Source organism: Callospermophilus lateralis, chromosome 3, assembly GCF_048772815.1.
Source record: "Callospermophilus lateralis isolate mCalLat2 chromosome 3, mCalLat2.hap1, whole genome shotgun sequence".
In the NCBI taxonomy this organism is placed as follows: domain Eukaryota; kingdom Metazoa; phylum Chordata; class Mammalia; order Rodentia; family Sciuridae; genus Callospermophilus; species Callospermophilus lateralis.
Genome location: NC_135307.1, coordinates 171,724,567 through 171,785,514, shown reverse-complemented (window position 1 = coordinate 171,785,514; position 60,948 = coordinate 171,724,567). Strand labels below are relative to the sequence as shown.

Here is a 60,948-nt window from a genome sequence, read left to right as displayed (position 1 = left end):
AGAGGCCTCTCAAGGTCTCGGCTTGGTCAGCTGTAAAACCGGGGAGTTACTGGCAAGCCCCTCGGGTGTGGCGCGAGTGTGTTCCAGAACATGATTCTAAAGTTCAGCAAACGGGAAATGCTGTCATGTTTTTGGAGAACCGAGTTCCAATCCTGACTGGCTTGACCGCCATTAGCTGTGCATCTTAGGCAAGCCACTCCCACCCCGGGGAGCCTCCGTTTTCACAGCTACAAAATGGGTGAGGGTGGGAGAACATTTACTTTGAAGGCAAAAAGCCAAGAGGGTTGGCTGACAGGACAGTGAGTGGGGAGGAGGGGAAAGAGATGGCCGGGGGACACCAAGGGCTCCAGCCCCCCAGCCCTGCTTTCTCTAGAGCCTGGTCAGCAGCTTTGCTCCCGGGCAGCTGGTTCCCCGGTGCAGGCTGCCCAGGAGTCTGTGCTGTTTGTATTTTGATGGTTCTGGCTCCACAGCTGAGGCCTCTACTCCAAATGCCTCCTCTTTGCCCAGAAAAATAGGTCATTGGCAGCCCCAGCCTCTTGACAGGCCCCGCACAATAGCAGCCTGGCGGGCTCGCCTGCTGACGCTGGCCCAGGGTGACGGGAAGTGAAGAGCCGGGCGTGGGCAGAGCTGGTGCCAGGGAGCGCTGGGTCCCTGCAGGGTCCCGCGTGCCCTGCGAAGTCGCCCTGGTCCACTCACCCTGTCCCTGGCTTTGCTCCTCACCTCGGGGGACCCAGCAAGGTTGTTCCATGAGCGTGGAAGAGTCTGGTACCTGGCCCCTTCTGCGGAGGCCCACCCCGGATCCTCCCTACTAGGGCTGCTTTCACACCCAGGCCACCAGTGATTGTCCTTGTCATTCTTATTTCATAGACAGAGCCTCAAAATATTTTTTTTTTCCTCCAAGTTACATAAGTCAACTTGCCGGAGTCCTAGCTTCGAAGCCCCGATGGTCCCCTCCTGTCAGATCTCTCCAGCAGACCCCTGACAACAGGGAAAGGAGCTGATGGGACACATATCAAAGGATCCCTGGGGCTGCTGAGTGACAGAAAGGACAGGTAGAAATGGGACACCCGGGGGCGGGGGGGGGGGGGAGGGAGACAGGAGGCTCAGACCAGGGTGCTAACGGGGGAGGGGCTAAGAGGCTCTATTCTGGATGTGATGGGAAAGCCCAGCCTGTGCCACCCAGTGACAGACTGTCACCAGGGGTAGCAGAGAAGAGTCGGAGCCGGTGCAGGGACAGAGCCCTCTCTGGCTTCCCATCCCACCTCCCCGGAGAGGTGAGATCGTCCCTGACCCCTTCCCAAAACTGGCACAGGAAGGGGGCTCTTCCCCATTGTATCCATTTCCACTTGAAAAGCTAAATAGTTTACTTATCAATTTGTTTATTTTCCCCACTAGATTGTCCGCTCCTTGAGAGCAGGAGGGTTTTTTTTCGGTTTTATCTTTTTTTTCCAACCGCTGCATCCCCGTCGCCTAGCTCAGTCCCTGGCACATAGTAGATGCTTAGTAAATATCGGCGTGCACAGGAGCAAATGCTCCTGACCCAGGGCAGCCCAGACTGTCTGCTATGGGAGTGCCTGATTGGAACCAATTATCTGCCAAAATCTCTAGGTAACCACAGGCAAGTGGTACACACCCGCTCTGTTTGCCCCTGTGCCATTGATCTCCACGGCCTCTCTGCCCTGATGTTTGGTTTACAGGTGATTTTTATGTGGATACAGAACCAGACCCAGTGGGCCCCTTCTCCACCCCACCCTTGGGGCAGAGGTGGGGATAAAAGGGACTGTGTTGGGAAGCCCTGCTGAGCGTCTTTGCCAAAGGTGCTATATATAAATAGCAGGTGGTTCAATTATTATCCTTCCTAATCCCCAGTTTCCTAATCCCAGGCAGGTTTGTGTGTGTGTGCGCGCGCCCTGGGGAACTGCAAACAGCAGAGCCTTCTGGAAGCCCAGAGCAGGAGGCTGCCTCCCTCTGACCTCATCAGAGGCTCCTGTCCCCCTCCCCTTCCAGAGGGAGTCTGGTGATGGGTATTTCCCCAGGAGGCTCCTCTGGCCACCTTCATGGTCCTGCCAGATGTGACCTGAAGAGTTGTAGACTCATCGCTGCTGCCCGTTACAGAAGCTAGGACGACCCCACAATAATCTTCCCACCTGATACCCCAGTTCCATGCTCCCCTCCCTGCAGCCCCCTCGGGCAGGCAGAGTGGCCTTTTGAACACAACAAAGACCATGGCACTGGGCTCTCTCCCTGAGCCTCCAAGGCCACCCAGCTGGATCACCCACCAGCCAAGCTGACGTTGGGTCTTTTTTCTGAGGTCGACCCCTCTTCCTGGAACATCTTTCTTCCCAACCTCTGCTTTCCCTTCCTGTCACCCGGCCCCCACCTCCCAGGGAGTTAACTTACCTGCCACCTCTCTAAAGGAGCTCACCCACCCCCTCTCCTAAGCTTCTCTCTAATGCTGTCCATTAATTCCTTCCACTCGCCTTCTTATCTGTCTCCTCTACTAGAATGTGACTTCCTCCGGGGACAGGTACCTGTTGTAATCTCCCACGCCCAAAGAAATGAAAATTCCCTTGAACTTCAAAGCTCCCCGGAACCCTGTAGGTTCCCCGGGACTGGCGTCTCATTTACTTATCAAACATTTTCCTTGCACTTGGTACATGGGAGGCGCCTTTCAAAATGTTATGCAAATATTAATTTGTCTAATCCCCACAACAGCCTTTTTTTTTTTTTTTAGGTTGGTTCTCACCCTGGCTTCATTTCAGATGAGGAAACTGAGGCACCGAAAGAGAAGGCATTTGTTCAAGTCCCCAAGGTTCATAAGAAGTAGTAAAAGAATATGGACCCAGAAAGTCTGGTCTTATGTTCTTAGCAGCTGCACCCTGAATGCCTGTCTGTCTTGGCAGAAAAGGAGAACCAGGCATTTGATCAAAAAGCCCGAGGGGGCCAGGGTGTCACTGTGCAAAGGTTATTAGCTTGTGAATAATAATAATAATAAATCATATCTCCTTTCTACCTTAGGCCTTGCTGTGTGGCCTTTAGGAAAAATCTCCCTCTGGGGTCCTCAACTCCCTCTCTCTTTACAGGCAGGGACTTCTCCCACTTTGCTTCCTTCTGTCCCCTAGCCACTCCAGTGTGAAGCAAAATTGGCCATCTTGAAGCTTATTTTCAACTCAGAAACTCTCCAATTAGTAGAGGGTCTTGAACTCCTTTCCCTCCCTCCCAGTGGAGCCGCCTTCTGCCAGAGGACTCCAACACTCCAGCTCCCCACAGCTGACCTGGCTGATGCTAGGGACATAAGGAAGAAGGACAGGGACAGCTCGGTGGGTTTTCCACGGGGGGACTCCGTCCTCTCACCCCAGGTCTCCTCCTTTCCTCTAGCCTTTCCCCATCTCCTGGCGCCCAGGCCTTCCAGGGGCCCCCTCTCCCCACGCCCCGGCCGGGGTCTTCCGCGCCCCTCAGGCTGCGCTCCACGGTGGAGAGGCCCCGGGCCCGGGAGAAACCGCCGCCCCAGGAGGAGGCCGGGACCCTCGCCCCGCGTCGCCCGCCGCAGCCCCTTCCCGCTCCCCGCTCCCCGCGCCTCTCCCAGGCGGCTCCGAAGTCCTTCCTACACACTCGCTATTTTTGTACCTCACTCTCTCCTTCCTCTCCCCTTCCCCTGCCTCCACTTCCTGCTGGCTCCACCTCGGCCCAGCTCGGGAAGATCTGGGCCCTCCGGCCCGCGCCCGTGCCCTAGGCAGCTCCAGAGCTCGGGGGCCGGGGGCAGGGCCACTCGGGGAGGGGCCAACGGCGGCGCTCCCGCCCCCTCCACTCCCCTCTCCCGCGCCGCCCGCAGCCTCTCGCCCGCGGCGGGAAGCGGGCACCAGTCCGGCGGAGTCTGGAGGCCGGGGGAGGCCGGCCGCAACTTCCCCAGTCCACCTTAAGAGGACGATGTAGCCCGCCCGCGGCGCCGGCCTCGGAAAAACAAGTTTGCGCAAAGTGGAGCGGGGAGCCGGGCCTCTGGGCAGCCGGGCGGCGCGTCCACCGCCTTCCAGCCTCCCGGGCGCGCAGGTCCGGCCGGCGGGCGCGAGGGCGGAGGGAAGGGCCGCGCGGGCGGGGGCTGCGCGCAGTCGGAGCCCGGGCTCTCGGCGTCCGGGTCCCGAGCCCGAGCGGGCGGCGGAGGCTGCGCGGCCGGGGACCCGCGCGGGGTGCTGGGCGCCGGGTGCTGGGCCCGGCGCTGCCCTCGCTGCCTCCGCGGGGCGCGCTGCGGGCGGGCGCCGGGCGAGGAGGTGCCGCGGGGCCGGAGCCCGCAGCCTCCCGGCGGGCGGAGGGCGGCGGAGGGGGCCGGGCTCGGCGGCGGGCGCAGCGCGGGGACCGCGGCCGGGCGCGCGGCGGGCAGCCCGGGCGGGGCAGGTGGGCCGCGGCGGGGGCGGCTCTGCGCTCGGGCCCCGCGGCCCCGGCCCTGCGCTCGGCGCCGCTCTCCCGCGCGGTCGGCCCCGGTCCGCGCGCCGCCTCGCTCTCTCCTCGCTCTCCCCGCTCTGCTCGCTCTCCCCCTCTCTCTCTCCCTCTCTCTCCCTCGCTCTCCTCGCTCCCTCGCTCCCCCCGCTCGCCTCCCGGGTCTCGGCTCCCCGCCTGGCTCCCCGGGGTCTGTCCTCTCTCCCGTCGCCTGTCCCCGGCCGTCCCCGGCTCCCTTCCCCGCGCTCTCGGGCTCGTCCCCTTCCCCGTCTCTCCATCTCCCCCGGGGGGCGGGGGGAGTCCCCGACCGTCGCGGCGGCGGCTCCGAGCGGCTCCGGGCGCCCGATCCGGGGCGGGGGGCGGGGGAGGGGGAGCCTTAGTCATTTCCCCGCTCCAGCCCGCGCCGCCCGAGCGCGCACTCACGGCCGCTCTCCCTCCTCGCTCCGCAGCCGCGGCCCATGGAGCCCGCCGGCCCGGCCCCCGGCCGCCTCGGGCCGCTGCTCTGCCTGCTGCTCGCCGCGTCCTGCGCCTGGTCAGGTAAGCACCCCTACTCCCCACCGATGCCCGCCCGGAACCGCGGGCTCGGGCCTCGCAGACTGCCGCTGGGAGCCGCTCGGCTAACGTGCAGCAGTCCTAGGGGGAGAGACGCCTGTCACCAGGGTTACAGATGCAGAAACTGAGGCCCAGAGAGGGCCAGCGACTTGCCCAAGGTCACACAGCCAAGGCTAGCACCCAGGATAGAACTCTTCCTATAAAGGTCTGTTTCTGTAGACTGTGACAGTGTGACGCTGTGCCGGGCACTGGGACTTAGTGAAGAGTCGGTTTACCCAGCCCCTGCCCAGTGCAAGGACGACGGCAGGCTGTCAGTGGCTCTTAAGCAGGGTGGCTTTGCTCAGAGCTGTCTTTCTAGACTTAGGGCTTTCCACAGGTTTGACTTCAGAGTCCAGAGAGCGGGTGGGGGCAGAGAGGCTGCCTGGAATGAAACAGGCTGTTGCAAATAGGAAAGAGTGAGTCCCCCCTTGGGGACGAAGAGTCCAACAGTGTCAGTGTGTATGCGGGAGTGGGGGTTGGCAGGAGCCAGGGAGGCCCTGGGGAGACTGCCTGCGATCTACTGATCTCTCCTGAAAATGCTGTGGATTGTCCCCGTGGTGGCAAAGCCTCGGGCTGGATACTCTCTCCTGGCTGCTCTCCGGCTCCCCCTCGCTCTGCCTTCCCCAGGCTTCCAGGCAGCTCCCGCAGTTCAGGTGTTCCGCGGGGCTGTTACCTGTGGCTCTGAGCATGTCTTTTTGTTGGCCTACATCAAACACCTGGCAGGCAGGCAGCAGGCAGCGGGCTGTGAGGGCTACTGTGTGTATTCGCCAAGGGGTGAGGTCACCGTTCAGGAGTCCTGCTTCTTAAAGGGGTTTTGCAAAGACAGGAGTCTCCTGGGAGGAGGTGAAGCTCCCAGCAATGGCGTTGGAGGAGTTGCGGAGGGAGGGGATGGGGGGGGGTCTCGTCTTGCGGCCTCTGGAAGCTGTAGTGGACAGGGGTCTCTGCATCTGCCACCGTGAGCAGGGAGGTAAGGATGAGCTCAGTGTGCACCCCCCCCAACACACCCCACCCCTTTGCATTTGCCTGGAAACTGGTTACCATCTGATAGCACTGAGAAAAAGAGAACTAGCAGAGAGGGGGTGGAAGAGGGTGGGGGATGGACAGCAGCTTCTCTCTGCCCTGCATTTAGTTCCCCCTGAGCCCCAGCAGCCCACAAGGTGTCCCCCCACCCCCAGTTCTTCTCGGTCGCAGTGGGCTCCTTGCTGGGTGGACACGGAAGCTCTGATACATTTCCTATCTTTCCTGTGAGTGGATCTCAGATCTTCTTCCTGCCCCAGCCAGCCATTTCTACCCAGCAAAAAAAAAGGTCCTAGCCCTGCCCTGCGGTCCTCCTGGGCTGGGAAATGCACAAGTGCCTCTCGCAAGTGCCTCATTTTCCTGAAGCCGGGAACTGGGTCCAAGTTAATTTCTAAATGTCTGTTCCAGGCCCTCTCAGACCAGGACCCTGTGGTTCATTCCCTGGCAAATGAGCAGTAACGCTGATTAACAAGTGTTCAGGGGGACACCTGCCTCCTGCCCGGAGTGCCAGCACCCCTCTTGTGATCACGTCTCCCCCCCACCCTTTGCCTATAAAAACAATCTATAAAATGGTAAAGATTGGGCCATAAAACTTCCGTTCCAATCCATTCAGCATCAATAGCCTGAAAAAGTGGAAGCAGCAGAGGGACCCGGATTAACTTTGAAATAAATAAATCTTAGGAGGTAAGAATGCATGTCTCGGTTGAGGGTGGCAGCAAGGGACGGGGCAGGGCCACCGAGCTCGGGCCTCCCAGAATCCTTCACTCGGTTTTCTGGGGTTCTGGTGGCACCCTGGGCCCTGCTTTGAGGCTGGAGAGTGGGGCCTCAGGCCCTGCCACCCTTGTTTGGGGCAAGGGATTCGTGACAAAGCAGAAGAGGGACAGGGTAGAAGGGCAGGAAGGTAGGAGCAGGCAGTTGTCCAATTTTCTAAGAAAATGGATTTGTTCGGGTGAGAAACCCAAATGTCAGGCCTAGGAAGGCAGCTGGAGATGGCAGGGTTGTCACTCTGGGAGGTGTCACATGATGGCCGTGGCTTCACATGATCCCTGTGCGGGGGGGGGGGGGGGGGTCTGGTCATGTGGATCATCTTGGTTGGGGGGAGGCAGGGGAAGAAGTTTCTACAGATCGCATTTGGCACAAATGCCGCCAAAGGGCAATTGTAAAAAGGTGCCAGTGAAGCCCCCACCCTGGGTTCTCCCAGCCACCGGAGGGCCACTTGCTGAGGACTGCGCTGAGGGAGGTTGGGGACACCTGGGCAGGCTCCTTCTGGGGCCCCACGGCCCCACACTAGGCCCGTGGGTACTTGCTGGACCTCATCTGGGCCTCGGGACCTCTGGGTCCCTCTCAGGCAGACCTCCCAGGAGCTCCCTCACCTGAGCCTGGAGCAGGCCAAGCTGAGTTGGGATTCAGGCTTTGGGGACGGCTGGACCCCCCACGGAGCCTCTGACCCTGGGGTGGAAGGTGGCCTGTTGGTGGCTCCAGTGTACTTTCCTGAGTGATGAACTCAATCTCACTTCCTCTTTCACAGAAAAATAAGGGGGTGGGAGCCTGACTCCAACGCGCCCAGGCTGTCAGAGGTCCTTTAAAGCCGTGGTGTTCTCTGGGTACTTTGGAGCCATTAATTATTTCTCTGCTAGCCCCACGGAGACTCGTGGTGTGATTCATCAGTCAGCACCGATGAGTCCTGATGTGAACCAGGGGTTGGGAGGGGGAGGAGGCACCATGTTTATTAAGTACTCAGTAGTGTTCCCCGCTGAGTGTTTTATCTGCACGATCTCGTTCATCAGGGGTGCCCGGGGTTGGCGTTTATCCCCATTGTACAGATGAGGAAAATCAAGTCCCAGACTGGGGGAATAAGTGGTCCCAGGAGTAAGAGGGGAGGGAGCCAGGAGTCTGAGCACGTGGAAGAGATTAAATGCCTTACTCAGGATTCCTTGGTCCAAGACGGAAAGGGAGAGACTCATCCCCTCCTGACTTAGGGGGAGAGTCACAGAAAGGTGACTCCACTGAGTCACACACGTGTGCTTCCCGAGAGCCCGCTGTCAGCCCCTTGGCCCCACAGATGACAGCACCCCGAGAGTGATGTGGCCCCCCAGGAGCCCCCCATCTGGGCTGCCGAGCTCTGGAGCCCCCAGGGCTGGATGTTCCTCCCTGCATCTTCCTGGTGCCCTTTGTGACAGATGGCGAGGGGGTGTGCGAGAGGAAGGGAGTCTAAAAGTGTTGTGCGGATCCCACACGCTCGCGCGCCGCTCCCAATGGCTCCGTGCGACAGGTTACTTTCTAATTTGTAGTCTTGGACTCACGGAAGGTCCCTGCCCCCTCCCTGTTGAAATGTGCTCAGATTTCTGGCCTGTCAACACGGCGCCCATCATGTCACTCCCAGCCCAGAACCTCCAGCTGCTGGTCCAAGTTTTCTCAGAAAAAAAACAAAACAGAAAGCAGCAGCAGGGCCCAGAGTCCTCCCTGACACATGTTTCCAACAGCCTGACCCTTGAGCTGTTGCAAAATAACAGGCTGACTCCCTGCCCAGAGCCCCGCTGGCTCCTGAGGCCCGGAACACCAGCAGCACCTGAAAGAGCTCGCCCTGGGGAATCCCAAGTGGGACCACTTCTGCCCCTGTGCTGGCCACGGTGTGGGCGGGGTGATTGGATTTGCACCCTGTGGTCTAGCCCAGAGGAAAGCCGAGCCCCCGCCCGACCCTCACCTCTACTCTGCTCATGCTGTTCCTGCCATCAGAACTGCCCATGAGAGCCAGCGTGGTGCCACACATCTGTAATCCCAGTGGCTCAGGAGGCTGAGGCAGGAGGATCTCAAGTTCAAAGCCAGTCTCAGCACAAGCAAGGCACTAAGCAACTCAGCGAGACCCTGTCTCTAAATAAAATACAAAATAGGGCTGGGGATGGGGCTCAGTGGTCGGGTGCCCCTAAGTTCAATCCCTGGCACCCTCCTGCAAAAGAAGCCCCTTCCCAAACCAGGCTCAGTGGCGCTCCCCTGTCATCCAAGCAACTCAGGAGGCTGAGGCAAGAGGATCATAAGTTCAAAGCCAGCTTCAGCAACCTAGCAAGGCCCTGTCTCTACTGAGACCCTGTCTCTGCATAAAATATAAAGAGGGCTGGGGATGCGGCTTTGTTAATGGCACCTGGGGTCCATCCCTGGTACCAAATAAAAAGCCCCTATTTAGACTTCTTCCTCCCCTGAACCTCCCCTCACCAACCCCCTGGATTTGCATCTGAGGCTCCTCACTATTTCCTCCTTGATCTGGGACCCCTGCCTGCACCTAAACCTCAGGCCTGCTTCTCCAACCTTGGCCGCTAGGAAGCCTCTGCCTGTCTCCCTGGTCTGGCACTCAGACCCCCGCTTCAATCCCAGCCCTGCTATGGACTTGGGCCTCAGTTTTCTCACCTGTAAAACAAGGATGGGTTAACAGCTACAGTTCAGGAACCAAGTCGGTTGCCCCTCACTCATGGGCTGCTTCAAGGTGCCTGGGAGGGCAGTGCTCTGCGTTTCCCTCGTGGTTCTTTCTGTTTGGATCTCGTCTGTAAAACTGGAGCTGCTCTCTGAAGCATGCAGCAGGCCTGTGGCCCATGGCAGGGACTCAGACAACAACAGGAGTAGGACTGAGAGAGTGAACCTCAGTGTGGGTCGCCAGGCTGAGGGGGCACAGACAGGTTGAGCCAAACCTACCTGCGTGTTCCCTAGACCGGGCGCAGTGGCACGGACCAGCCTCTAGGTGTCTCTGGCAGGACACGCAGGGCTGCAGCAGCCAATTCCCAGGCCTGGAAAGCAGGAGGGGCCAGGAGGGGCCAGGAGGGGCCGGCACCAGCCTCGCCCCGCACCCCATTGTGCCCAGAGCAGCCGGCAGAGAAAAAGGGACTGGCCCAGCTCACAGGGCAGCTCTGTGGCCAGCCCCGGGTGGGATGCCAGGCCTCCTGTGGCCTAGGCCAAGACTTTTGAAAACTGGGCTGTGCTGGAAGTTTCCACTGTGAAAGCCAGAAACCCAACAGGATCCTGAATTCTGTGAGAAAATTCTAAAGTCATCATAATAGGAAACATCATTTCCAGACTGACACTGGGCTCAGCACTGGCAGTGTGTGGTCCCAGTTGTCCCTGCAGCTCCCCTGGGTGGTGTGCATCATTATCATCTGACCCATTTGACTGGTGAGGGAATGGAGGCTCAGAGAGGTGGAGCACCTTGCCCAAGGCCACACAGCGTCAGAATCAGGTGGCCACCCGGGGCAGCCTAACCACAGGACCTGTGCTGTGAGCCGTCCTGCTGTTCTTTAGACACTGTTTAGCCTTACTTTGCCGATGGCAAAACTGAGGCCCGGGAGCTGGCGTCCTGCTCTCTCAGGGCTACACTTGATGTCCCTCCATCAGCGCATCATCTGGGAGGTGGGGGCAGCAGGTGTTTCCGTCCCCGTGCTGGAGGGGGAAGCAGCTATTTTGACAGCTGAGGCTGCTTTCCTGTTCCCTTCGGGTGTTCCTGGGTAGGTCTTCTGTGCAGGGCGGACGGTCCTGCCAGGTGTCTTGCCGGTCCCCGGGTCCAGGGAGATGATGGAAACAGCTGAGCTGGGAGTGGGGCGGCTGTGGAGCTGGTTCTTTGTGTCTCTGTGGTTTCCTGAGCCCATCCGTCTGGGGGCGCAGGGTGTTAGCTGCCGCTGGTGGGCGCTGCAGGCCGAGGGCAGGTGCTGGGACCCAGAGGGACATGGGACCATAGGGGGGTCACAGGCCCCCGGCCACAGAGACTGCTGGGGCCGGTGGGCAGTGAGGCCTGGGCACTCCCGGCTCCCCATCTTCAGTGTCCTCCAGAAATGGGAGCCTGTGGGGGAGGAAGGACTCGGAGCATGGGTGACCGGCACACGCTGACCCCTGGGCCCGCTATCTTTTATTTTGGAAAATTCCAAACCTATGAAAATGAGAAGGAAGGAGCCCCGAGTCGGCACCGCCCCCTCTCCCAGGCCTGGGCACCTGCCCCTTCCTATTTTGGGGAATGTTGTAAAGAGATGCCTCACGTCAGCATCACGCATCCCCCCCCACCACCCTGCTGGGCGTCTCCACGGGGGCACGTGGTCTCGTCCTCACAGTGAGCCAAAAAGCATGGGGCTCTCCTACCCCATGTGCAGATAAGGAAACTGAGGCTCCCCAGGGCCAAGCTGAGCCCTCCCGAGACCACACAGATCAGAGCCACGTCCACCCCGCTTCACTCCTAACCACGTCGCTCTGCTTACTGGGGCCATTTCAATTATAAATATTCATCCAACACGTTCCCGAGCATACGCTTCGTGCAGGATGCTGCGCATCTACTGTGTGCTCCAGGTGCCCAGGGACACAGCTGTGGGCAAGGCAGAAATGCCTGCTCTCAGTCAGCCACGGTGGCCCTCGCCTGTCATCCCAGAGGCTCAGGAGGCTGAGGCAGGAGGATGGCAAGTTCAAGGCCAGCTTCAGCAACTTAGCAGGGCAGGCCCTAAGCAATTCAGCAAGACCCTGTCTCTAGATAAATTATTTTTAAAAAGGGCTGGGGATGTTTCTCAGTGGTTAAGCACCCTCTGGGTCAATCTCTAGTACCAGGGAGCTGACGTCCCAGCAAGGATGAAAACATAAACCCAAGTAAACATTGATGTCGGGCAGAGAGACGAGGTGAGGAGGAAAGTAAATCAGGAAAGGAACTAGGGAGGGTTGGGTGGAGATGAAGGAAGGCCTCTCTGAGGAGCACAGACCTGGTGAACTGAGGGAGGGGCCATGGGACTACCAGGGAGGACCCTTCTATGCAGAGGAACAGCAGGTCCAAAGGCCCTGGGGTCAGAATGAGCCTGCTCTGGTCCAAGAATGGCCAGAAGACCAGTGTACACAGAGTGGGAGGGGGCAGGGAAGGGGAGGTAGCAGAGGTCAGGGCTGGACCTGGCCTTTACGTCCTTCAGTTTTCTGCTGCCATCTAACCTCCTCAGATGCCTTTCCCAGCGACCCCGTTCTCTAAGGGTTCCCGTGTGCTTCTCTATCACCGTGCCAGCCTTACTGGTGACCCAGTGCTCCCAGCCATTCCTGTATTTGTTCGTGTCACTATTTCAGCGCCGTCTCCCTCACCAGGATCTGAGCTGCCTGAGAGTAGGAACCAGGGCTGCTTCATTCCCTGCGGGGCCTTAGCACGGGCCTGGCCACCGGGTGGATCCATGGTGGTTACATGGAGGACAAGGAGGGACAGAGAGAGAGGGCTGAGGTGCAGGAGGCTGAGCAGGCAGAGCCGGGCCTCACCGCCACACGGCACCTCTGGGCCAGGGCTGGGACCTGCCCACTGTCGTTCCGAAAGTACCTCGGTGCCGGGTGGGAGAGGGGCCCGCGGTCAGGCAGTCTCGGGAGCACAGCGAAGTCCCAGCAGCGGAGCCACTGCCCACCTCAGACCGCAGGAGGAGCAGTGGGCGCCCAGGGCCATGGCGCTGGCGCAGGGAGGGCTGTGCTCTCAACTGGGCTTTGGCTAGGGTCCCCCATGAGAGTCAGCGTCCCGTGAGAGTCACCATCCACGAGACGGTCAGGGGGAGGAAGTGGTTTAGCCGGACAGAGGTGAAGTCAGTCGCCTTGGTGGCCCGTGACCTTGACCGAGGGTTGTGGCGCCCCAAGCCGCAGTGGGTGCTCTGTGGAGTGGGCTGGGGAGCTCTGAGGCATTCCTACTACCTGGTCGTGGTATCATCATTTATAGTCTGGGGTCAAGAGCAGATGGAGTCCTACTCCGTCATTCACCCCCAGAGCCTGAAACCCACGACCCTGCCCTCGACCCTGCCCTCCCGGCCTCCGTTTCCCTTGTGTGAAGCGGGCCTGGCTGGTTGCTCCCCCACAGGTCTCCCCCAGCTGCTCTGTGCTGGTTTTTGCTGGTTTTCATCCACACCACTTCTTTCCCACCTCAGGGCCTTTGCACTTGCCGTCTGGGCCAGGGAAACCTTCCCGGGGCCTTTACTTCCTTCAGGTTTCTGCTCCCATCTAGCCTCCTCTCTAAGCTCCTTCTCAGGAGGAGAGGCTGTGCAGGGGGCACCCACGTTGGGGCCCATTCCTGAGCCTGTGCCTCTTCCTGGCTGTGTGCTCTGGAGCAAGCACCTTCCCCACTCTGAGCCCCAGTATCCCCATCTGCAAAACGGAAAGGCTGCCACTGCGTCCTCCTGCGCAGGGACTGGGGGGGTTAAGGGAACTAAGAGCCACGGAGAGTGCTCTTGCGAGCTGCAGAGAGCTCTATAAAAGGAATCAGTGCACAGTGTCAGCTTGGGGGGAAATCCCGTCCAGAGCGTCTGCCTCGGCAGCAGAGTGCAGAACCTTGGCAAATGCCGTTTCATAAATGTGTGTGGCTTTCAAGGGGCCCTTTGCCTCAGCTGGGAAACGTGTGGCAGCCTGTGTGGGCAGAGGCCTCAGCTGCGGGGACCCGTCCTCCCAGGGAGAAGCCAGGCCCGTGGGCTCCCAGGTTTCAACCTGCCTCTGCCACTTCTGGGCCTCAGCTTCCTCATCTGGAGGAAGGGGATGGTGATAGAGTACCCTTGGGACAGTGAGAGCTGTCTCGAGGGCTTCTGGTCACCTGGCCTGATTCCACCATTGCCCTGAGAGCCTGCACGGGCCCCAAGGCCTGTCTCAGAGCCAGGGTGCGGCCTGGAACGGGAAGATATGCCGGGTCCTCGGCCTCCCCAGGCCTCCCTGAGCCTCCCCAGGCCTCTCTGCCTCCGCAGAGCAGGGAGGTAGGAACAAGTTTCAGGTTGCCAAGGCGCCAGGCCCAGCGCATGGTGACCTCCGTGCACTCCCCCAGCCTCTCCTGGTCCTCCAAGGCCTGCCAGAGTTCAAAGGGCGTTTACAGCTGTGCCAGTCACAGCTCCTTCCCTGCCGCTGTGCAAACAGGGTCCCAGTGCAACCTGCTCAGGGCCAGGTAGAGCCGGCTGAAGCTCCTCAGGGCCTCGGACCCTCCTTGCTGACCCTGTCCCAGCCCGCCCCACCCAGGCAGAGGGGCCTCGCACATGACGGTAAGGCAGAGCTGGTTCTGCTCGGGGAGGATCCCAGCCCCTGGGGCCTCTGGATGAGGTCATCCGTCATGCCTTCCTCTCCAAATGCCCCGCTGCAGGGCAGCCGCCAGCCCTGAGTGCTCACCTGTGCCAGGTCTGGTGCTGGGCTCCTTACACAGGCCGGCCCGGTTCACTCTGAGCACAGTCCTAGTGTTTACCATCGTCACCATTGTCATCGTCACCGTTGTCACCATCACCGTCACCATCACTGTCATCGTCCCCTTTCTACAGATGAGGAGGAACCAGAGGTCCAGATGGGTTAGGATATTTCCTGGGGTCACGTAGGTAGGAGGGTGAGAATCCAGACCAAAACCTTCCTTCAAACAAATGCCAGGCCCTGGGCTAAGTCTGTGGGACAAAACTAAGTCCCTGCTCCCAAAGGACTTAGAGGTCAAGGGTAGGGAGACGGAGACTTAGAAAATTAGATGACTGTGCAATATGTTGGGCAGAGAAATAAAGCGAATCAAGAGGCATGGAGGGCATTAGTGGGTCATATCATGTGACCAGGAAAGGCCTCTTAGATCAGAGGCAAGGGGACCAGCCATGTAGATACCTAGGGGAGGAAAGTACCAGGCAGAGGTAATGGCAGGTGCAAAGGCCCTGTGGTGGGCATAATTGAGTGGCATGATTGAGAAAGAGTAAGGCTTTCCTATGAGGATTCTGGGTCTCACTCTGAGTGCAGCAGAGGCCTTAAGAGGAAAAAGGAGGGATGTCACCTGACTCAGGCTTCAGAGCTCCCCTGGCAGCAGAGGGAATGTGGGTTATAGAGAGGGGAGTGGAGGCAGGGAGGCCACTGCCACAAGGATCCAAGTGAGCAATGACTGGGCAGTGAGGTGGTGGGATGAGGCCAGAGTCTGGGCTTGTAGTGTCAGAAGCTGAGCCAGGCAGAGTCTACTGTTAGGCTGGAGGGAGGAGCCAGGGCTTGAGGAAATTCCCGCCCAGCCTCCTCTAACCACTGAGCATGTCTCCTGGGAGGGCGAGGGCAACCCTGTCCACAGGTGAGGAAGTGGCAGCTTAGACAAGAGCCACTTGGCCAAGTGCCCCAGGAGGGATGACGCACCCGGGCCTTCTGGCCCCAGAGCCCACGCTCGGTACCACGTGTCTCAGCACCTTGGCATTGGCTGCCTCCTGGAGAGCCGCCAGGACGCATCAGGGGCCAGTCCTCAGAGCTGCCCGCAGTGCAGGTGAGGAGGGAGCCCACCCTGCCACCAGGCCACACGTCCCGGTGAGAGCTGCCTTGGTGCAGCTGTGGGGTCCACCACAGTGCATGGGGCATCTCCACCCAGGGTGCCAGCAGAGTGCTCCCTGTGCCAGCCTGCTCTTCGGATGGGAAACCAGAGCCACCTTCAGGGTGCCAGGCTAGCCCAGCCCCAGGCTAGCCCAGCCCCAGGCTACTCACATCTCCGCTTGCCGGGTGGCACATCCCACAGACTCTTCCCTGACCCCCAGGCTGTGCAGGGCCCTTGTCTCACCTCTGCCTCTGCTCACCCCAGCCCCACCCCCTGGAGTCCGTCCCCCACCCCGCCTCTGTCATCCTCCAAGACCTGGCTCAGGGGCCTGGCCTCCAGGAAGTCCCAGATCCTGCCCCACCCCCGGGGCCCTCCGCAGGCCTCCTCTGGACACTGATTGCGGGTGCGTGGTCATTCCCGTGTCCAGGACTACCCACCCACAGACTTGGCTGCCCTCAGGAGCAGGGCCTGGCCTACTGCTCTACCCCGGGGCATGGAGGACGCGGCCTGGCTGCAGACTGGGGCTGGAGGGTGTGAAGGGATGGTCCCACCTCCAGAGGCCAGGCAGCGGGGAGCCTGACTGACCGCCTAGCTACGGGTCCTGGCTGCCACGCGCGGGCAGCCCCTCTGAGCCCGGGCCCCTTTTGCCTCCATGCCCCGCCCTGCTCTCCAGCGGGGACCCACACGCACCGGGAGGCGCAGCACCTCTTCAGGGCGGGGCCTGGGCCGCGCCCCGCAAGCCCCGCCCCCGGGAGCTGTGACGGACAGGGAGGGCCCTGGCGCCCCTCCTCCCCCACAGCCTGGGAAGAAACTCACCTGTGCCAGGTGCGGTCCCAGCTGGCCACACTCACCAACGCGCGTCACAGATACACAGGGCGCACACCTGCCACACTCACCCCGCCCACGCCATGCCCACACGCGTGCCTCCGCGGTGGCCCCTTCTCCACGCACGTGCGGACACGTGCCCAGAGGCTATCACGTCCACAGCCTCCACCCTCCCCTGCACCAGGCCGTCACCATGTCCCGCCAGCCCCTGGACACACAGCCCTGCTGCCCTCGCCACGGCCCTGCGCACGCAGGTCTTCCACACTCACGCGCTCACCACTCCCTTGGCCCACCCTTGAGTGTGTGTGAGGGGGTGCCGGTGCTCTGCACACTCACGCATACGTACTCACACACCTGCCCGGTCGTGTGGGCCCTCTCATGCACACTCATTTCCACCCGTCCTTTTGCACGCTCCTGCACCTCACACTCTCACAACCATTAAATCGCAACCCAAGAGAGCAGAGGTGACATCGGGCGAGGTCCCAGTGCGTGGGTGATAACCGCAGCCCTGAGAGAGCGATGGTGGTCGGGGAAGGGGAGGCCAGGCTGCCCCTGCTGTGGGGACCATGGTGTCATTCAAGGCCTCCTGGACGCTGAGCCCCGGCACTGCCAGGGCTCCAGCCAGAGCCTCCTGGGCCTTGGGGTTCCTTGAGTTGGTGGAGGGTTTGTCACTAGCTCATCCTGCGGTGGCCCAGTGCTTGTGGGGGACAGGCCAGCCTCCCTGCAGGTGCCCACCTGAGCAAGCAGTGAGCAGGTCAGCTGTGGTCCCTTGGCCAACGGGGCAGACCTCTGGGGAATCCCCTGCCTCCCTCCTCCCCGGGGTCGGCTCCAGGTTAATTTCTCATCCATGTCCCCCCCCCCCCCCACTTCTAAAAATTGTTTTTATCCTTTCTCAACCTCAAACACCACCATGAGCACTGTTTTAAGAAGAAAAGTCACCTGTGTGTCTCCAAGCCCTGTGGTCAACGCTCAGCCCACCCCCGCGCACCTCTAGGTGGCATTGGCCACAGTGGTCCAGCCCTTTGTGGCCAACTGAGGAGGAGAAAGGAGGCAGGGTGGTGGGGCGTGGTCACAGGGGGCAGTGGCCAGCAGAGCCACCTGTCTAAGGGCATTGAGGTCTATTTCCAAAGTTGTCACCTGTCCTTACACAAGTGTCAAGCTCTGGGTGGCCAGGGGCCCAGGGTCTGGGAAAAGGGTCCTATCACCAGGCCACTCCTCTTACAGCCACGTGCCCCACCCTGGGGAAGTTACTTCTCCCCTTAGAAAACTTACTCACAGCCTCTGCATCGACACTTGAATTTTTTCCAAAAAGCATTCAGTGATCACTGCAAACTAAACAAAGACCCAAAGCTTTAAGATATTCAATATATTATTTACTATAAAGTAACAGTAAAATGTTCCCACTTCATCCCACACCTGGCCTCTTTTCCCAGGTGTACCACACCCCAACATGGGGTGTTTACCTAGTATTCAAGACCTCTCTCTCTCTAGACATGCAATTGATCATCTGCAAATATTTATTGAGCACATACTCAGGCACAGTCATCAGGAACCAGGGCCATAGCGGTGAGCAAAAGGACAAAATCCCCTGAGGGCAGATTCATTTGGACAACAAACACACAATGTAACAAGCAAATTACATGCATGGATTTCTTTAAACAAATGAGATACTATGTATATATATTGTGTGTTATGTTTGTTTTGAGGTACTGCAGATGGAATCTAGGGCCTCCTGCAGGAAAGGCAAGAGCTTTACTACTGACCTATACCCCCAAGATTTTATTATATTTAATAAAATATAACATTAATATAAAATATTTAATAAAATTAGACCTAAAAATATAAATATAATTTTATTACACTTAATAAGATTATATATTATATAATTTATATATAGTTTATATTACATATAAATTGAAGATTTAACCTAGAAATTCTACCCCCGAGCTACATTCTCAGTTCCCCCCCACACTTTTTTTTGTTTTTGTTTTTTTTAATTTGAGACATGGTCTTGCTAAGTTGCCCAGGCTTCCCTGAAACTTGGGATCCTCCTGCCTCAGCCTCCTGAGTAGCTGGGATTACAGGTGTGCACGGAGCACCCAGCAAATTATGTATTCTTTAATGTTCATTCGATTTAGAAAAATCTGAAAAATATCCAAAGTAGAAGTCGGGGGGAGAGAGAGAGCGAAAACCCCCATCAGTTTTAGAGTCACGATCCAGAGAGAGTAGCCTTTTATAGCTTTGGATAGTAACTTGGAGTTGTTCATAAATAGTTTCATTTTATTTTACAAATTTGCAATCATACTGAGAGCACAGGTTTCCTTCATCTCTTGCACAAGTAATGCAAACAAAAAAACAGACACAAACCAACTCCTGTGTAAATTACTCCAATTACTCAAATTAATAACCCGTTAGTTAATCCTCAATGTCCCCACCCCTCCCCACCCACCCAAAAAAACTTATAGTGTGGGACCACTCTGACCTGTGGCACATTTTCATGGCATTTCTACACTGTTTTCATGGCTGTGCACTTGGCCGTCACATGGATTGACTGCAGTGGGGTCAACCAGCCTCTTTCCCTTGGATATTAGGATAGTCCCAATTTTTCATTTTTATAAGGACACTTAAATGAACAAACCAAAACGTCTGCACATACCCTGAGCTCTCTGAAGGTATGATTTCCATTCACTACTACTTTAACTACTCTACATCAAAATGTTGATTGCAGTTCTTTGATGGCATTATATGAGATTATTTTGTTTTTATACTTTTTTGTTTTCTCTAAATGCTTTGCAATGAACAGGTTTTATTTGCATAACCGCAGTGTTATTTAAAATTAGGCCATGAAAACTGCCCGTGTGACTACAGTTTTCATGGTAACTTTACTGCTGCCTGGATTTCCACGAAGGGGTAGGCCCTCATGCACTTGGCCATCCCTATCATTGGTTGGTTTTCTAACTTCTTCTAGATCTTTCTAGAGGCGGCCCTCTCCATATCTGAGGTGATGTCCCTGGAGGACAGTTCCCACAGTTCTGGTCCATCCTGCCAAACTGCTTTCTGCAGAGGGCCTTCCAACTCCCCCTCCCACCAGCAGCGGGTGGCTGTGCCTGCCCAGCACCCCCTCTCCCTGAGACTGCCCGGGGCCCCTGAATAGTCTCACCCTGCCAGGAGGGCCAGGGAGAGCGGGAAAGGGTTTTGTCAGCCACACCAGCGTGATGACCCCAGGCCTGGACCACGGGAGCGATTCTTAACAAGCTCAGTTCCCAGAACAGAACCTGAAAGAGAAAAGACAGCGAGCAGGGGGTGGGGGGGAGCTCTCTTTGGAAGAAACACACACATACCCAGATTAAAATAATATTTGGCACTTACGTAGCACTTTTAAAATTCTTCAAACGCTTTATAAACACTAGCTAATTAATTAAGCTGCCTAAATCTGGCTGCAGTTGGTGGAGAGAGCTCAAGAGGATTTAAAAAAAAAGAGGGGGAGCCAGCCCTACCCAACTCCAGATTTTATTGTCGCCTGCCCGGGTGTGATGACGGGCCTCTGGCTGCACAGAATAGCCCTGCTCCTGGGAGCCCGCTGCCGGGTGCCGAAGCACCTCCCCAGCGCAGCACCCTGGCCCATCGCTGACCCAAACCTGGGGCACTGATACCAATAAGGATGATAATCACCGAGAGCCGTGGCCCAGGCCTCCCACCACCTAGAAATGCCAATATTAGCTCCACTTCACAGACGAAGAAGGAGGCTCCGAGAGGGGATTTGTCTGGATCCCGGAGCAAATAGAACCCCCTCCCTCCTCCACTCGTCAGTGCGTTCAGTCAACATATACTTAGTGACAACCCAGGGTGCGCCAGATCCTGTTCCAGGCAGGAGGTTGGAAGCCGGCCCTTGTGGATCCAACATCCTAGTGGGGGGCAATAGAACCATCCAGACAAAATCAAATATATAATAATGCAGCTTGGTGGTAATAATAGGAATAGGGACTAAAATTTAAGCAGCACGTGTGTGGCAGGTGTTTATGTGTATCTCTGTCACAGTCCTCATGACTGACTGTCCCCAAGGTGGATGCCGGTACCTGGCTTGGTGGATGATGGCATGGGGGTCCCGGAAGGTGGGGCAGAGTCAACTGGAGGCTCTGCTCTGGCCCAGGCCTGTGGCCCCGCACAGAGTGGGTGCCGTTTCTGGTTGGGCTGGTCTCCCGGTGCTCGGTGCAGACGCCCAGGGAGCGTTGCTGGCTGGGTGCTCTGGGGACTCCAGGTGACTTCTGTCTCCAGGCCTTGAGTGGCCTATATCTCCTGTGCCTCTCACACGCCTGCCACTATTGGGCTGGCTGACGCTGGCCGGCCCCTGTCCCCTACAGGCTCTGCTTTCCTCCCTGGTGCCGTGAGAATCGTGCTCAGGCTGGCCCTTTAGCCTCAAGGGCAAGCCCTGGCGGGAGGGGAAGTGAGGCAGGATGATGGACAGATGGTGACAGACCTGCTCTCAGGCCCTGGGCTTGACTGGGCCCATGGACCTCCCCCTGGACACTTTCCCCCTGCCAGTGAGGCAGTCCAGCTCCTGGGCCTGGGGGCACACTCACGGGTCTCTCTCCTGCCCACCCAGAGCTGGAGGGGCCACTCAGAGTCTGCAGCCCTGTTTGGTGCACAAGGTCCCATCAAGGTCAGGGGAGAGCCCAGCAAGGAGCCAGATCACTCATCCCACGGTGCCGCAGGCTGCCGCTCCTGTCTCTGTCTTTCCGTTTTTCCCATCCCAGTCCCTCTCTGACTTGTCTCTCTGTGTCTCTGTCTCTGTGTATGCAGTTGTCTCTCCAAATCCTCAGGTTCCACATAACACATTCAACCACAGTTAGGCCTACGATGGCTGCATCTGTACTGAACACAGAGATTTTTCCTGCCATTACTCCCTAAACAATGCAGCCTAACAGCTATTTATGTTGTGTTAGGCATCACAGTCGTGCACTGTGTAATGACATTTCGCTTGACAGCCAACCACACTTACAACCATACACACACCACCTAGTCTAGGTGTGTGGTCGGCTGTACTGCATCTAAGTGTGGGTGAGTAGGCCGTACTATTCATGCAGTGACCAAATTGCCCAATAACCTGTTCCTGTCATTAAGTGACACTTGGCTGTAGGTAATCCAGGGTGATACACAGTACACAAAGGATTGCAGACGTCATGCAAATACGACATCATTTATAAGAGGGACTTGAGTTGTCCGTGGGTCTGGGTATCCAGGAAGGGTCTTGGAACTGTCCCCACAGGTTCCGAGGGATGGCTTTGTGTGTTTCTCCCACTCTTCGTGGTCTTTCTTTTCTCCCCTGGCCACCTCCACCTTGTTCAGAACTGGGGGCCCAGGAGGCACCTGCTCTGAGCTCTCTTCCCTCGGTGCCCGGGCATCTGCAGCCCACCCCAGCCTGCTCAGGCATCTTCTGGGCTGTGTCCTTCCTCTGCACTGCCCCCCAGGCTCTCTGCAGGGTTTCTGTCTCACACCCTCCAGGGTCTCCAACTCGGAGCCCAGGCCTCTCCCACACTGACCCTGAGCCTCCTTCCAGTTGCCCAGCCTGGAACCTTGAGGCCTGGACCGCGTCCCACTCCTGGGAGTCCCCATTGTCCAGCTCATTACTGGCCTGAGCTGCAGTAGTGAGGGCTGGTAAAGTGAGGTTTGAGTAGCAACCTCACCCTTCATCCATTGTTGGTCTAAAAATGACTTCCCCTGTGTCCAGCCCGGTGCTCAGGGGCTCCTTTGGGGGAATCTCATTTTCTTTGCAAATAAAGCAGGGGACTGCGGGTGAGGTGTTCTACCTGTTTTTGTGAATAAGGAAACTAAGACTAACACCTGATGGATAAACCAGGGTCACATGTGATAAGGGGCACACCACATTTCAAACCAGGTCTGTTGACTCAAAAGCCCAGATGCTCCTTTTTGCCACTGTCCCTTGTCTCTGCTTGTCCAATCCTCCTGGACAGGGCTCAGGATGGACTCATAGTGATTGTTTTATAGATGAAGAAGTTGGCACTGAGAACCGGAAAGGCCTGCCCAAGCCCAGGGTGGCACTTGGCAATAGGGTCTTTTCAGTTGCCGGAGGGATGGCCCCAGGTGACACGGGACACTACTGGGCCAGGGCTCCAGCCCTCATGCTCCCACTTCACCACTTCCCAGGCTTCTAAGTGCAGCTCCCTAGTGCAGGGTCGTCGTCCTGGGTCTGCTGGAAACAATCTAAGGCTGTGCAGAGTCCGTCCCCACACCAGTTGTCCTACTCCTCTGCACCTTCTCGCATGCTGTTCCCTCGGCCGGGACCCCCAGGGCTCCCATCTCTCTGGTCAATGCAGATTTGAATTCCAGAGCCCAGCTAGACGTTGCTCTTCCACAGAGGGCCCAGGCCTCACACCCCGCCCTGCCACAGGACTTAGTGCTCTGTGCCTCGGTTTCCTCATTTGTATCCCAGTCTCAAGGAGCAGGTCCATGTGAGGGTTAAATGTGGTCCCATGTGCCTTGTGCTGAGCTCAGGTTCCTCTTGGGATGTGCATCAGGAAAATTGGTTGTTGAGAAAACACAAAGGATCCCCCAGGATGAATAGTAACCACCCTGTGTCTCCCCCCAGGAGCAGCTGCTCAGGAGCTGCAGGTGATCCAGCCTGAGAAGTCAGTGTCTGTCGCTGCTGGAGAGTCGGCCACTCTGCACTGCTCTGTGACCTCCCTGCTCCCTGTGGGGCCCATCCAGTGGTTTAAGGGGGCAGGGCCAGGCCGGGAGCTGATCTATAACATTAGAGAAGGCCACTTCCCCCGAGTCACAAATGTATCAGATGCCACAAAGAGGGACAACAGGGACTTTTCCATCCGCATCAGTAATGTCACCCCAGCAGACGCCGGCACCTACTACTGTGTGAAGTTCCAGAAATCGACCCCTGTTGATAAGGAGTATAAGTCTGGACCAGGCACCGAGTTGTCTGTGCGAGGTGAGTGCAGCTGCCTCCTCCTCCCTGGGGTGGGACAGGAGGTCAGGGGTCACGCCCTCCACCCTGGGGGCCACAGCTGAGAAGCAGGAGCAGCACTGGGTGCTCATGTCATGATCTACTGTCACCCTTCTGCAGGTCAGGGAGGCAGAGGCCTGTGGAGGCCGTGCTATTTGGTCCAGGCTCCATGGCTGGTAAATGGGGGCATCTGCACCCCTCACCTGCCTGCTCCCCAGCCCTGACCTTTTCTAGTCTGGCCTGCCCTGTGGCTCCCCAGCTGAGAGCTCTGAGGGTTTGAGGGACTTGCCAATCACAGAGCCAGACCATGTCTGCTGCCTTCAGAGAGCACTGCCCCGTGGGGGTGAGCCTTCTCTTTATACCACAATCCTCCAGGGCCTGCTGTGTGCCAGGTGCTGCTCTGGATGCCATGGAAGAAGCAGGGAGCAGCCCAGGCTGAAGCTCTTGTCCCACCTCCTTATATTCTTTTTTTTTTTTTTTAATTTTGTTTTTAATTGTAGATGGACACAATACCTTTATTTTATTTTTTTTATTAATTGTTTTACTTATATGAGGTGCTGAGTACTGAACCCAGTGCCTTAGAGGTGCTAGGCAAGCACTCTACCACTGAGCTACAACCACAGCCCCACCTCCTTATATTCTTATCCCTCCCTGAGGACCAGGCCTCCAGAGCAGGGAGGGGACAGGGCGTGCTTTCCTTCCTTCCCCTCCTGGATCAGCACCTGAGAGGATTCTGACAGGCTCAGGTTCCCTGTAAACCTGGGGCCCTGGTGGAGGAGCTGCCAAGAAGTTGGGCCTTAGCCCTGGGTCTGCCTCTGAATCCCTGTGTCTCAGGGACCAGCCCTCACAGGCCCTGCAGGGTAGGAGCAGAGCTGGGTCACTCATCAGTCAGTGTTCCCCATGTTGGTGACATAGGGGTCCTAGTTCAGGAAGCAAATTTCTCACTTTGGGTTTCCTGCCAGAATCCCAGGATCCTCTTTCTAACTCCTGGGCCCAGGAAGGTTAACAAAGGAAGGACCTTTTGTCCATCTGCCCAACCCCATTGACAGATGAAGAGCTGGAGGCTTAGACATGGCCAGAGAGCCGCAAAAGGTCACATGGCCAGTTAGTGTCCAGATCTGACCAGGAACCCAGGTCCCATTCCAGCCCCACTATGTGCTGCCCAGGGCTAACACTGTGTGCGCAGATGAGCCAGGTACAGGGGAGGCACTGAATAAGAATCCCTGGAATCCGCTGGGCAGGGAGCCAGTGTTTCTGCCCCTCACTGGTTTCCTCAAGATTCAGCACGAGCCTTACATTCAGCCCCTGAGGCTGGTTTACATCAGAAGTGCCCCCGCCCAGTGCCATCTGGGTCCCTCATCTGAATCCCATATCCCTGCGTGGAATATGGAATAACAGGCGCTTTATTATCCAGCAGCTGGAAATGCCCACTGCAGAAGCCCACTGGGTCAGAGAGTACGTTTACTTAATGTGGATGACACCAGTGTGCTCTCCTGGGTGTGGTGGTACCAACTCTCAGGACCCTGGAGGTAGGCAGAGAGGTGGCTTGATTTTGCAGGTGTCACAACAAAGACCCTGAGGACCCAGCGTCATATGCCTGCCAAGGCAATCACAGCTAGCAAGCAGCTCAGGTGACTCGCTCTGCTGACTCCTAGTAGATACCTGGTCCTCTCTGCCATGTCTTGGGCCCAAAGGATGCTCTGGATGACAAAGGAGGGAGATGGAGGGGGCAGGGGTGGCCGCGGCCAGATGCCGCATCTTCCTTATGGTACTGTGCCTTGGGAACCCATCTTCCCAGGCTCTTGGGAGGACACAGGGAGCTGCCCAGGAACAGACCCTCAGGAGCCAGGGGGCTGTGCTCCCCACCTGCGTGGTCTTGGGTGAGGCATAGCTCCTCTCGAGGCCTTCTCGTTTCCCTGTCTACAAAATGGTCATGACCTTGGCCCCTGCCCAGGGCTCCGTGGAGAGTGAGGGGATGCACACAAAGCCCTGGTGGGTGGGTGGGAGGGGTGCCAGGTGATTACTGAGCAGCAGGAGGGCGGGGACAGGGCCCACGTGCCTGGACCCCACAGCCCAGCCCAGCCACTGTCCAGCCGGTGACCTCAGACAAGGTGCTCCACGCAGGGGGCCTCAGGGTCCTCACCTGTCCATGACACCCCCTCACAGAGCAGGGCTGGCCCCAAAGGACGGAAGTCACCTAATGCCCTTGGATCACACATGGCTTGTAGGAAATATCCCCTCCATGTGAGCTGTCGGATCTGGCCATGTGACCTTGAAGGGGCCACGTTCCCCTCCAGGTCCCAAGGGACAAGAGGGTTGGGGCAGCTTGGGGTTGGGTGGCTCCCACCCGGCTGCTTGTTGAAATTGCTTGGGAAATTGAAAAAAATCCCAGGCTCCACCTAGAAGTTTTGCTTTGATAAGTCTGACGGGGGTCTGGGCATTAGACTGTAGTTACTCCAGAAGATTCTAATATACAGCCACGGCTTATGACCCTAGAGCCACATGTCCTGAGGCCACAGGGGAAACTTGGAGTGTCAACCTCTGGCAATCCTGGTCCCCCATAGAGGTAGAGCATGAGGTACCTTTTGGGGTGTGGATGTTTTAGAACAGCATGTACTGGGCTCAGCTCTCTAGGGTCCGTGGCGGAGCAGGGCCACCTCCCAGGAAGCAGACCCCTGGGCCCCTGGAGGGGCTGCCCAGACACAGACTATTCAGAACCCGTCTCAGCACAGGCCCTCCCCACTCCGTCTTCTATGGTCTGCCAGCGAGGTCTTGCTCCTAGCCACAACCCTCCCAGCCTCTGTGGCCCAGGATGTCACTGAGGTCCGTCCCCCTCCCCCCCAGAGTCCTGGCTTTCTATAAAGAGCTCATCTGGAGGAATCGCCTGGGATCCTGTCCCTGATTTGAAAGCCACTTCCTCAACCTTGTTTCCTGTTGGGAAAATGGGGGGGCATCCTCTGGGGGTGTCTGTCCTCCTCTCAGGTTCTCCTGGCAGCTGCAGGAACAGGACAGAGGCGTCTCCTGGGTCCCCACTATTTTTTTTTTATTTTTTTTATTTTTTAGTTTTCAGCAGACACAACATCTTTGCTTGTATGTGGTGCTGAGGATCGCACCCGGGCCGCACGCATGCCAGGCGAGCACGCTACCGCTTGAGCCCCATCCCCAGCCCCATCCCCACTATTTTTGATGTGTCTCCTGGCTGCTAAGGAATGAACGTGTGGTCAGAGGGAGTGACGGCAGCAGCCATAGGTGTCTTTTATTAGGCACCTACAGCATGCCGGGCACTGAGTCTTGCCTCTACCTCATCTCACAGGGTGGTGTCCCCTTATTACAGAGGGGACACTGAGGCTCAGCAGATAAGAACAGAGACATGGGCTGGGGTCTGATACCTCAGTGGTAGACCACCCACCAAGCACGTCTAGGCCTGGATTCCATCTCCAGTCCCCCAACCAACCAACCAACAAAGAGCCCAGAGATTCTGTAATGAATCAACCTGAATGAGATGCCGTGAGCCCTGCCCTTTGCCTGCTGTGTGTCTTTGGCCAGCCACGCCTGTCTCTGAACCTTGTCTCACAAAAGGGCTCACACTCCCACCCCCTCACAAGGTTGGTGAGCACAGATGGAGAGCCAGCTTCAGAGCCCTCAAAATTTGATGATTGGTAGCTGCAGTTGTCCCTGTAGCCATAGGGGATCTGTTCTGGGACCCCTGAGGATACCCAAATCCAAGGGTGCTGAAGTCCTTCCTATTATTATAATGATGTGGTATTTGCCTATAACCTATGCACAGCCTCCTGTATACCTTAAATCATCTCTAGATTACTTACAAAAGCAAACACTATGCAAATAGTTTTATACTGTTTTGTTTAGGAAATCATGACAAGAAAAAGCATGTGCAGTACAGGCGCCATTTTTTGAATAATACTCCATCTGCAGTTGGTTGAGTTCAGGGACTGGGAGCCCTAGGGTACGGGAGCTGGTTCTGCCACCTCTCACCTCTTTAGTGACTTCCAGGCTGCTGGTGTCTTGATGACTTAAGTGACCCCCTCCTTATTGTGCCCTCAGAGTGTCGGGTGAACGTCAGGGGTAACATAGATGTCTACATGTACAAATATTTGTGATATTTGCTGCCTGGTGACTGTGCTGGGTGGTGATTAGCAATTTGGAGACTCCACAGGACCCATCTGAGGACCTGTCCACAGGGCACACGCCTCCTTCTGATCCTCTCCCTTGCGAGCCTTCTGCCTGCTCAGCAGGCCTGAGCCTGGGTCTCTTGGAATTAATCAGTGATTAACAACTTAACCCTCTTTAGCCTCCTGAGCACGTGGCGATCTATGTTTCCAACCTCAAAGTGACCTAAGAAAGGCCCCAGATTCAGAAAACCATTTTTTTCCCAAGAGCTGGGGAGGAGGCTGAGGCAGGAGGATCACAAGTTCAAAGCCAGCCTCAGTGATTTAGCAAGGCCCTAAGCAACTTGGCAAGACTGTCTCTAAATTAAAAAAAAAAAAAAAATAGGGCTAGGGATGTGGCTTAGTGCTAAAGTACCCCTGGGCTCAATCCCTGGTACCAAAAAAAAAAAAAAAAAAAAAGAGCGGGGGAGGGTGGAGGGAAGCATCTTTTTAGCCTCTCCCTTTCAAATTCAGGAGTTAACACAGGTTAGACCACTGGTATATTTTTGGAAAAAATGGAAAACACGGAGTTCATTCATAAGAACCTACAGGGAGTTCTCTGGATAGAAAGAAATTCGTGGAGAAAGATAGATCTGCCTGGGTTCTCATCTGAGGCCCATCACCAGTGTGTGACTCAAAGCAAAATACTCCCAGGGTCTCCTGTAATCGTCACTGTGGCCCCAGAAGATGTGCTGACACCCCATGTCTCAGATGTGACTCTGGAACGTGCACACCACACACATGTCAGGGTGGCCGCAGGGCTCCAGGGTTTACGGTGGTGCTGTGGTGCTGTTTGTCACCTGTGTTTACTTCTATAAATGCTTTCCCTAGGTCCCCAAGGTCTCGGGGAGGCCAGTAGGGAATGATCAATACAAAGAGTGAAACAGGTCAGCCATTTCCTGCCTGGGCCCAGCTTGGTGGCGATCCCCTCTGCAGAGGACTTTGACCTCAGACCTGGAATTCCACCTGGTCTTCCCTTCCTCACTGTCTGGCCGGGCCAGGGTGTTTGCCACCAAGACAGGAGACAAGAGGCTGAGGACACCCGCTCCTGGCTTTATTAAGAGGATTAACAGATAATGTCCTGTACAGGCTGGGGACCTAGCTCAGCCTTGGCGTGTGCTTCCCAGCATGAAGCACTGGGGTCAATCCCCAGCACCACCAAAAAAAAAAAAATGATAATAATGTCTAGGAAGGTTCTTCACAGTGTCACTCGCTCATGGTCACAGGTGGCCTCCCAATCACCTCACTTGTCTGTCAATGCTCCTCCGCAGCCAGACCTTCTGCCCCCATGGTATCGGGTCCTACGACCAGGGCCACACCTGGGCAGACGGTGAGCTTCACCTGCAAGTCTCACGGCTTCTCCCCCCGGAACATCACCCTCAAGTGGTTCAAAAATGGGAATGAGCTCTCGCACACCCAGACCAGCGTGCACCCCACAGGAGAAAGCGTGTCCTTCAATGTGTCCAGCACAGCCCAGGTGACCCTGGCCCCTGGGGATGTGCACTCTCAAGTCATCTGCGAGGTGGCCCACATCACCCTACAGGGGAGCCCTCTTCGTGGGACTGCCAACTTGTCTGACACCATCCGAGGTACAGGACCCTGCTCCCCACCTCAGCCCACACTGGCCACCCAGCCTGCTGCTCTCCAGGGACCTTGGCCAGGACCTCAGTGGCCTGGGCTCTAATTCCCAGCAGTGCTGCCACCTGCCATCACATGTGGACTCCTGACCTGTGGGCAGCATGTGCTGGTGGCTTCATTTCATTGAACATCAGCTCCTCCTCTGGGAAGAGTGGAGCCTTGACGTGCAGGAGGTTCCATCTATTTGCTCACTTCCTGCAGCCCAGGAGTTGGGCTTGTCAGCCTCACTCACTTTACCCTCAGGGGAGCTGGTCCCTTGGCACCTGTGGGTGGCAGGCCCTGTGGTTACTGGTTCACTCCCGTGCAAACCCTCAGTGTCTGAGCCCCTCTGCATGCCTGGTCCTGTCCCGAGGGAGGCCCTTGCCCTGCTGGGAGGAGCACAGCTGTCTGTCCCATAAGGTCACAGCTTCTCCCTGTGCTGTTTCAGTTCCGCCCACCGTGGAGGTCACCCCCCTGCTCACCATGGCAGGGAACCAGGTGAACGTCACCTGCCAGGTGAAGCACTTCTACCCCCGGAGCCTGCAGCTGACCTGGGTGGAGAATGTCAACGTCTCCAGGACAGAAACAGGCTCGACCCGCTCAGAGAACAAGGACGGGACCTTCAACCTGACGAGCTGGCTGCTGGTCAACTCCTCTGTGCACAGGGAGGACGTGACGTTCACCTGCCGGGTGGAGCATGATGGGCAGCCAGCCACCACCAGGAACTACACCCTGAAGGTCTCTGCCGACCCCGGGAAGCAAAGCCCAGAAAACACCCCTGGTGAGGCCTGCATCCCAGCTGATTGATTGCTTTAAACTTCACCTTGACTCTGTGTGCTGTGACCTGAGAGCAGTGACCCCCCTCCCCCAGGGCACCCAGAGCCTGGGAACAGCAGCGTCTTAGTCAGCTCCCCACACCACACTCTGGGGGTCTCCTCTGTGGGGTGGGCTCACATCTCATGGGGCCTTCAAACAGGGACACTAAGGAGGAAGGCAGGACGGGGGATGGACCTGTCCTGGCAGCCGCCACTTGCCTTCTTCACCTGCCACTTGTCACATCCTCATGGCCCCCTCCCTCCTCTCTTTCTGACCTCAGCCTGGTGTCCCCAGCACTCCTGCCTGCTGGCAGCGGGGTGGGAGGCTCTGGGGATTCTTTCATCTTGGCTCGAGGAAAAACCAGTGCTGCCGTGACCACTGTTGTACCTACTGTGTCCCATGTGTGCTGTTTCTGTGGACGGTCTCTCAAGGACCCTTTCTGGGCCAAGGGCATGCTCATTTAGCATGAAGGTGACGCATCCATTCCACCAGGTTGGGAGACCCAGGCACGGGTTGTCCGCCCCCCTCCAATGTGTTGTGAATTCTTCTCACTTGAAAATAGCCGCATCTTGTTGTCCTCTAGTGCCACCGTGGAGTGATGACCTGTCATCACCTTGGCTGACAGTTTGTACGTAGCAGAACCTTTGGACGGATGAGAACGGAGACCACTTCTTTGTGCTTCCTTCAGGGAAGCCCCAAGAGAGCCTCAGTGCTGTGTCATGGTGTCCCTTTGATTGTACCGAAGCCTGGTTTTCATAGGATGTGTGGATTTGTCACAGGCTTGCTGTGTGACCTTGAGCAAGTCAGTGCCTGACTCTGAGCCTCTGCTTTCTAAGGGCCATGTTGAAGGAGATGAGCTTCGTGCCCCTCAGCTCTGATTCTCTGCGGGTAGGGACTGTGACTGTTTTATTCAGCATCGTAGCTTCAGGGCACATAATAGGCACTCAATTAATTGTTGGAGAGAGGTTGGAAGAGTTGGTGTTGAATAGTTGCAGTGGAATTTATTATCATCCCAAGAAGAAGGCAGCAGGGGGAAGAGGTTCACCTGACCTGCCCAAGGTCATGTAACTGGTTAGGAACATTGACTTGAACCCACATTTCTATGACTTGGAGCCCTGGATCTCCTACCTGTGCCCTGGGGCCCCTCAAGCCTCTGCTTCTAACCCAGGTGCCCTGATTCACAGCTCGTAGGCTGTAGGGCCCAGGGCTGGGGCGCAGATGGGTGGTCAGCCCCTGGGAGCTCATGGAGTCCTGCAGCCAGTGGGCACACAGCTGTTCCGCACTGTCCCTCTCCCCCAGCGCCTTCTGCCACTAGCGGCTGACTCACGGTCTCAGATGGTGGTTCCTCTGTGGTTTGGCTCCAGATGAGAAGGAACATGTTCTGTTCCCCAGGAGAGAGATGCTGCCCACACCCTGCAGCTGGGCTCCGTGGTCCCCTTCCCCGGGCCCTCAGCCTGGTGTTTGCTCCTGGTGACCCCCAGGGGCGACTGTGCGCCGACCCCTGTGCCCACGTGACTGCGAGGCTCGCCCGGCCCAGCCAGCTGTTCTGCCTGACTGTGCAGAGGGGCCGTGGGTTTGGGCTTTTCTGTTTTCCATCTGCATAAGTGAAGCCTGTCTTCCGTGTGGTCCTCAGACAACCCTGCCAATTGGAACATCTTCATCGTGGTGGGCGTGGTGTGTGCCTTGCTGGTGGTCCTGCTGATGGCGGCCCTCTACCTCCTCCGCATCAAACAGAAGAAAGGTGGGTGGCTCCCCTTCTCCTCCCTCAGAATCCGCCCCTGGGCTTGTCCTCCCCGGGACACGCGGTGCCTTGGGCATGGGTGACGGGGTCCAGAGGTGGCCACACCAGGGCAGCTGGGGCAGCTGCTCCAGGCTGGTGGAGTCGGGGAGGGTCCCTCCGTTCTGTAGCCTCATCTATAAAATGGCTTTATCGAGCCCCATGCGGTGGACACACCCTCAATCCCAGTGGCTCGGGAGTCTGGGGCAGGAGGATGGTAATTCAAAGCCAGTCTCCACAAAAGCGAGGCCCTAAGCAACCCAGGGAGACCCTGTCTCTAAATAAAATACAAAATAGGGCTGGGGAGTGGCTCAGTGGCCTAGTGCCCCTGGGTTCAATCCCCAGTGCCCGCCCCCATCCCCGCAAAACAAAATGGCTTTAGCAGCACCTGCCTTGGAGGATGGATCTGGGGCCCAAGTCGGCTCCTGGGAAGTGACGAGTCTGGCATGTTCTGGGACCTCAGCGCGCATTTCCTCAGCCACGCTCAGAGCAGACAGTTGTAAGCTGGTATTTCCGAAACCTTTTTTACTGCAAGCGACAGAAATAACATTTCACATCTCAGCCCAACACACCCCTTTAGATAAAATTGAAACTCTGGTATTTTCTTTTTGGTCATATTCTGTTCTCTTCTGTTTAAAGTGGCTGGCTGTGACCCACCACGAGCCACAGGCGGCAAAGTGACAGGCGCTGTCCCGAGCTGCCCTCCTATGGCGGGGCGCTTGGCTCAGCCAGCACGGGTGTCCTGGGTAGTCAGGATCCCCTCTGCTCCAAGCTCTGTCCCTCCTGGGCTGGCAGGAGTCTGCCTGAGACAGACCAAGCCCCACGCTCCAAATCAGGAGGGTGGGGGTAAGCCCTGCCTCTCCAGAGAGTAAAGGGGGTCCACGGCCCCTGCTCCATGATGGTCTCCCTACAGTTCCTGGGGAGCCCTCCGCTTGTTCACCCAAAGGGGACAGAACATTGTGGTGGCCTTCAGTGAAGCCCCAGCTGTCCTTTCCAGGACTGCGTCTGGCGTTAGGCAGGGCTCCTGGCTCATGAGCTTGTCACTATGGGGTAGGATCAGTGGCCCCTTGTTACAGAGGAGGGATCTGAAGAGCGGTCGACACCCAGGAAGCCCCTCAGCTGCTGAGTGGTGGTCTCTACACAGAGCCCAGCTCCCAGACCAGGCTGCAGGGACCTGTGTCCCACTGGGCCACCCCCATGTGCTCCACACTGCTTCCGGGGCTTGGCGTGTAGTGACACAGTCAGCCCCCGCCACAGGCCTCAGCCCAGGTTTTGAAACCCATTTTACAGGTGAGGAAACTGAGGCCTGGGTGAGTTAGAAAGCTTGCTCAGGTCCTCCCAGCCGGCAGGTGGGGCCAGGATTCAAAGGCAGGGACCAATTAGTGCCCACTCTGCACACTGCCTCCCCGAGCCCCAAGGAGATGTCCCTCCCCCCCTCCTTGGGCCCTGGAGATGTCCCCTCCTCCACCTCAGTACCCTCTGCGTAATGTCCCCTTGTCAGCTCCACCAGTGGCCAGCTGCATGAGCCTGGGAAGTCACCCAGTCTCTCAGGTGGAGAAGGAGGGTGATTGGCATCCGCTCACTAGATTCTCAGAGACGACACGTGCCCCAGCTTGACCCTGTGCCTCCACTCAGGCCTCAGCTGCTGAGCCCCCACCAGGTGCTGGCTGCCCCAACCACCCAGCCCCTGCCCAGGCACCAGGCCCGGTGAACTCGGCGGCAGGGATTCCTGCCTGCGGCGGCCTCTGCCTGTCCAAGTACAGCGCAGAGCACACTCAAGTGCACACGTTGCTTTTTAATTACAATTTTGCAGCAAAATTCTAGTCCAATGGCTGCTCAGCCCCGAGGCCTCTCTGTGGGAGGCCCCATATCACAGGCTGAAAACCTCTGAACCAGACAGACGGATGGGACGCTGTCTTTCTTGGAAAGAGGTGATATGTAAATAAATGGATGCACAGCTCCGCCCTGTGAGTTTTAGAAGCCCAGAGAGGGAAAGTGGCCCACCTAGGGTCACAGGGCGAGTAGGTGAGTGGCAGACCTGGCTTCACACCTGCTCCTCAGCCGCTCTCCAGGACCTAAGTGGGACCCAGTTCGATGGAGGGTCCTGCTGAGGTTCTCACTTGCACGGGGGTGAGGCAGGTGGCTTCTCCTGGAAGTGGGAAGCCAGGAAGGCCTAGCTTAGTCCTCGTGGGCTTCGAGGAAGATGATGGACCACCCACGGGGGAGGTGGCCATGGGGACCTCCTGTGGTTCCCAGGATGTGATGGAGATAATTACCTTACACATCCCTGGAGCAAACCTTTGCTTAAAAAAAAAAAAATGCTGCCAGAGGCGGTGTGTTTCTAAGGGACTCACTGCTTCTCCTTTTCTCTTTCAGCCAAGGGGTCCACTTCTTCCACAAGGTGAGTGCGTCCTTGGGCCCGACGCCCTTGCAGTTCTCGCTGGGTGGCTTGGCGATCGCGGGCCCTCCTCACTGGCCCCTCTGTTCCCCTCTCTCTTGTAAGCGGGTGGCTCCAGGTCTGTGTTTAATTCTGGTCTCAGATACAGGGGTTTGGGGCACAGTGGCACTGATTTCGCACCTGCTGTCCCCAGGCAGCGTAGCCCTGATCTAATCCCCTGCAGGGTGACAGAAACTCCAAGTCCCTGAATGTCACAGTGTCCTGCACACACGGCTGGCCTCTCCCTCCCCAGATCCCAGTTCTATACCTGCCTTCTCCTTCGTTGATGAAGATGTGCTGAGTACCCCGGGTGTCAGGGTGGACGCCGGGCTGGGGCTCAGGTCTCCTCGCAGAGGGAACGTTAGCTTATTGATTGACATTTGAAGGGACTTGTCAGATCCCTGGTATGTGCAGCTCTGCTGTGGGTGAGCAAGAAGGAGCCCCGACCTTCATGGGGCTCAGCCTTGGCAAGGGATGCAGGCAACGAGCATGCAAGTGAAGTGATCTAGAACATTCTACCAGGTGGTGACAACTCTGGTACCGCTAAGGGGTGGAGGGTCACAGTGGGGGGCTGTCTCAGGCAGAAGGGGCACCTCTGAAGAGGCTATGTGAGCAGAAACCTGCAGCTGGGAGCTGACCAAGATCAGGGGCTGGGCAAGAGCACTCAGGGCCAGAGCCTGGGGAGGGAGGAGGCCAGGACAGAAGGAAGGAGGGGAGGCGGGGATGGGGTCGGGGGACGCAGGCCTCCTGTTAGCAGAGACCCATGCGGCAGGATGTGCTGCAGAGCTGTGCCAAAAAGACTAGTCAGCATCCAGGAAGGCCCTGGGAGTCATCGCCAGCAGAGCAGGGACCACATTCCACAGGGTCCCCTGGGCATGCCGCCGTGTGGAAACAGGTAGACATCTAGCTGGACATGAGAAACAAAACTATAAACAGGTTCTTACTGTTTCAGGTCAGGTTTTGCCACCAAATGGGTTGTGCAGATCTTCCATTTCTTTCTTTTAGATTTTTCTGGACTTCAGCATTGCACAGCAAGAACTCAGGATCTAGGGTGGAGGCCAGCGGCCCGAGTGTGGGCTCCTAGAAGGATTCATGGTTTTACTCCCAGTGGGAGAATGAGCCCTAGGAAGGATGGGGTCTGGCTTTTGCTTTAAGAGCATCAGTGGGAATCTGGCTGTGAGGTGAGGGTGGAGGCGGGGAGGCTGGTGAGGAGGCTACTGCAAGGGACCAAGCAGATGATGGGTCCCAGACCTCAGCAGCAGGTGGGCTGAGAAATGGTCAGTTTCTAGACACAGTTTGAAGGGAGAGCAGAGAACATGCTGATGGATTGTATGTAGAGTCAAGGACAGCTGCAAGGTTGGGGGCAATGAAGTGCTATGTCCTGAGATGGGGGTCACATGGAGGAACTACTGGGTTCTGTGGTTGCGCATAGTAGGAGCATCTCACCTGCCCAGAGGGACACTGGGCAGCTTCTTGTGCCGTTCTCCTGTGCAGAATGGAAAGTCCTGGTGCCCTTGGGTAAAGCCGTGCCTCCTGCTCTGGCCTCCATGGGCACTTCCTGGGCTGAGCCTGTCCAGCCTCCCAGCCTCCCCTCAAACGCTCAGCGCCCTCCTGACCTCCCAGGGAATACTGTCCCAGTGCCCTGTCTTTGCCTGTCCCGTCCACACACCTGGCACGCTCATGTCCAGGAGCCAGACTCATCCCCATCCTCTGCTGAGAGACCATCAGTGGTCCCCCCGTGTCCCTCAAGATAAAGCCCGGAGGCCCTGGAGGCCCTGGAGGCCCTGGAGACTCTGGAGGCCCTGCAGGCCTCATGGCCTGGCCGCAGCTGGTGGACAGTCTCACTTCTGTCCACCCCGCCAGGCCTCACACTGAATGGCTGAGCCACGCTGCTGCCTTCCTGCCACACACAGGTCCCTCGCTGTCCTCCTGGCCTCTGTGCACTGGCCTCTGTCCTGGGTGGACCCCCACACGTACCACCCAGGGTCTCCACAGCGCTGGGGGCAGAGGCACCTGTGAGCTCTGCAAACCACTCCTCCTGGAGGAGCTAGAGGCCACCCTGCCTCCACCTGGTCACCTCCCACTCTTCCTCCTGAGCTCAGCAAGGACCTGACCATCTACCTACTTAAGGGGCTTCCTGTGGCCTCCTGTGCCCTGGCACTGACACCCCCGTGTGTTCCAGGTGTCTCTGCCCATGTACAACCCACCTCTCTCAAGGGCAGGACTGTGCCCCTCGTGTTCACAGCTAATAGCTTCTGAACTCGGCACTGTCCCTGGAAGGGGGCAGGTGCCCAGTAGAGGTTTGTTGAGTGACTAAATGAGCGCCATCCCTATCCCCTGCCATGCCCAGAGCACTTCTCTCCAAATCCCCAGACCCCTGCTCTCCGTGGGGGCGTCTCTCCCTTCTGTTTTGCTTTGTTATTGGCCTGACTTTTCACCTGACTCACCTTCCCAGTTGCACAAGAGGTTCTGGAAGCAAAGAACAGTAAGAGTGTCCATGACAATGACAGTGGCGGTCACAGCTGCCATTAACTGAGCATTTATTGCCTCCTGTGCACCCATCCGTCCCTTTCCTTCCTTGATCCCACTCGGTGGTTTTGATTTTTGCAAAAGCCCTATGATTGTCGCCCAGACCTGTCACAGGACAGGGGTTCCCAGGATCCAGGCTGTGGCGGACTCCTGGGGAGTCCTGTTCAGACTCACTGCACCCCGAGTCTGTTCAGGGTTCCTACCTAGCCAGGGCTGTTCTCCCCGAGCCACACTGAGAACCCGGATTCTAGAGGGTTGCTATCGTCCTGGTCCTAGGGTCGAGGCACCTGAGGCTCAGAGAAGTCATGTGACATTCCCTGGGTCCTGCCACTCATGAGTGCGGGCACCGTGACCCCAGCCCTGATGGCGGGCGCTCCTCCTCTCTGCTCCGCTGCCTCCCACTGCCTTCCCCAGGAGAAGCCAACCGCTTTCTGCCTGTTTCTTATTTTTCCAGCGTGAGCCTCCCGAGGAGCCCAGGCGTCACTCCCTTATCTCGAGTGAGCGAGTGAGCCCAGAGGGTGCTTCCCGGGCAGCTGGCGGGGGTCAGCACCACTCCAGGGAGAGGGTGCAGGAGGCTGCCACTCCGAGCTCAGAGAGCCTTCAGCTGGTGGCTGGTGAGGGACCACTGGCCCTAAAGCCCCCCACGGCCCCGGGCTAGGAATGCGCAGGCAGAGAGCGTCTGTCATCCTCCCCGGCTCAGACACGAGAAGTGAGTCTCTGCTCCCTTAATTGGGCACTGGGGTCCGTTCAGTCGGCCATTTGCTCACTCGTCAGATGTTGGCTGCGTTTATTCTTGGGATGTTTAGGGCTTTCCGGAGTCTTTCATTGATTCATCTGGACGGGCCCCGCTGGGTGCCAGGAGCCCGAGCTGGGGCATCGCAAAGGAAAGCAGAAAAGGGACGAAGCTGGGCCTGTGATGGGAGAAGAGCTCATTCATTCATTCAACAAACATTTAGGGGCAGTGGCCACGGGCCAGCCCAGGACAAGGTCGGCGCCTCCCAGGTGACAGGACAGACCTCGTCCCTCCCGTGTAGAGCTCCTGGCCTCTTGGGGACAGCTCACCCGACAAGCTGGAGGCTTAATGATGTCTGCAGGGGCTGCTGGGATAAGGGAAGGATGGGGCAGACAGAGAGCCGGTCCAGGGCTCCAAGGCAGGAGCGCTCAACACAAGCTCAGGGCGTGGAGGCCAGAGTCGTGAGGGTGGGAGAGGCGAGACCGAGGCGGTCAGCGGGGCAGACCACACAGCACCTCTCCAGCCTGCATACAAGAGGGTCGCATCGTGTGGCGAGAGGGGTGAGCGCTCCGGGCAGAAAAATAATGTGACATCTTTTATGCATTTTAAGTGTGGAGAATGCTGGGCACAGTGGCTCAGGCCTGCAGTCCCAGAGACGTGGGAGCTAAGGCAGGAAGACTGCAAGTTTGAGGCCAGCAGAGCCAACTTAGCAAGACCCTGTCTTAAAATAAAAAATAAAAAGGGTTGGGAGGTGGATGAGTGTCCCTGGGTTCAATGCCCTGTACAAAAAGAAAGAAAGAGAGAATGTGGAGAATGGAGGCAGGGAGGCCAGAGAGGAGGCTTGTTTAGGAATTTAGAGAGGAGAGCTGAGAGAGGGAGATGATAGAATGACTTTTTTTTTTTTTTTTTTTTTAATGGAGCTGACCAGCCTTGCAGGAATCAGACTGCAATTTTTCTTTCTTGAACTACAAGAGAGAAGAATCAAGGATGACTCCCACTTTAGCCTGACTCAGGATGAGTTAGTGCCATTCACTGAGATAGAAAGACCAGAAAAAAGTGGATAATTGGTTATAATCTGAAATACAGCTATGAAAGAGAAGAGCTTGAGGTTCTGAAATGGAATTTGAGAGATTCAGTGAAGGTTCCCCCCTGAAAAGACTGTTGAATATAGGATTTGAGGGAAGAGTTGGAGTGAGGCAGATGAAGAGGCAGGAGGGCTGTGTGTGCAGAGGTCCTGGGGCACTCCGTCCGACCAGCGTTCATTCCAAGGTGGTTGTCGGGCGCCTGTGCCCATACAGCATGACAGGGCAATGGAAAGCAGAGGTGAAAATATGCAAGGAGGTCTGAGATTGTCACAGAGGGCCACCCACCATCCCAGCATGGTCAGCAAATCCTTCCCAAGGAGGTGACACCAGAGTTAAGTTTTGAAGGATGCTTGAAAGTTAACCAAGAGAAAAAGCGTGACGGGGTCATTCAAGGCTGTTGTTGAAGCAGAAAACACAAAGCTCCGAGTAGCCAGCATGAAATACTTGGTGGGTGGCTCGTGAGTAAATGAGCGCGGGGGAGTGGAGGAGCCGGGGAGCCAGGCTGCCTGGGACGCTGAGCAGGGCGAGGAGCTGGACTCCAACCAGACAGGCAGCCGGGAGCGGCGGGGGGCTGGAAACCAGGGGGTGGGGAAGATCTGCATGATCTCCCCCACCAGACGCGTCCCCAATCCTGGGGGCTGTTTCTGTGGCACGTGGGACATGTCATGCCCCAGAACTGCCTTCTGAGCCAAGCACTCGTGCCAAATCCATTAATAACCCGGCTGCCAAGCGCCATTGCTCACTTCTGACACTATCCAGGCGACCGTCCTGGAGTCACCGGCCTGAGAACTTAACACGACTCCTGTGGAGCCAGCGGCTCCGTGTGCACATCACCTTGACCATGACCCCTGTGCGCTGAGCCGCAGCCTCCAATGGCCGAACCAAGGGCTTTTTTGATGAACCAAGGCATCTTGGTCTTTCTCTTTTCATTGTTTAGCCGTATACACAGATACTCCTAATGCAGAGCATTTGGGAAATATGGGAAACCCAATACCCCCACAAAGACCACTGCGGTTGGCATTTGCCCCCCATTATTATCCACACGTTTTCCACCATTGAGATCATTCCACAGAGATTTGCCTTTTCGGTTGTCACTTTAATCATTTGTAACTTTAACAAAGCACCTTCTCATGAGCCTTTTGAACCTTAATCTCTACGTTCACCCTAATTTCCTAAACCAGTCTCGATGGACAGAGCCCAGAGAGATAAACCTCCCTCCCCCCACCCTGCCTGGGACAAACGGACAGGAAGTGCTTTGTATATGAAATTTCCCCCAAAAGTCAAGAGATGGAGACCCCATCCAGGCCCTCCCCCCAACCCTGGGGCTGTCCTTCCACGGTCCTAGCTCGCCTTCCCCACCCGCAGCCTGTGAAGCACCATGCCTTCCCCCCCGCAGTGCATCTTCTGGATATTATCATCTTTAAAGCTCCCTGCCCACAGACATTGAAAAAAAAAAAAGCAAATGGCAGAGCATTGTTGCCACGTCCTTGTTAGTGAGAGATGGCCCCCTTGTCCAAACATTTGATAAGCAGTTGTATTTCTGCTGTGACTCATTCATCCCTGTCCTCTACCCATATAGGAAGTGGGACTGAAATGTTATTCTTATCGATTTGCATAAGCACTTGAGATAGTGCGGTATTTATATCTGTGTGTCTCTTTCCATTTTAGGTTGCATGAGCCCGAGAAGAACGCCAGGGATATAACCCAGGTACAGTCCTTGGTGAGCCGCCCTTCCTGGGAAACTCAGGGTGTGATTTCCTTGCATCAGCCCGAGTTGCAGATCCGGTTCTAAATTAAGACTCTGTCCCCACCCCACCCCCCCTGGAGGGAGGCGGAGGGGAGAGGATCTGTGTGGTCCTGGTTTCCCCATGTCCTCTGCGGGCTCCTCCTCAATGCTCCAGCCAGGAGACTCTGATGTAACCTTGCTTCATGGTACCACTCCAGTGGGGCGCCAGGCACCATGTGTGCTGAGTGGCCTGGTGCCCTGGGGTCGGGCTGTAACCCTGCATTTGCTCAACGCAGTCCCCCCACCGGGAGCACCATCCCCATCAGCCCGCTGCCACCTGGGGTAATAGCACAGCGCCCGCTGCCAGGGCCTCTCTAGCTTTTGCTGCTGGAAAGACCCTTTTGTCGTGAATTTCCTCCCGCGGGCACCTCCCTAGACCTGGCAGTCCCCCTCAACATCACTAAGGAGACTTCAGAGGCAACGTGATTGGCCTGTTTCTGAGCAAAGGAGACCGGCCTATTTCCAGCTGACCTCCTCAGACCTGGGAGGCAGGGGCCCCTCAGCACCTGGTGATGCGGCAGGCCCTGCTCTGAGCCCGGTGAAGGAGCACCAGCTGTCCTTGACATCTCCTGGGCGATTGGCATCATTTAGGCTTAATGTGTTGACGGAGTTGGGCTGGGGGGAGGCCGAACACCTCAGCCTGCCCTCCTGACCCTCTCTGGTCCCCAGCAGCCCTGGGCATGAGATTGGGTGGGAACTGGAAGAGACAGAACCATGTCCAGTCGTGGCCTTCTCCCCAGTCTGGACTTCTCTCTGGAACCTTCTGGAGAAAGGTCGATGGTGAGAAGAATTAGTCATGGAAACCTGTAGAAATCACCGTCAAAGACTTAATGAGCACCAACTTAGTGCCAGGCCCTGGGCTGTAAGCAGGGCAGTCACGACCCTGCTCTAGCCGAGCTGGCAGGCCTGAACCTTGGGCCCCTGAGGCTGGGCACCAGCTCTTGCTGGGGAGGGACTCTGGCTCTGCCTGTGGATTTCGGTGACAGCAGCTGGGGAGCACCTGCAGGGCTCAGGATGGAGGGGCCCTGGTGAGGGAGGGCCACAGCCCGAGAGCCAGCAGACCCTGCCGGCTGGGTGAGTGCCCACTTTCAGTTTCCTCGCCTGGGAAAGGGCCAGGTGAGGCCTCGGGAGGGGATATGTGGGAGTGGATGGTGTCCAGAAGCCTAGGATTGAGATCAGCAGCTGCTGGACGCGGGCAGAGCAGGCTCTAGTTCACGGGGAGACATTTTAAGGTGCGATGACCGGTGGTGAGACGAACGTGGGAGGTGTGCGGCTTTGCGAGTAGCTGGCGTGTGCTGGCGGTAAGCGCTAGCAGGTGCCAGGCTCGGTTCTGAACGCTTGCCTGGATGCTTCCACTCGATCCCCATGACAGCCCTGGTGAGAGACACGGTTATTATCCCTGCTTCACAGATGGGGAGACTGAGGCCCGGAGAGATTAAAGGATCTGCCAAAAGTCGCTTAGCTTGAAAAGGCAGAACCAGGATTCAGACCCAGGCCTTCTGACTCCAGAACCTTTACAACGCCCACAGCTGATGATCTCACTCCCTCACCACTGCTGTTCTGTCTCTCAGCTCTGGCTGTACCCAGAGTGAGGGTGAAATCATTGCCATCCATTGTTCACCCTTCCCTCCCTCCCTCCCTCCATCCATCCATCCATCCATCCACTCATTAATCCATTTGTTCATCCATCATCCATTCATCTCTCTATTCATCCATTCATTTATCCATCCATTCATCTGTGCATTTATTCATCCATTTATCCATCCATCCATCAATCCGTTCATCCGTGCATTCACTCATCCATTTATCCATCCATTAATCCATCCTTCCACCTATTCATCCATCCATCCATCAATCCATTCATCCATGCATTCACTCATACATTTATTCATCCATCTATCTAAACATCCATCTATCCACTCACCTATCCCTCCACCTATCCATCCATCCACCCACCTATCCATCCACCCATCCATCCATCCATCCATCCATCCATGCACTCATGTCTTCAACATGAATTGAGCTTCTCCTGTGCCAGCCTTGGTGCCCGCATCAACAAAAGTCCAATGAACATTTGCCAAATAAACACATAAATAAATACTAGTGTCCCTTCCCACTGGAACATCGTATCTATTCAGGCCCCAAGCCGACCCCATCCTTGGCAGTGGGTACTGTGATGGGAAGCAGGAGAAGGAGCCTGGGCCCAGCCAGGGGCATGGAGGGCAGGGAAGCATCTTAGGATAGAGTCACGCTTGAGCTGAAATGGACTTGGTGGATTTGTGACGAGGAAAAGGAGAGGTGACGTGGGAAGAGGGGTGAGAACCACCGGTGGTTCCAGCTGGGAGGAGGGGACAATGAAGGAGGACTGTGGGGGGACTGTGCCCAGTTGGTGGTTGAGCAGGCTGCATGCTCCAGAATGACCTTCTCTCCGTGCCTTTTAGATCCAGGACACAAATGACATCAATGACATCACCTATGCAGACCTGAACCTGCCCAAGGAGAAGAAGCCTGCCCCGCGGGCCGCCGAGCCCAATAACCACACAGAGTACGCCAGCATTGAGACTAGCCCGCCATCCAGGCCGGAGGACACCCTCACCTACGCCGACCTGGACATGGTCCACCTCAACCGGGGCCCCAAGCAGCCAGCCCCCAAGCCCGAGCCGTCCTTCTCGGAGTATGCCAGCGTCCAGGTCCAAAGGAAGTGAACAGACTGTGCTTGGCTCTAGGGGCCTGTCCCCACGAGCTTTCTTGTCCCACATGGAGTGGTCCGTGTGGAGGACAGCCAGCCCAGTCCCGGGACGGCTGGGTGGCGTGGGCCCCAGGACCAGGAGTGAGGGTGGCTCCCGTCTGCCCAGCCCCCTCGGCTCTCCAGCATTTCCAGGGCAGCCACGGCCCCCACACCCTGCACCCCGTCTGGAGGACTGATGTTGCCGAACCACCTGGGGAACCCGCCAGCGCCACTGCTGGGGACCAAGAACTGTTGTGCCTCTGACCATCACTCACGGGTCTGGGTCGTGGTCTTAGAGACCCTGGCTGCCTCCTTGATGCCCCAGATCCTGCTCTTCCAGGATGAGGAGGACAAGACCCCCCACCTCCTCTTACCACCTCCACCCAACTGGGGCCTCTGGGAAGTTCTTTCCCTGTAGATCCAACTGCCCCCTCCATGGAAAAAGCTGGAAAAAAATAAATAAAACTGAGACCCGAGTCCTGAGACTCGGGAGGTTGCTGCCGACAGTCCTGGCCTCGCCCGCTCCGGGTCCATGTGCCACTCTGGAGCCTCTGCCAGCCCCACGGGGCGCTGGGCGCGGCCCGCCTCTCCTCTCAGCCCCCAGCTTGCTTCCCCCGGCCAGCACTAACCCAGCAGCCTCGCCCCGGGGACGCCTGTAAATTATTGAGAAATGTGAACCGTGCAATCTTGAAGCCGAGGTGTTAGAAAACTTGATCTGTGGTGTTTCGTTTTGTTTCGTTTTGTTTTCTTTTTTTTTTTTTCTTCTTCTTCTTAAAACAACAGCAGCGTTCTCTTGGCTCTTTGTCATGTGTTGAAGTTCACGGTTGGGTCTCGTGAAGTCTGAGGTTTAACAGTGTGTTGTCCTGGAGGGAATTTTCTTACAGCAGAAACTGGATTCCTCCAAGTCCCAGAGCCCCGAGGACCTGGAAGAAGGATCCATCCGCTGCTCTGTGGAGACACGTAGCCTTCTCTCCGGGACTCACTGGACCGCGGCCTCAGCTGGGCCACCCGGCGGGGTCTGTTCCCTCCGAGGCCCCACGGTGGTAAGTGCAGACCTGTGCGGACCCGATGCCTCAGTCTGCTCTTCCACAGAGTGGGAAGAGGGATGGTGACACCCCTCCCCCACCGTTTCTCACAAGCACTTTAGGGACATGCACGGGGGGGACACTGAGCCAGGCTGTTTGCCTCACCCCCTTAGCCATCGCCCCCTCCCCATCCGGCTCTCAGAACTCATTCCTACAAGGAAGAATCTTCCATTTCTGCTCATGAATGCCATTGGGATCAGACTGGAATAGATCCTGGTCACTACCGGGCAGCCCAGCTCTGAGCCAGGGCAGACCCCCCCACCAGCCCCCCGCCCTCTGGTTCAGGAAGTCAGGCAGAGGCTGTGACCCAGTTACCCTCCGACTGCCACCCCTCTAGCTGGGTGCCAGGGCCTGGCTGGGCCCAGGAGCGTAGGTCACAACCCTGGTTATTCAGTTTTCACGTATGGCTTGTAGACTTGAGAAACCAATGTCCCTGATCCCCTGAGCTGTGGGAAGCCCATGGCACACCTGGCTGTCTGAGCCAGATGCTGAGCCCGCCTGCCCGCCCGTTTCTGCAGGTGCAACACACAGGTGAGACCCAGGGGCTCAGCGCAGACCTGGCTCTCCGGGGCCGGTGACTGGTGTTTTACACACTGGCATCTGGAAGTTTGCTGAGCCAATGGGCCACAAGGGCAGCCTTGGCCTGACAAGCCAGCTCCTCGGTGACATCTGGGAGCCACAGTGGCCCGGTCACCTGCTCTGGCTGTTTCTCAATTCCAAAGGGTGGGCTTGTAACCCTTCGTGTCCCTCTGCTCTGCCCAGAGACAGCACACGTGTGCACACACGCACGCACAGACACACACAGGATTTTTAAAAGAATGTTTTCTTGGTGCCATTTAAATTTTGTTTTACTTTAATTTTGGGAGGGGGAAATAGGGAATGAGGCCAAGGTTTAGTTTAGTTTCAGCCGGGCAGCCTGGAGAGTCCCCGTACCTTGTGTATGGAACCCCAGGAAAAGGAAGAGGTTGAAATAAACCTGCGGAAGGAGCGTGGTTTCGGGAGTTTATTTTCAGACTGTTGGGAAGGAAACAGGCCCCATTTTGTATATAGTTGCAACTTAAACTTTTTGGCTTGCAAAATATTTTTGTAATAAAGATTTCTGGGTAACAATGACGACTTTGGGTGCTGTGTGTCCTTGCCTTTGGGATTGTGACTCAGGGCCTCCTTGGAGGCTATTGTCTACCTATCCCCAAGATCCTGGAGAGGGTCCGATGTGGTCCAGGCAAGGCTTAGAGACAATCTGCAGTGCTGGCTCCTCTCTCCAGGTGTGGAAGACCTAAAACTGTTGGCCTGGCTCAGAGAGAGTCAACGGAAGGTGACAAAAATCCAACAGACCTCTGGGTTCGAATCCTGACTCTGCTTTTTGTAGCTGTGGGAGTCTGAGCATCTCTTTTCCCTGAGATTTGCACCCCTCATCTGCACAATGGGGATAATTAAGCCCCCTACTATGGTTTCTGTGGGAATTAGGAGAAGTGACAGGCACTGAGCCCCATGCATGGCCCAGGGCAGACTCTTACTAAGTGTGCAGCCTCACCTTCCTGCCTCCCCTGCACAGTGGGCCAGCAGCCCCTCCACATCTGTGGACCTAAGGCAAACAGCTCACCTCCCTGGGTCTTCACTCTCTCCTGGCAAGTGCCAGTGTATAGTAGGTGCTCAAGAAATGGTAGTTCCCTCCCTCCCTTAGATAGTAACACTAGTAATGATAGTTATGCAGCAAGGCTAAAGCATTAATACGGTATCACTACTCCTTAGTGCTCACTATATGCTAGCACGGCATGGGGACCTCTTAGATCTGGTAGCTCTACCAGGTCAGTGCTGTTATGGCCCCCATTCGATAAACAAGGCACAAAGAGGTGTTGTCATTTATACAAGGTCACAAAGCTCATGGGTGACGTCGCTGAGCCTCAGACTCCAGCAATCTGACTTCAGGGCCTGATGCCTACCCACCACGTTGATAGTCAATACATCACACGTTAAGCACCGCCCACAAAATCAACCGTAGGAGCTGATGGGGACGTGGCGAGTTATGTGCCAAATGCTTGAGTTACTCCTCGTTTCATCTCCCAACCCCCTGAGGGAGGTGGGAACTCCTTCTCTATGCTTTATAAAGGGGGAAATAGAAGCCAGGTCACCTCCCGCTGTCCGTGGCCAGGGTTGGAAGGCAGAGGCTGACTCCTCCCAACATGCGCCTTCAGTGCTCATCAGCCCAGGGGCTGTGGTTGTGCCCATTTTGCAGAAAAGAGCATTGAGTTTCCGGGAGTGCACACCCAGTCAGGCTGGGTCTTAACTGGAATCCACAAGCCCATGGGCATCATCCCCGCACCCTCGGCCTGGTCCATGTGCTCAGGGACCACGGGAGCCTCCTGCAGGACTCAGAGGTCGCCTTTGTCTCAGGCAACAGAATTCGGCAGGTTCCTGGCCCTCTGCCTGAGTTCAGCTCCACCCGGCCCTGGGGGCCCAGTCCATGCAATCTGCGCACCACTTGCAGGGACCAGGTGCAACCCAGGAGAAGGGGCGGAGAAAGGCCTCCTTCCAGGGAAGCGGCAGTGATGGACGGCGCGTCCGGGCAAGGAGACTTGGGGGAGGTGTTTTATGCCGCGCCTGGGCCTCTCTTCTCCACAGCCCAAATCTCCAGGGCTGCAGGTCGGCAGGTAAAACAAAAGTTGATGGGCGCCAAGTGGCCCTTTTCCTTCCTGCTAGGAAATCAGTCAAGCATTTGGCATTTATCGGGCACCTCCCTTGGGGTTCTTCCTCGTGCAGAGGAGCACGCTGCCCCCTCCCTCCATAAGAACCAGCCCTTGCCCGCGGGGGATCAGGAAAACCTCCACCCCCAACCCTGAAAAGACGCGAAAGCCCCCGTCTCTGGGAGCCCAGTCTCAAAGCCAAGAATCACTGAGGCTTATTTATTTTATTTAACTTTACGTGAGCACATACCACACATCAGACACTCTCCTAAACTCTGTACAAATATTAACTTATTTAATACCAATTCCCTCCATCCTCTTAACCTCTAAGCTAGATACGATGATTACCCCCATTTAATAAAGAAATTGAAACAGTCAGATTCAACATCCTGCTCCAAGCTGAGAAGGGACGCTGGGGATGTGGCCCCGCCAGGCGCTGAGCGGGCTTGATGGGGACCAGGGATGGCTGGAGACCCCAGGGGTTCGCAGGAAATGTTCAGGGTGGACCAGACCCTGTGGGAAACCAGGAAGCCCCACATGGTCTCCTCACTGAAGCTTCGGAGGGTCAGCCTGGTCACCAGCCGGTCAGGGCGAACCAGAGTCTCTGGGGGGCTCTGTCTGTCACTTCTGGGGTCTCCAATGTCCCCTTCCAACATAGAGCTCTGGACCTGGGTCTTGGTTTGTTTTCTGAACTCAAGTTCATGACATGGAAAATGCTTTTTAAAGGGACACCTGTCCCAAGTGTGCAAAAGTTTGATGACAGAGGTCAGGTTGGCTACCCTTGGAGGAAAGATGGGGAGGGGCCCGGGGACAGGCCCTTCTGTAACTCCAGGGTGGGGGCTCCTGGGGCATTTACATGGGAAAAAATCCCCCAAGCTGCACTCGGTGTGCATTCCCCATACAGAAGCTAGACCTCAAATGTTCGCCAAGACTGGTGGCCCACCCCGCCCCCAACCTTTGATGCCTGCCCCATTCTGACAATTTCTTCAAAGCAGCAGCAACATCTTATCTTTGGTCCCTAAACCCAGGCCAGGGTCCTGGTCCAGGTGAGGAGCCCGAGGAGCATTGTCAATTTGAGAGAGAGCATCCCAGAGACCAAAATAGCACACAAACCAGGGAAAGAAACACAGTGGGCAGGAAGATCAAGGACAGCGAGGACAGACCGTTTATCTGTCGTCCCTTCTTCTGCTGAGGCTCCTCTAATTGCTCTCCCCCCCACGCAGCCTCGCTCCACATCCCCCCACCTCCAGCCTGTGACGTGCAGGCAGATCCTGGCCCTGCGACCTTCGGCAAATGACTTCACCTCTGAGCCTCAGTTTGCTCACCTGGGAAATGGGGAGAGTGGCAGCCTGCACCTCCTCTCAGGGGTCTAGGGAGGGTTAAATGAGAAAATAGGCGCCACAGCTTCCACAGTAGTGTGGCACCTGCAGTGCCCAACACCACACCCATATCCCCCTACACACACACACCCACTCACAAATACACACACACACACTCACATCCCTTACCCATGCACCAAGGCCAGGTTGTCACAGGAACCCCACATTGGCCCCTCTCCCCTCCTGGCTAAAATTACTATATCAGGTCCCTGTTTCCCTCCTTAACCTGAAATGGCTCCCATGTACCAACTTTGGGGACTCACACTGGAGCCTAATTTCAGTGACCTCTTCTCTAAATTCCTGACTGTCTTTCTAAAAGACATTTCCTACTCCTGTCCCCAACTACAACTGGACCCTCTGGCCAGGCTGGTCTTCCTGTCCCAACAATTACCTGCTGGAACCTCCTTTGACTGATTGCCCTGGCCCCACAGAGAGTCACTCTGCTGTGACCTGGTGTCCTTCCAACCAGACATGATCTCCCCAGCCCCAGGACCTCAGGGAGCCAGGCCTCAGGATGAGGGAGGGTACAGCCTAGCCCACGCAGATGGCATGCTGGTCACATGCATTGTCTCACAGAGCCTCAACACCCTTGGCAAATGAGTGCTATGGTGTCCATTTTGCAGATAAGAAAATTGAGGCTGGAAGAGGGGAAGAGCTAAGCTCGAGATCACACGTGTAGCTAGTAATTATGCCCCAAGCTCCTCCTGGGAACCTGGCCCTGCGCAAAATTCTGTGGATATGATGTTGACAGAAGATGGGCCCCACACAGATGAGCTCATGGGGAACGAGGAAGCCGGAGCAGCAGCAATCTCAATGCAGAAATGAGGCTGCAGGGAGGAGCATTGTCCAGCGCCCAGAGCGACCACATAGCAGTGAGCCAGCGGGAGGGCGGCACTCCTTCCAAGAACCGGTGGAGAGCCAGGGCTTCTGAAAGACCAAGGTGAGAATAAAATGCTCAGCTTAAGACAGAAAGCTGGTTAATGTTCTGCAAGGCGACAAACCATACCTTTGGAATTATCTTTTCAGCCAGATGGAAGTCGCTCACACCTCCACCAGACAAAACCTCCAAATTAGCACCAAGGGTGGTTTTATAAGATCTGGGTCCTAATTGAACAGCTAAGACAAACTCGAGTGTATTCCTGACAGAATTAACCAATCCTCTAGTGGGTCTTTGAAACATGCCCCAGCGTGGCAGAGAAAAAGAACCTTTCTTTGCCTTCTTTCCAAGTTTGGGCCCTGTTCTTATTAGGGGAAAGTGCGTAGGCCTCGCTCAGCCTGCATGGGGCAGGAAGTCTCCCCAAAGAGGAAATTCCTGAGCTGAGACCTAAAGTGTGAGTAAGGATGAGCCAGACAGTGCCAGGAGCCAGTGCCAGGCAGAGACCAGCCTTCCCTGTGTGAGCTGGCCCCTGCCACACTCTGCAGCTCCACCTTCCATGGCTGTCTCCAACGCCCCCTGCACTGGCAACACCAGCCAGCAGCCTGTTTCTAAAGTGAGCCACAGGGCCTTTGCATATGTTCCCTCTGCCTACAACACTCACTGGGTCTTTCCTGCCTACCCTCCAAACTGCCATAGCAACTGTGTGGCCAGCACTTCTCCCTGGGAACACTTGTCATCATTTGTAATTACACTTGGCCTCACAGTGCTTGATTAACATCCCTCTGCTCTACTGCCCTGGGAGCTGCCTCTGGGTAAGGAGGATGCTGGATTTCCCTGCCCAGCCTACAGGAAGCATCCAACAGTATTTGTTGGGTGGAGAGGAGGAATGAATGGAGGAAGGGAGGATGGAGGATGAATGGAGGAGGTATGGAGGAGGTATATTGATAGATACATGGAAGGATGGGTAGACAGGAGGATGGGATGAGATGGATGGATGAATGGATGGATGGACAGATGGAAAAATGAGAAGCTAGATTGAAGGTTGGATGGACAGATGGGAGGCTGGATAGGAGGATGGGAGGAGGAATGGGGTGGAGGGAGGAAAGCGAGAGGGAAGAAAGGACCCAGAGTTTGGATGCTGCTTGGAGTCTCAGGGGAAAGGAGAGCTCCGGCTGGCAGCTTGGAGCTGGATTCAAACCCCAGCCACCTGACTGCTCCCTCGGAGTTCGTCTGCCTTTCATCATGATCCCGGGTTAAGAGCGTTCACTTTTTAAAAACGGCTGGCACGCTCCCCAGCAGGCAAGGAGCCCGTGACCCCCTGTCTGAGCCTTTGGTGCCTCTTCTAGGGAAGCTGGGGCTATACTTAGAAAACAGGATGAAAGATGGCAGAGAGATTTCTCTGTCCTGAAATTGCACAACCCAAGCTCTGCAGTGAGTGGCCCAACTTTGAGAGCCACCAGCGATTGGCCACTCAGCAGATGCGTCCTCCTGGCCCCACTTCAAGGACAACAAGCCAGGCCCTGGTGGTGAAAGGTGCCGCTCCCACCCGCCGGGATCCTGCCCCCGCGGGCCACTCTGGGAGGGGTCAGCTGGCGCCGCAGCAGGTCGGGTGGATCCGGGCCACGGACCTGTCTCCAGAATGAGGCCGGGTGAGAGTTTAATGGCGGGGAGGCTGAGGCCTGACCGGGGCTGTCGGCCGGGTTCTGCCACCGCTCCCTGGGTGCCAGTAAGTGCACCCGTGCACATGCCGGTTAACGCATTAGCGCCGATAGTATGTGCGGGACGCAGAGGCGCTTGAGCAGCCAGGCCGGGAGCTGCCATTACCGCAGGACCTTTTGCTGGAGATTTTTTCTTGGGGCAATTAAATCTTCAGCTGTCTCCTCACAGGGAGTGCCAGTTTGCATTTTAATTATTCTTAAAAGAGGGAAGTAGGGAAAGGACACACGGCAAAGAATTAAAAAATAACAATCTGCTTTATAAACAGGGCCGTCCTTTGGTGGCTGTGTGACTCTGTTGGGAAGCTTCCCCCCCATCAACTCCACATGCCCTTGACCTTCGGGCTCCAGTCTCCCAGGGGCCTCTTCCTGGGGAGGTGGGGAGGGGCGGGAAGGAGCCAGTGTCCTGGGTGTGAAATATGCGTTGGTGTCAGCAGCCCGTGTGACTCAGGGTCCTCTCTGCGCTTCCCCCCAGGTCCTACGAGGTGGAAGTCATTAACCTCATTTTACAGATGAAGAAACTGAGACAGAAAATAATCGGTAGTAACATGACTTAGAGCAATAAAAAGGAAGGAAGGACGGCTGCAGGCAACAGGCTAGGGGCATCTCAGAAACTCCATCTCAAAAATGGAGTCAGAGCTAAGGAATGCAAGCTATGGTTTGGCTCATGTCAAGTTCTAGAACCTGCAAAACTCACCTGTCAGGTGTCGGGGGAGAGGGAGGGAATTGACCAGAAGAGGCAGAGAAACTTGTGGGGCAATGGAAGTTGTTCTTTACCTTGATTGAGGTGGTATCTAGAAGGAGGTATCATCTATGAGAGCTCATCAAACTGCATCCTTAAAGATGAATGCATTTTAATCCCATGGCTTGGAGGATCGCAAGTTCAAACCCAGCCTCAACAACTCTTTGAGGCCCTAAGCAACTCAGTGAGACTCTATCTCTAAATTAAAAAAAAAAAAAAACATAAAAAGAGCTTGGGATGTGGTTCAGTGGTTAAGTGCCCCTGGGTTCAATTTCCTGTACCCTACCCCCCAAAAAATAATAGCACACTGGTGAGTTACTATTTATCTAGACCTCGCCACACACCAACTCTTCTTGTCTGCACTTCCCACGTGTTGAACGGTTGATCCCTCATGTCCATCTGTGACACAAACTTTATGAGCATCCTGGTCCCCAGAGGAGGAAACTGAGGCCAGGCAACGTTCAGATATGTCCCCAGGAGACCCCTCGCAGGAGGCAAGCCTGGGCTCAGGACTATGCAGGCTGAGGCTACGCCTTAAAAGTGAAGTCCGGGACTTCCCAGCCCGTGAGCTCCAGCGGCAGGGTTGGATGGGGGCCTCTCCTGCAGAAGGGCAGCTCCAGCATTGGGTAGAGAAACATTTACTCAGCCTCTCGGTGGGTAGACAGGCGGAGAACAGACTAACCCAAGCCCCGTCGGGAAGAAAGGGGATCCCCAGATCATCAGAAAAATAAACATGCCATGGGCGTGATGACATGTGTCTGTGGTCTTAGTACTCAGGAGGCCAAGGGCAGAGGTGGGAGGACGGTGTGAACCACAAGCTGGCCTGGGCAACACAGTGAGACCCCATCTCGGGGGGGGGCGGGGGGGAAGAACGGAAAAAAATGGGAAGTCAGCGACAAGATCCAAATACCACGCCCTCGGTCACATTTTCTCACCCGGAGCTGCTGCCCCGGCATGCACCAAATTCCTGAGTCACCTGCTCCTAACTTGCTTCCCTTCCAAGCTGTGTGACTGCTGATGCAGGGCAAGTTGCGTGGTGTCATCTTTCAGGAACAGAGGCAAAGGCCCTTTGAAGTCCTCTGTCCTGCTCTAGGCATCTGGAGCCTGGAACTCCGCTATTTCACAAGTGCCCCCACCCCGCCCCCCGCCCATGCATTCCCCTGTTGGGGGTGCCAAGAGAGTCATATTCTAAGCCTGGGTGACAGCTGGGAGCCAAACGACTGAACCAAGCCATCGGGCCCTGTGGAGCCCCATGTGGCCCTGACTCGAGGAACTGGGATGTGGCTTCCAGGCCGCCCCAAATGTTGAGTCCCTGGCTTGTAGTCACCGTGTGCTGCTGCCCTGCGAGTCTCCCATGAGCACTGGGAGCACATTATGTAGTGTATTCCTCTTCGTAGCTCTGCGCCATGGCCCATGGTTCCCAGAGAAGGAGAGTGGCTTGCCCAAGATCACACAGAGTTCTGGGAGCAGAACTAGCCTGTTCACAGCCAGAAACCACCTCTGTACCCCAGTGACTCAATATCTGGAAATCAGACCCTCTGGCTTCCTGGCTCCTGCGCTTCCCAGCTCTATTATGAACTTGGGCAAGTTTCTGTGCCAGTTTCCTCCTCGGAGAATGGTGCCCCAAACCAAACCGACCCCAGAGAGTTACTGTGACAATCCCGTGAGACAAGTGAATACGTGTGAGAGTGGAGAGAGCTGGCCCAGGTGGTTGTGAGTGCTCAAAAACTGGTGGCAATGCAAACTGTGTGGACTTTGGTTATTTTATATTTTATGCTTTTTTGTAAGTGGGTTCATATCTACCATACTTCTTTGGGGCACCTTTCAAGTAAGACCTTTAAACAGCTTCAGGGAATCCTGGTGTTTGTTTTCTCATTCCCCAAACACAGAGCAGGCACCTTCTGGGTATCTTGCAAGGGCACCTGCACCCCCCATCCCCATTTAGTCTTTGCCCTCGGTTCTAGTGGGAGAGATAATTAATAAGAGGACGAATGAATAATTGAGACTGTGTCACCTTCTGCTGAGTGCCATGAAGAAAATAAAATGGACAAAGTGATGGGGAGATGTTGTTGGGGTGCGGGGAGTAGTTTAGATGGATGGATGGTGTTTGTACTGCCCCCTGGAGGAAGAGAAGGGCACAGCAAGGGAAGGCAGGGAGAAGCCTGTAGAATATTCCAGGCCAAGTGAAGAGCCAGGCCAGAGGCCAGACAGAGGCCAGGGGCCAGAATGAGCTCCAGGAGAAAGAAAATGAGCATTGTTTTTATTTTTGTTTTTGTGTTTCTCTTTTGGGCACTCAACCACTGAGCCACATCCCCAGCCCTATTTTGTATTTTTTTTTTTTAGAGCAGGGTCTCACTGAGTTGCTTAGGGGCTTGCTAAATTGCTGAGGCTGGCTTTGAACTTGGGACCCTCCTGCCTCAGCCTCCCAAGCCGTGGGGATTCCAGGTGTGTGCCACTGCACCTGGCAGAGAGTGAGCATTTCTTAATTGACACGAGTGAGGCAGGCCTGTAGGCCTGGCGAGGAGCGTGGGTTTTGGACGGAGAGAATTGAAATGCCACTGGGGCAAGGGACGCTGGCCACATGTGGAAACGCACTGGAAGGACACCTTCAGGCCATAGAGTCACAGAGCCACCTGCAAGGGGCAGTGAGGCAGGGACTCGGGGAGGCAGCCTCCAGCTAGAACGTGCCTCACCCAGGGAGCCCACAGGACCAGCCAATGGGGAAGAAGGGCTGAAGGGAAAGGAGAGATGAGTTATTGATGACAGATGTCACCATGATCATTTAATTAACAAATTCCCTATTGATATACATTTGGGTTGCTTCTGTTTTTTCCCTCCTTGCAAATAATTTTGACAGAAACATCACTGCCTAGAAATGCCCAGAAGTGAAATGGTCAGGCCGATCAATGTGTGAACACTTTTGGTCGTTTCCAGACTGTCACATGTCCTCATCCCACTCCTGTCCAACGCTCAGGGGCCCCAGTTCCCTCTCTTGGACTTTCTCCACCTGCTGTGCTCCTGGGACCGCTCTCTGCCCATCCCCTCCACCCCTGGCACAAACTCATGAGCCTCAAACGCATTTGGATTCCTTGTGGCCGTCTGGAATTAGAAACCTTAAGAAGAAACCCTCAGAAGCAAGCGGAGTGGCTGCAAACCTGCCCAGGGGCCTCCTTTTCCCTGGGAGTCAGAGAAAGGCCTCCAACACCCTGAAGTGGGCCAATTTACTCCTATTCTTCCAACAACAGAGAATTTGCTTTTCTTTCTGTTCAGTCCTGAAAACAAGTCCCCCCACTGAGATGGCAGTGAAACCAGGCCCCGAGGTGAAACTGCAAAACTGCCGGAGGAGGACCAGTTGCAAAGCCCTTCTTCCCACCCCTCCTGTGGGCCAACATCCTAGAGAGCCGCCCTCTGAGCCCTCCGCCCTCGGGGACCCAGTGGGCCTTCCCATTGCCAAGCTGGTCAGTGTCCCTGGTTGTAGCCACCACCTGCCAGTGGAGAGCTGCTGGCTTCCATTCCGCCCAGCTCTGCTGCCAGGGTTTCCTTTTCATACACGACCTTTTAAAAGAAAGGATTTTCTTTTAATCAGCAGCCACTGCATCTGCAAAGCTTGAAGCAACATTTTAGTATTTCTCCCTACTTAGGGCTTGTGCATTTGGTTCATTTGGGGGGGAACTTAAGATTTCAGAGCTTCATGACTGGCAGGCATGCAATATCTCATGCTAACCTTGGCATGGGGGGAAGCCAGCGTTGGAGATGGTGTGTGTTATCTTTCCAAATGGACCTGGTGAGCTACTTAATTGAGAGAAGATTTTGCAACACGCTGTTTATTCATATCGCACTCCCTTCTTACCCACAAGGTACGTCCTCGGAGACCCTCAATGGATGTCCCAAACCACCGAGAACCCTGAGCCGCATCTATTCTGTTGTTGTACCATTCATTCATATCCATGAAAACATGCCAAGCAAAATTATGGACAAGGGAAAACTACTGTGTCTTATCTTTTAAGACAAATGACTTTTTCCCCCTAGTGAGACGGATGAATAGCAAACTCAGATTTGACACCAATAGAAATTATTATTAATTAACTGCATTGACAGTGTCAACGGCCAGGCTGGTGGGCTACTGGTCTCTTTTTATTGTCTCGGTAACTCTATACTGGAGGTATGGGGGTTTTGTATGCATTTTACAGGTGAGGAAACCGAGGCACTGTGAATGTATGCTACCTGGAATTTACTGGAAGACACTGGGCTGGTCAAGGGCACAATCAGGGAGTGATCCCCCATCCCAGGACCCTTCCTTGGCCCCTGGTCTTTGCCTGCTGTGGGCTTAGGATCAGGTCAGCCTAGAAAAGCCTCAGTTCGGTTTCACAGAATTCCTGCCCCATCTGGTTCTGGGTTAATAGTGGTCATGTGCCAAATTTGGGGGCAGGTGGGGATGTAGCAGGGATTAAACTCAGGGGCACTTGACCACTGAGCCACACCCCCAGCCCTATTTTGTATTTTTTTTAGAGACAGGGTCTCACTGAGTTGCTTAGTGCCTTATTTTTGCTGAGCTGGCTTCAAACTTGTGATCCTCCTGCATCAGCCTCCCAAGTCTCTGGGATCACAGGTGTGTGTCACCGTACCTAATTCACTTGCTGTGGATTTGCTCAAGGTTTCCAAGGCTGCAGTGGAGAGGCCACCGTGATGATGGGCACCCGGGCTGGAGTGGCCGCTGGTCCCCCACGTGGCTGCTCTGCTGTTCGTGGCATGGCGGGGTCAGCCCTCCTCCTTCCCCTGGGCCAGGAGGACATGCAGCTCCTATGGGCAGGTGGCAGGTCTCGTGTAGGTCGCTGCGGGGGCACACTGGAGGTACTGACAGACAGACGCATTCCTCTCTGTCCTTCCTCTGCTTTCCAACTGGCTGCTGGTCCAGCTCCTCAGACCTTCCAGATCCACCCTGGAGGCAGAGGTGGCCCTAGCCAGCTCCCACAGGGCACAAGGTCACAGCCTCAAGGTGAATCCCTTGTTCTGGGCACAACTCCATCTTCTGTGGGTGGTAGGTTTTTGTTGTTGTTGTTGTTGTTGTTGTTTGTTTGTTTGTTTGTTTGGTATCTGCAGCTCTGGGGATTGAACACTGGGCCTCGGGCACTGTAGGCAGGTGTGCTACCCCTGAGCCACGCCCCCAGCCCCTTACCCTGGATCACTCACAAAGGCTCTGCTTCTCTGGTGGGACCCTGACTGCTGCACAGGGGGCTGATTTTATTTATTTATTTATCACTTATTATTGGTTTGCTCCCTTTCACCTAGATTTGACAGATTCAAATAAATTTCAATTTCACAAAATTAATGAATACTTCTTAGTGTATCTCACGCAATATTTATGACATATGCTAAAAATTATTTGTTGTTTGTCTGAAATTCAAAGCTAAGTGGGCATGGGATCCTGGATTTTATCTGGTAACCACCCTGTCTCCATCCCCCAGAGAGACCTACCAGACTGAGCCGGTCCCCTTAGCCAGACGTGACAGGCAGAGTATTCAAGCAGGGAAATGGATGGCATTAGAGCAGATTATGGTAAGTGAAGCTAGCCAATCCCTAAAAAACAAATGCCGAATGTCTTCTTTGATATAAGGAGAGTAACTAAGAACAGAGCAGGGAGGAAGAGCATGAGAAGAAGATTAACATTAAACAGGGATGAGAGGTGGGAGGGAAAGGGAGAGAGAAGGGAAATTGCATGGAAATGGAAGGAGACCCTCAGGGGTATACAAAATTACATATAAGAGGAAGTGAGGGGAAAGGGAAAAAAACACAAGGGGGAGAAATGAATTACAGTAGAGGGGGTAGAGAGAGAAGAGGGGAGGGGAGGGGGGAGGGGGGATAGTAGAGGATAGGAAAGGCAGCAGAATACAACAGACACTAGTATGGCAATATGTAAATCAATGGAAGTGTAACAGATGTGATTCTGCAATCTGTATACGGGGTAAAAATGGGAGTTCATAACCCACTTGAATCAAAGTGTGAAATATGATATATCAAGAACTATGTAATGTGTTGAACAACCAACAATAAAAATTTAAAAAAAGAAAAAAAGAGTATTCAAGACTGTACGTGAGCAATAGGCTGAGCCATGGAGGCCGGAGCAGGACAGGCTGAGATGCTACTGCAAGATCGCAGTGTCTCCCTGAGGAGGAAATGCAGAGCTGGGAAGTCCTCCATGGGCCCCTAATCCACCCACTGATGACCACTGCCTTCAGGAGAGCACCTAGCTTCCTGCAAGAGGCACTTAAAGGCCACCTCACCTTCTGCCCAGCTCATACCTCCCCCCGGGGACTAGATTGTCCCTAACGACAACCTCTTCTCATGCACAGCCACACAGCACACCTTGGCTCCCCTCGCCTGTGTCCTGTGTACATTTCTATTCATCCCTCACTCTCCAATGCCTAATTTCTTAATTAAATAAGGAGCACATGGGCTAACGGCCCCACCCTGAGGAGCTGTGAGACACAGAGGCAGAAGAGCCCTCGGGCCTCAGTCTCCACAGATTCTCATCCTATAGCCCCTGGGGATAGGTTGGACTTAGAGAGGAATGTTTTGACCCGGCAGTGGTGCGCATCTATAATACCGTTGGCTGGGGAGGTTGAGGTGGGAGGATCACAAGTTCAAAGCCAGCCTCAGCAACCTAGTGAGGCCCTGAGCAACTTAGCAAGACCTTGTCTCAAAATAAATAAATAAATAAATAGGGCTAGGGCCGTGACTCTGCGGTAGAGCACTCACCTTGCATGTGGAAGGCACTGGGTTTGATCCTCAGCACCACAGAGAATAAAAAATAAAGGTATTGTGTCCAACTACCGCTAAAAAAAAAAAAAAAAAATTTTAAATAGATAGGGCTGGGGATATGTCTCAGTGGTAAAGCACCCCTGGGTTCAATCCCTGGTATTAAACAATTTTTTTAAAAAGAGCGTTTTGGAGTACGGGGGTTGTTTTTTTGTTTGTTTGTTTTTGTTTTTATTTCTTTATTTTTTTAAACTAGCAATACAGCGTGTGGGGACAAGTGCATGGAGTACTGCATACATGCATGGCATACGTTAAGGGTGTCTGAGTGGCAGGGAGCACTTGTCCCCATAGTAGTGGTCCAGAATGAGGGATGAGAGGGCTGGGCTGAGGCTTCATGGTAAAGTGCTTGCCCAGCATACAAAGGCCCTGCATTGCATCCCCAGCACCCACCCTGCACCCACCAAAAACAGCAGGAGGGACATGGCCAGCAGACTTGCTAAGGTCAGCTTCTGGCTCTGCTGCTTACTAGCTGCCTTCCCTGGGCCTCACGCTGGGCATCTGTAGAATGGGCATGAGAAAAGTCCCAAGCTCCTGAGGCTGCTGAGAGGGTGGCGTGAGTTGGACGCCTGGCTAAGCTCCCAGCAGAGCCTAAGCACACCGCAGGGTTGCACTGCGGCTGCCGTCACCCAGGCTTGGGGGCTGCATGAAGGGAGGCGATCTGCTCCAATTCCCTCAAAAAACACTCTCTGCGCCAGACTCTCCAGGAGACATCTGTGTGCAGCCCTCTGGCTCCTAAGGGTTGTTAAGCCCTTCAGATTCCCATCCTGCCATTTCTAGTGTGTGACCTTGAATAAGTCCGGTCAGCCTTGCTCACTTCACCTGCCAAATGGGGGGATGACACCACCTGGCGGAGTCCAAGCAGGGAGCACCTGCACTGGTCCACGGGCCTGGAGACTTGGACCCTCTGCCTACTGCCATTTCTGATTCTCCCCATGGCTGTTCTTAAAACCAAGGAAAAATCCAGATAAACCCACTGTCCCTAGCCCAATTCACCTCCTCTCAGCTAATCTCCAACCACCTTTCCCTGCGCTTCAGCCCATTAACACCCCCCCGTCCTATCCCTGGGGAGGCAGAGTTGAGCTCCGGTCCCCTGTGTCCTCGCACTCGGCCGCCGCTCCGTGAATAAACTCTTCTGCAAAATTCATCCGTGTCAGTGACTGGCACATCGTGCTGCTGGCAAAACGGGGCCTAGTTCCGTGACATTCTACTGTGTTTCCATTTCAATTTGCATGTAACTCTCCCCCACAGTCGCAAACCTGTAAGGACTGGGCTCCATGAACAAGTCTGTACCCAAACCTCAGGACATTCAAATACGCAGAAAGAAAGCAGGAATTGACGCAGGAATCAGCCATCCCCTCTCCTTTGACCACTGGCCCATCTGATCGGGATCTGATCAGAGGAATCGATCAACAGCCCTTGCTCCTTCCCCTATCTTTTCTAGGAATCACAACTTAGGTTTGTAGCTGTCTAATGTATTATTATATGGTGCGGTGAAGAGTAATTACACGCTGTGGTATAATTTGTTATAACTTGGGCTGAGGCCTATAACTGTATAATTTATTATTATACAGTTCGGTGCTGAATAATACGAAGAGTATATAATTTATTTCAGGCTTATGAGCCTAACCTGTAATCCAAATGCAGCACGCCGACTCTGTGGATGAGTTAATGTTTCTACGGTAACCTCAACTTAGATCTTTCTTCTCTTCTAACTTCTTTCCTTGGGCCTTTCAGAAGACAACCTGATAGTGCTGCCAAGTTCCTGGCACTTTTATATTTTAAACAAAAGTGAAATCTTGGATAATCCTGGCCCAGGTTGAGAATGTGTTACATATTGGGTCATGCAAAAAAAGACAGCCCAAAGCTGTCACCTTGTCCAGTAACAGTTGTCATTACAGGGAGGTCACAGCTTGCCCGAGGACATGCCAGTAGCAGGTGGAAAACCATGACCAGACTCCAGCTTCCTGGGTCCCCAGCAGGCTCCCTGGCACGCAGCATCTCCATTCATTTGATAACTAATTTTTGTTCTGTTTTCAGTCCTGGGAATATGTCATTGGACCAGAAAATGTTCTGTCCTCATGGAGCTTGCTGGCTGAGGGCTGGGAGCATCAAGCTTCCAGGTCCCTGTTTCATAAAGTGTCCCTGGGATCAGCGTCATCTGTATGGCCTGGGAGCTGGAGAGAAACTGTAGCATCTCAGTCACCTTGACCTGCTGAATCACAGTCTGCATTGTAACAAGTCCCCCTGGGATCCGCATGGCTGACAAGCTGGGCTTGAGTTTCCGTAGCATTTAGAAAAAGCAATTTCTACCTGCGCTTCCCTCCCTGGAAAATTCACACCCTCTTGCTGGGGTTTAAAGCAGAGCTCCTTCTGTTCCTACCTCTCCTTCTCCTCCTCCTTCTCTCTACCTCCTCTCCCTTCTTCTTCTTCTTCTTCAACATATATAGTTTTTCATCTTGGTCACAAAAGTTCATTGCATGCTTTTTGGAAATCACAAACATGCAAACACATGCACGCCTAAACACATCATTGAGTGTGCACGCACACGCGTGCGCACACACACACACACACACACCCATACACACATACAAAGAAAATCAAAATCACCCAAATTGCTCACCATCCAGAGATGACACCATTAATATCTCCTCATCTGCCAGATGTTTTTATATACATTTTTTTTTTCCAACAAAATGTCAAGAAAAGGTAGAATCACGTTGCCTGGTTAGAGCATGCACCCACAGGAAGGCTGGCTCAAACACAGATTGCTGAGCCTGACCCCCCAGGGTTTCAACTAGAAGCCCTGGGACTATGCCTGGGGATTGGCATGTCTAGTTAGTTCCAGGTGGTGTTGAGTCACCCGGACCACACTTTGGGAAC

At 55.6% G+C, this 60,948-nt stretch overlaps 1 protein-coding gene across 4 annotated transcripts; it reads left to right on the top strand.

Moving 5' to 3' along the window:
- Nucleotides 1–3,851: 3,851 nt before the first annotated feature.
- LOC143395743 (tyrosine-protein phosphatase non-receptor type substrate 1) lies at nucleotides 3,852–44,968 on the top strand. 4 transcript variants are annotated; one of them, XM_076851636.2, is made up of 9 exons: nucleotides 3,852–4,047; nucleotides 4,881–4,968; nucleotides 22,728–23,081; nucleotides 28,534–28,851; nucleotides 29,328–29,660; nucleotides 31,329–31,436; nucleotides 33,849–33,873; nucleotides 39,925–39,964; nucleotides 42,484–44,968. In XM_076851636.2, exons 2-9 carry the CDS (start codon nucleotides 4,890–4,892, stop codon nucleotides 42,745–42,747), a joined length of 1,521 nt encoding a protein of 506 aa, XP_076707751.2. In that variant the 5' UTR covers nucleotides 3,852–4,047; nucleotides 4,881–4,889; the 3' UTR covers nucleotides 42,748–44,968. The 4 variants fall into 4 exon arrangements, with proteins under 4 accessions (XP_076707751.2, XP_076707750.2, XP_076707753.1 ...); XM_076851635.2 differs by having other exon boundaries at nucleotides 39,925–39,976; XM_076851638.2 differs by lacking the exons at nucleotides 28,534–28,851; nucleotides 29,328–29,660.
- The last annotated feature ends 15,980 nt before the right edge of the window (nucleotides 44,969–60,948 follow it).

Bases quoted from the DNA above. Each gene is read 5' to 3' on its own strand.
- LOC143395743 (XM_076851635.2), top strand. From the start codon at position 4,890: ATGGAGCCCGCCGGCCCGGCCCCCGGCCGCCTCGGGCCGCTGCTCTGC. The intron at 4,969-22,727 runs GTAAGCACCCCT...GTCTCCCCCCAG, and splicing joins CGCGTCCTGCGCCTGGTCAG to GAGCAGCTGCTCAGGAGCTG. The intron at 28,852-29,327 runs GTACAGGACCCT...GTGCTGTTTCAG, and splicing joins CTTGTCTGACACCATCCGAG to TTCCGCCCACCGTGGAGGTC.